This window comes from Chenopodium album, chromosome 10 (genome assembly GCF_948465745.1).
Source record: "Chenopodium album chromosome 10, dcCheAlbu1.1, whole genome shotgun sequence".
Classification (NCBI taxonomy): domain Eukaryota; kingdom Viridiplantae; phylum Streptophyta; class Magnoliopsida; order Caryophyllales; family Amaranthaceae; genus Chenopodium; species Chenopodium album.
The window spans coordinates 6,896,320-6,960,444 of NC_137843.1; the positions used below are offsets into that span (position 1 = coordinate 6,896,320).

Genomic DNA, 64,125 nt, shown 5'->3' on the forward strand with positions numbered 1-64,125 from the left:
TAAATAATCACAACTACCAACTTAATTTTTCCTGTAATTGTGCTTCACCATTATGTTAAGACAACATATGCAGAACAAGGCATACACATTCCTCGTCATTTACCCGTTTCTTACAGTTCAGTATACGTATTTTACGAAAATAGGATAGCACGTAACCTTGTTACGTGCCTACTATTGCATCTTAATAAACAAAAATTAATCATGTAAATCTATTGGTTGAATCAACTTATAATGCTGGAAGAAATAATAATGAATATATATTGCAGTACAATTTTTTTATTGTCTAAAGGATATATGTTCTTAGGATTCACGAGTTAAATGCTGCACAGTTCCTTCTGATTTCACCTTGATTACCAGTTTTTACACCAACTCGGCCTAGCTTTCTCATCGCAGTGACGAAAGCTGCATTAAAGTTGCCCGGATTATTGGCAAAATCAATAACTGTTGGTCTAGAAGCCAGGTTAGTGAAGAGCTCCTGATCTGAAGTAAGCAACCCCCTTCCTACAATTAAGTTCTTATAATACGAATTGTCGAATGTATTTGAGCTTAAAGGGTCCAAAAAGGCGACAATGTTTGGGTTTACACCTGGTGGGCATTGTTGCTGCAACTGTAGGGCATATAAGGGGTCCAGAGTAGGATCAATAGGGCTGAATTGAGAGTAATTGTAGATACGTTTAGAAAACTTCGAGCAGTGGGCTGCACCTATGGTGTGAGCTCCTGACAGCGCGACTAGATCAGTTTGGTTTAGGCCATTCTTGGCAAACATGTTAAGTAGCTCGTTAAACTTGTGGTCTGGTTCTGGTAGATGTTTTGTGACATCTGATTTCTTTGACCTTAGCCCATCTCGACGCCCAAGTTCTACACTGAATGAAGGGCCTCCTGTCTGAAAACATATGAAACTGACTATCAATAAGGGATTGAGGGGGCGTAATTGATGGGTTGTATGTAATATATAAAGGTGGTATTGTAATATGTTACTTTACGTGTGTTAGAACTCCCAATATAACGTGGGACTTACCAGAACTACAGCCTCTCTGGCGGCAAGAGCCAGAATATCAGCACAAGAGACTACACCGGGACAAACAGCTTCAACTGCTTGCTTGGCCTTTATAACCGTGTCAAATCCGTCTCCTGCTAGTGAGAGATCATCATCTGAATCCTTCTCTGCATCGCCATTTGGTGAGAAAATCATGACTGAAGCATCACACCCCTATAAAAATACAGGATGATTAGGTAAACACTCACACTCAAGAGTAGATAAAATTAGTAGTACTTAATTTGAGTATTTTCTTATTTGTCTTGGACTACTGTATTTTTCTGTTGAGTGTTTTGGTGCATGTATGTTGGCATAAGATAAGAACTGACTTGAGGTGTCCTTATAACCATATGGCCTGGCCCTAGCTATCTGATAGTTGAAATAGTGACCAATATTTGAAGTTTTAATATATTTTTTTTCAAGGGTGTTTGAGTAAAATAGTTTTGATTAAAATAGTGTTAAAACATTGCATAATACGAGTAAATCATTTACTGTAACTATTAACCAAAGTATGCCAAAACAATTCATTTACTCTGTATAGTCTTAACTCGTCACACTAACACTATACAAAATGTTTATTTGCTGGTATGTCATAATTGCATGGAAGAGAATTACCTGAACAAGGCAGTCATGGAAAAACAGACGTAGAGTTGCTGGAGCTGTTACGAAAGTTTGATCATGTTTCTTCTTAACAGCCTGTTGCACTATACGTTCGAGACGAGGGCAAGAGGAACTGTAAAAATTTTCCGATAATTGAGCTTCACCTCCCTCGATAACCATCATAATGATCATTAGAATTGAGCAAAGTATTCTCCAATCTTCCATTTTCTTCCTTGCTTTCTCTCTTGAGAACATTTCAATAGGGTTGCTAATAATAATACTCCGTACAATAATTAAGCTTGATGAAGAGAAGAAATAAGAAGTTTGTACATTATGGCCTAAGCATCCAACTTATTATATAAATCCTTTGTAGTAGTGAATAGTGATGTTGTCTTATTGCCTAGCCTAAACTGTTGTGATTAATCAATTAAATTAAGCCACGTCAGTTTTGTTCTATCCTACGTGGCTCTCCATTAGAAAGGTCAAATTGGACAATTTCATATATACAGCCTGGAATTTTGGCTTCATTAATTTTACTTGTTTCATTGTCCCAATTTTAGGGTTATTATTTTACTATATTGGTGTCCTAAATTCTGAAGATTTTTCCAAGTTAATGATAGAAGTTTATTCGATAAGTACTCATTATATGCATGGTTGACTAAGCTAGCTTGACTCATTCGCTTGGTTGACTAGCTTAACTCATACGTAGACCTGTTAAATCCGAGAGGCACATGATGCATACTAGTATTTTAACTTGCCGGGGTACCTGCTGGTTCATTATTTTAAACTATGTTTTTAGACTATGTACAAGGGTATTTCGTAATAACAAAGATGGTATTTAATAATAAGAGTATATACTACATATGTTAAATATTAGTTGTAACTTTAAAATATTTTATATTATCTCATAAAAAAATACCTTAAAATTACAACTAATATTTAACGTAGGTAGTAAGTATTTTCATAATCTACTACACTATTTAGAGCTCTTTTTATTAAGGCGGATAAGTTGTTTGGTGCAATTTGGTATATAAATCATTTAATTATCATCTCCACTATTTCCAATTTTCCACGAATTATCTAGCCTATATTTATCAACAGTGTGTATGTACTTTTATGGTGCTAATCAATCTTGAATAATTTAATTAGGGTCGGTGTTGTTTGTATGTTATAATTAGAGTGACGTATAGGTTTTAAGCTAGTGTTGGCTTGCACCAACAAGGTTGATATTGACTCTACAACAAATCCCAACATTGTTCTTCAACACTTTATATTATTGGTATATCTTTTTATATACGCTGCCTCTTTAGAATAATTATGAACTCGTTTTTATATTTGGTTGTCATTAACTTTTTCCACAAGAGTTCTTCTATTATAGAGTAGCTAGCTTATACATTTTAGATTACTGAAAATAGTCATGAAATGTGTAAATACACATTATTATCACTTATTTTAGATAGCAAAAGATAATAAATTAATAATTGATATATAAATGGGTTGAGGCCCTTGAGGTGTGGACCCATATACATGATATACTACCAAAATTTTAATAATTTTCTAAGGGAGGAAAGTTCTAATAGTGTGGAAAATACAATATATAGAGAAAAGATGATAACTTTATATAGTACGGAGTATTATGACTTCAATAATAGGATGTTGCAAAAAGGCCGAAATAAAGACCAATTCAAATGTGTAATTAGTGTAAATATGTTCATATGAATACAGAGTATATATTTATCAATTGGTAAAAATATAAATAAATTAACAACTTTTCATTAAATATGGGTCGCACACATATTGAAACTATTACGAAATATCATGCTGACTACACACTTTGTTGATTTATTTACAGATTTGTCGATTGATACATCAACATGATAAATTGGGCAGCCTCTATGTAAACTTTGGTGGTTTGAATATTATACTTTAGGATATTGAAGGAGGCCCATCCCATAGCACATACCAAAGTAGCCAGCTTTTAAGACCCAACCCAATATCAAACAACACCTCAGCAAAGCCCAAACACCCCAGAATTGAGGCCTTTGGTTTTAGTTGCCAGTTTTTGCCTTATAGTCTTATAGATGATTCATTTGAACATATATAAAGGTCACAGGCTTGTATAAATGCATAATAGTCTCTCCATTTCATAATACAGTCCCCATTTCGGAGTTTCAACACTTTGCTAATGTACTGCTGCACAATGAGAACTATAGGGAAACTTCAGAATGGCGGTCATGAGGGTATACACTGAATCCATCATTACAACATAATATCCTAGTTAAGGTTGTGTCTATTAAGAGTACTGTTTGCACATTTATGGACAAACAAGTGAAAATTTCAACTTTAGGTGCTTAAAGCCCTTTTTGGACTGCTAAGAGTGCAACCTATGCACCCTTCAATATGCTAAAATTCTGGCTTTTAGACCCCATAAATTAAACATTCTTTATAAGGACATTTAAACAAGGTGTGTGTTACTTTCATTATCTCTAATACTCCATGTATTGTGTTAGTGTTTTATAGTTATGCTAGCAACATACTAATGTAGTACTCCGTAGTAGTCTTACTCTTACTCCATCATGGGCTAAGGTCGATATGACTCAACAGTTGACATGAATAAATGAATGTTGATCTTCTTTGATTCTTAAGCTAAAGGATAGCTTTTACGGATTTTTGCTACTATAGGTTTATTTGAATGCTCCATTGCTCCACCTATTATATGCAAGCTGCATTTATTTCAAAAATGTCTAAATCATCAAAAAAAAAAAAAAAAAAACCAACTTCATAAAAAAAAAACCAACTTCATTACTTCTGTAATTGTGTTTCATCATGAAGACAATTTATGCTAGAACAAGGCATACACAATCACCATTTACTCGTTTCATTCAGTTCTTGAAGCAGACGTATTTTCCAAAAGTAGGATCAGAATGAAGGTTGCCTGCATATTATATATTGTGTCTTATTAGTTATATTGATGTTTGGCAAAACGAAAAAAAATCATTTAGGTTGATAAAATCAGAAAAATAACGAATATATACTTGTATATCACAGTACAATTTTATATTGTCTGAGGGATATATTGTTAGAGATATGAGATATAATCAATATATTGTCGAATATGTTTTCCATATTGATATAGATTTGCTAGGTTATGGCTTGTATGATTACTTGATGATGTATTTAGTATTAGAGCTAAGACAGCAAACTATTGAACTTTTACAGTTTTACACTAAACTTTGTCGTAATTTCTTCAGGATTCAAGTGTTGAAAGCTGCACAGTTTCTTCTGATTTCACCTTGATTACCAGTCTTTACACCAACTCGACCGAGCTTTCTCATGGCAGTAACAAAAGCTGCATTAAAGTTGCCAGGATTATTGGCAAAATCAATAACTGTTGGTCTAGAAGCTGGGTTAGTAAAGAGCTCCTGATCTGAAGTAAACAACCCCATTCCTGCAATTAAGTTCTGATAATACAAATTATCGAATGTTTTCGATCTCGGCCTTGCAGGGTCCATGGGGACAACTTTTTTGGGGTTTACACCTGGTGGGCATTGTTGCTGCAACAGTAGAGCATATATGGGGTTCATGGTAGGATCAACAGGGCTGGATTGAGAGTAATTGTAGATACGTTTTGAAAACTTCGAGCAGTGGGCTGCACCTATTGTATGAGCTCCTGATAGCGCGACTAGATCAGTTTGGTTCAGGCCATGCTTGGTGAACATGTTAAGTAGCTCGTTAAACTTGTTGTCTGGATCCGGTAAATGTTTTGTGACATCTGATTTGTTTGACCTTAACCCATCTCGACGTCCAAGTTCTACATTGTATGAAGGGCCTCCTGTCTAAAAACACGTGGAATTAATCATCAATCAGAAAATTTTCAAACAGTACAGATTGAAAGGGTGCAATTAATAGATGGGTCTTATACTCGTATGTAATATCTAAATGTACGCGTGTTAGAGTTCCCAATGTGGATGTACATATGGGATGGACTTACCACAACAACAGCATCTCTGGCAGCAAGAGCCAGAATATCAGCACAAGAGACTACGCCGGGACAAACAACTTCAACTGCTTGTTTGGCTTTTAGAACTGTGTCAAAGCCGTCTCCTACTAGAGAGAGATTGTCCTCTGAATCCTTTTCTGCATCGCCATTTGGTGATAAAATCATGACTGAAGCATCACACCCCTGTAAAACAAAAGGGATTATCAGGTTAACTCAAGAATAGATAATACTCCGTATTATTTTGAACATTTTCTTTGTCTGATCTAGTAGTCTAGTACTCAGTATTTTTCTGCTGAGCATTTTGGTGCATATATGGTGCCTTAAGAAAGGAGCTAACTTGAGGAGTCCTTGAAACTATATGGCCCTACGTTCTAGTTTGGAGGAAATAGTGACCAATTATGAGTCTTTCAAGGGTACTTTAGTAAAATTGTTCTGGTGCATGCAATTTCATTTTACTACGAGGATGCCCCAGTTTCTCACGGTGAGAAACGAATTCGTTTCTCATGGTGGCATTTTTGTGAATAAATCAACAACTTTTTCAACTTTATTCAACTGTGGAGCCCACAATATTGAAAAAGTTGTTGATTTATTCACGAAAATGCCCCCATGAGAAACAAATTTCGTTTCTCACCATGAGAAACAGGGAATTTCCCTTTTACTATCAACCCACATATGTATATCCCAAAGTTGGATCATTTAGCCTTTACACCCTTAACTCACCGCATAAAAACCGTTCAAAATGTTTATCAGCATTTTAAAAATATAGCTACAAACCTTGTTATTTATTTGAAAAATCATGGAGATCATTACCTGAACAAAGCAATCATGGAAAAACAGACGTAATGTTGCTTGAGCTGTTACGAAATTTTGATTGTATCTCTTAATTACAACCTTTTTCACTATATTTTTGAGACGAGGGCAGGAAGCACTATAGAAATTTTCCGATAGTTGAGCTTCTCCTCCCTCAATAACCATCATAATGATCACTAAAATTGAGCAGATTATTCTCTGGTCTTCCATTTTCTTTCTTGCTTTCTCTCTTGAAAGCATTTCTTAAAGGTTGCTAATAATAATAATAATAATAATATAATTGAGCTTGATAAAGAGAAACAGGAATTTTGTACACTATGGTCGAAGCATCCAACTTATTATATAAAGCCTTTCTGTAGTAGTGAATCTAGTGATTTAGTCCTATTGACTAATTACAGCATTGCCTAAACTACTGCTGTAATTAGTCAATAAAATCATACTAAATCACTTCTGATCCACTACCCCTTTTAAATATGGTTTCTCTCATACATAAGTAAGAAATTTACCATCAAATTTGAGTTTCACTTTTAAAATAGAAATACTAAACAATGCATAATTAATCTACAACACTATTTTGAGTTATATTTATTAAGGTGAATAAGTTGTTTGGTGCAATTTGGTTAATAAAACATTAATTATCAAATGTGTATGTACTTTTTTTTTTTTTTTGGTGATATTGTATGGTGCTAATCGATCTTAGAATAATTTAATGAGGATCGGAGTTGTTTGTAATTAGAGTGACGTGTGGGTTTTGAGCTAGTGTTGGCTTGCACCAACAGTACAAGGTTGACATTAACACCACAACAAATCCTAAAATTGTTCTTCAACAAATTTTTGGTATATTTATTGACAAACCACTAAATCCTTAATGTTCCATTAAACAAATACTGATAAAATATTCTGTATAAATATGGTATCTAATTTGTGACAGAAAGTATGTAATAATTTACATTGAACTGGACTTTAAGGACACTGAATATTTGAATGTGGCTCAGCCCATAGAATAATATTAAAGTATTAAACTTTCCAGGCCCAGCCCAATATAAGACACCACCTCAGCAAAAACCCAAACACCCCAGATTCAAAAATGCTTCAAAATCAATGTGTCAAACGGTAGAATAACCCAGAAATTTTTGAAATCCATCCTCAAATTCTCTCTTCCTACATAAAATGGCGATGGAAATCGAACAAGGTACATCCAAATCAGAGTTTTGTTACTGGAAGCCTATTTGTCGGAAATTCGCATCTGATTCTCCCTTTTTCTCTTCCGGCGATATTGAACGACAACTTCTTCATAAACAGGTCTTTATTTTTTTTTTTCTTAATCCTTGTCAAATTTCATACTTTATATTACTAGTTAATTCGATTAAGCTCATTTTTATTAAAATTACAGTATTTTTAAGAAATATTGTGTGGTGTAATCATTTTTGTTGTTGATATAGTCAGGTTTAGATTTGCTTGAAATAAGTGGTTAATTTGGGGGAATTCAGGTTAATTTGGTATAAAAGGTTGTTGTCATATTTAATTGAGCTTTAATAAGACTGAAAATTGTTATACACCCGGGTGTATGATGCAACCAAGGTTATTATTTGCTCATTTTAATGATTATCCCTCATTATATTGTCAAATAAGAAAATAAATATCTTTGGGTGTACCGTACACCCGGGCGTATATTTTGAAATAATGTTGTGACTTGAGAGTTTAGATTTATGAGGTGACTATCTAACATACGTGATAGTTGAAGTCTCATTTTAATGATTATCGCTCATTATATCGTCAAATAAGAAAACAAATATCTTTGGGTGTACCGTACACCCGGGTGTATATTTTGAAATAATGTTGTGACTTGAGAGTTTAGATTTATGAGGTGACTATCTAACATACGTGATAGTTGAAGTCTTGAAGAGTCCAAGTAACATAGGTAAGTTGTAAGTTGCAACTAATAAAACAAACAGATGAAGTGAGTACATACATTTATAATTCATAAACTCAATCTGAAAGTACAGTTGTTATTTAGCTCGTAACTAGCTCCTTGTCCCGTTCCCTCGTAATTAAGGACATGGTATAATTTTACTTTAAGGCATGTATATGATAGCTGCATCATTTTAAGTTGGATTATTTTGGAAAATCCAATTATAAACCACGAGTTAAATATTATGTGCACCTTTGAGATATTCTTTGATGAAAGATAACAAATTTTGTCCGACATCTCGAGGAAGCTAATTTTTAAATGAGGGTGGTTTCATGAAAATGGAAAACCATGAGTTATCAAATGGTCTTCTCATTATTCTTCATAACTTAAATACATAATGGCATATTGGGATAAGCGTTAGTAGAATTTGTTAAATACACCCGTATATTGGGATAAGCGTTGGTAGAATTTGTTAAATACACCCGGGTGTATCGTACACCCAGGTAATTAGCTCATTAATTTTTGCTCATTTAATAAATGAGCCAAATTTTTGTTTTGCTCATTTATAAAATGAGCAAAATTTAATGAGTAAATAACCCGGATGTACAGAACAGGCTCTCAAGTGTTGGCTCTTACTCATTGTTCATTTAAATGAATCCTGACTTTTAGTTTAAGCTTCTCTTTGGGAAGTTCTCTTAATGTTAGAGATGATACTGCAGAATTAGTTCGTTTAACATCCTAGCATTCTCCAATTTGTGTACTTTGACTATTAAATTTACGGTTTCCTTTCAATTCCCGGTTAAGCTTTCTTGTAATATAGACCCTGTATTGAGGTTAATAACAAAGTGGCTTTTTTCTTTCTTTTTCTTGACTTATATCCATTTTCTCCAGGTTGCAATTGACTTGACTGAAGATGAAAAGAAACAACTTATTGACATGGACAATCATGAAAGGTAATACAGTATCATATTATCAGTTGTTTCAAGTATTTTGTTTTTCCAATCTAATTTGTTCAAATGCTAAAAAAGGAGCTTATATATGCTCTTTAGTCATTCTCTTCCTTTTCCAGCTGGATGGGTAAGCTTAAACATGATAATTACATGACTAAATGCTCAATATTTGTCCTGCTTGTATGATTTTGAGCCTACCTAATGTGATAATATGATAGCAGGGAGATTTTCTGTCCAATTGTTGGTTGTGGCGCACGGTTAAATTCATTGGAAGGTTTTGAGGATCACTATAATGCGAGCCATACTGCATCCTGTTCAGTGTGCCATAAAGCATATCCTACGCAACGCTTGCTTAGCATACATGTGTCTGAAGTGCATGATTCTTACTTCAAGGCCAAAGTTGCAAGGGGATATCCTATGGTAAGTACTAACTCTCCACATACGCTTTTATATCTTCACCTAACCACATACTCGGTTAGTTAATTTTGAAGCTTTCCTGTGGTGATAATTGATATTGCTTCTGAAGGTACTTGGGCACACAAAAATTACTAAATAGATAGCATCCTTTGATCATGTTGGAAACTTAACTATTGCAAAGAAGACAACTAATTATTTCTCACAAGCATGCTATTAGACCATAGGTTGGGGGTTGATAGGATCTATGGCAGACTGGTTCAGTTACGCTAGTTTCCTCCAATTTCCACTGGTGGCAATCCAGCTGCGGAACTAACCACCAATGAAAGAGAAAATTGTTGTTTATCAATGCACATATTCTAGAAGTTATGATAAATGGGTGGTGTTTGTTACTTTGTTAGTGCACATTTTTGTAAAGGCCAAGTTCAGAAATTAAGATTGATTATTTTCATATTCAGTACGAATGCTTGGTGGAAACTTGTGGGTTGAAATTCAAAAGTTACAAAGCCCGACATCAACATCTTGTGGACAAGCACAAATTTCCTACAACATTTGAGTTTTATAAGAAAGTGCACCTGTCCAAGAAACAGAGGCAAAAGCAGTGGCGTAAACAAGCTCTTTGCAAAGAGGAAACTTCAAATGTAATGCTATTGGACGCTGAGGTTGACGACACCATGGAAGATCTTACTTCTGCTATCTCTCAATTAAGTACCTCTGACTCCATTCCTTCGTCCATCAGCTTTGGCCGTCGCCACAACCGTGGCTTGGCCTTTGTTCCTCGGTCTGTTCAGCATGAGAAAAGACCGGAGGACTCATCTTCCACAACGAATAGATAGCAACACATGTTTGATAATTTGATATTTTTCTTTTGAAAATAACAATGGTGTTATGCTACAGTATCATTATTATCATAGTTGTATAATGTTGTCTTCTTCCCATGATATGGTAAACCAGTCATCGTTAAGCCTTAAATGAAAATCGATGACTAAACATCTTTAGTTGTGGAGATCATAAATGGTATAGCAAATTGAATTAAACCTAGCTTACACTTTATTTTTCAAATATCTGACCCTGCAACCTAAGAACCTTTCCCCATAGTGAGTTAGTGATAGAGTAAACTCCTCTGGCATTAACGAAGTAATCCCATAATAGTTGGTCATACTGGATGACTAGTCAAATATAAAAAGTGATGTAAAATTATTAGTTTAAATATTTTTTTCTCATTAATGATGTCAACAACTAAATTTGTGACATAAAGTCAAATTAATAGAGCTCATCAGACATAATTAGCCACGATGCATGCATCATTCATGCGCGTTAGCATCATGTATAATTTTTTTTTTTTTTTTATGATAGCATCCTAATCAAAATATAAATATAATTAGATTTTTTTTTTTTTTTAGGAAAAGATTTAGCCCTAGTAGAGAAAGTTATCTTTTAAATTGCTCCTTCAACATAGATTTTTTTTTTTTTTTTTTTTGTTTTTTTTTTTTTTTGACGAGGAGATAAACTTGAATTTACCCTAGATACTACTATTATTGTTGAGTTTTCCTAAACAGTAACACTCTTACAGTCTTGCTTGTAAACTCATACAGTACTCCGTAAGAGTATTTCTCTCCGTAAAATGGGTATAATTCCGCCATGGTCAGACCTTCATGAAGAACTCCTATCCTCCATAGCCAAATGCTTGAACCCCATTGACATCCTTAGCTTCCGCAGCGTTTGTTAATCATGGTATTCTTCCTCTTCTTATTCTCTCTCCTCCCCTCTTTCCACTCTGTTTCCTCCTCTGCCTCTAACCACCCCATCTCCGCCCAATCCTCTTCTTAATCGCTTCTCCTCTATTTTAAACCCCAATGCAACTCACGACGCCATCGTTTTATCTGCCACTGTTATCTACGCTTTTCGCCCTTTAATCGATCAAGATTTTCCATCATGGATGCCTAGGGTTTCGCTTCTTTTTCTGGATCAATCTGTTTCTGGAAAGGCCAGTTTTCGTAAACCCTTTTGTAGGCTTCCGTATTCTATGCCTATTAATTTCCCTCGAACCCTAAATTTGCTTGATTATCGCGTTTCTGCATTGAGTCGATTTTACAATCTTAGTTATCTTCCTAAAGGGAGTGTTAAACCATCTGTTTTTGGGATTGTTCATAAAGTGGTTTTGTTTTCGAATGATAATGGTTTGGCTGTTGTTGTACTTTCTGATTTTGGGAAATTGGGGTTGCTGAGGTTGGGTTGAAGTTTTGAGAATGTGGGTTCTGAAACAGAATGGGAAATTATACATGATGGTTAAGGAATTCAATTTGATGATATTGTCGAATTTAAGGGTCGGGTTTTAGGCATTGATCGTAGAGGAAGTGTGTATGAGATTAAGATAGGTTGTGCTAACCGTTTGAAAATGGATGCCAATCATGCCATTGTCTCTCCCATCATTGATGGAGGTGGAAACCGGAAACGTTTAGTGGAGTCATTGGGGCGCTTGTATTTAGTTGATCGCAGTAATCTTAGTGCGGAGAACGATAAGGTTTATGAGCTCAATAACAAAAAATGGGTTGAGGTTAATAGTCTTGGTGATCAAACTTTTTTCTTTAGTCCTGAATTTTCCTTTTCCGTGGCAGCTGAGAAGCTCCATGGTTCTTAAGGAAAGAATTGTATTCTTTTTAGTGAACAAAGTTTTTTGAACTACGATGGATTCGATGACGATTATGTTAAATTTATGACATCAGTATCTAATTATCTTCATATTAGAATTTGGCACTTGGAAGATGCTTCTCATCTTGGTTTACTTGAATCACCCCCTGGCTATTCTAATTTATTTTGGCCGCCCCCATCTTGGTTCTGGCCGAAAGACAGGTATGTGTTTAATCACCATTTTTGTTCCTTAGTAAGAAAACTTGTTTTGTGCTTTATTTCTTGATATGTTATTTCAGGCGAAACACTTTATTTCATGTTATCATAGTATGTTATCTTACACAAAACAGATGTTATGGAATTTAGATTAGTGTTTCCCTTTAACATTTTCCTTCAATCAATTTATGAATGGAGAAGAAACAGTCTTTACCACAACTGCTATTGGTACCTTGATTAAAATAGTTCTTTGAATAGTTAAAATTGTGCTTTTGCGGTAGACAAAATTAGTTGCTTCTATCGATGTGGCTCAGTGAAATTCAAACCTGTTGGTTGCACTCATGGAAAGTGTCCAACATGAATGTGTCAGGTTCTTTATGTTATCTATTGAACTGGAGGGATGATAATGCAGTAGGAAGGACTAGGGACACCCATTTGAAGTTTTATGTGTAACCTGTGCATGGCAAGTTTATCGTGTAGTATGAGTAGCATAGGCTGCTATTTTGGGGCACTTTAAGATTCAAATTGGGAAGTACATAAAGGTTCCACATATAGAGAATATTATGCAAAATAGTTCTATTATAGACATGGTGGCGCTCTGGAAGACTGGAACTTTCATATTCAAATATCTAGATTGTACAATTCAAGTTGCACTATGCTTTTCCCTTTTTGGGTGATTGTGCATCTTTCCTTGTTTAGCTTAATCTAGTTTGCAGACTATTGAGTTTGTTCATTGATAGAAAAAAGTGATGCTTTGAGCATTCTGAAGGTCGATTTAATTTCGAGGTTGCAGGAAATACGAAATTCAGTGAGAATCCACCTCATTGGGGTGTCATTATTTGTGTGGGCTTACTTTAAATTTAAACGGGCTGAAGGATGTTTCCAAAACGAGATGATAAGGATTTTGGCTACCACTCCTGCTTTTTTTAAGTGCATGAATTTTTATTTATTTATTTATTTATTTTTAAGTGCAACACTTTCTTTTTGAACATTTTCTCTTCTAGTTTTTTTATTGTATCTTTCTCCTCACATGGTCTCTACTTTTACCTTTTTCTCTTTTCTCGTACCCATTGTTTTCTTAATAAACTACTCCGTGTTTTCTATTACTACGCATTTTTTATTTCCCAACAAATGCTACTTATACAATATTTTACTCCATTTAACTCACTTTTCTAAATCTACGTGCCTTTTAAACCGATGCACTTAAAAGAATGAAGGGAATAGAAACCTGTGTTAATGGATTGATAGTAGGGATGTATTTGGGGAAGGCTGATGTGAGAAAAAAGGGAAGGGAAAGGAGTATGGTGCGTATACTGTTATTTTTTCCTGTCATTGTTGAGTAGTTGTCTTCAATGGCAGCAAACTATTGTAGGAGACACTTGAATCATCATCATAGCAATTTCAGAAGCAATTGCAGTAAAACTATCTAAATGGTTTTTATTCCCCAAAGAAATTTATAAAAAAAATTTGTTAGTCAAACAACCCAACGGTTTATATCAAATAGTAGCTGGTGGACATTGAAGATGAAAGTATTTTAATGACTAAAATCTACAAAATTAGTATGGCTTTTGAAAAATCATCCTCTTGCTTGTCTAATTATAAATTTACAGAGTAGAATATAACTGGAATAGGTTGTTAGGCAATGTTGACTTTTTCTGTTTTCTGTCAGGTCTGAGCGTCTTGGAACCCTCTCAATTGCACAATCAAGGATTCCAGATGAGTATTTAAAGGTTCTGCCTTTTTTTTTTTTTTTTTTTAAATCTCCTCCCTCCCCCTCCCCCTCCTAATATGTGTAAGATCCTGTAGATGTATGTCAATTGAGTGTTAAATTTCTGATTATAACTTACAGATGAAAAGGATTTAATGACAAGAGGACATAAGAGAGGGCGGTCTTAAATAAAGGAGGAGTAGAGTCTAGAGAGAAGAATATCAATTCTCAAGTATACCTGACTTTGAATAGCCGTAGTTCGTGAAATTTTGAATTTTCAGTTACAGGTTAAGGCTGCAAGACTTCATGATAATTTTTGTATATAAAGAGGAAACAGTATTGACTGCTAGTAACGAAGACATGTGGTGGGATGAGATAAATTTTCATTGAGTTTAATAAATACTATAGATGTGACAGAGGTTTTGAAAATAATGATGATGCATTATTGCCTTCATCTCTAATTTTGACTCCTTCCCATCCCTCCCTCTCTATCTCCCTTGCTAGTTTTTAGCAATTGATGTTCAATGTAGGCTAAGTTTCATAAACTCTCTCCGCTGCAACAAAAATGTGCACTTCAACTTAAGGAATGCTCTCTTAAGATGAAGGAACTCCTGAACCGATTCAGAGAGGTAGTTAACAAAATGAAGGCTGTTGAAATGCTAGCTGTGCCATTGGAGAAACACAGCAATTCCGAAAATCTGCATAATCAAGTAATTTCTGTAGCTTACTTTTACATATAATCCCTTGAATTTTGCTGTCAAAGCATATGATATCGTTTCTCAATGCTTTCTTTTAATTGGATTGTGACTTGGCCTGCTACTCTATATAAGATTATAAGGTATGTAGAAGAGTGAAAGAAGAATTTGAACTAAAAGTCTTTATGTTGATCATTATTGCTGTTGGGTTTTAGTATCCTCAAGTGAGTGTCCATCCAAAATCATCTAGCTCATATATGCTAGTAAATGCCACAACTTCTCCTCATTGTTCATTTTTAAAGGTTTATTGTTCCCCATTCTCTATCCCTGAAAATTGGAATTATAACACAACAATTTGCGAAACTTATATGGCATGGCTAGACTTTTTTAATTGGAGTTTTGAAGTTTAGAAGAGAGAAATAATTCTGATTTGTTACAAAGTTTATATTTCTTGTTAAAACAAAGTTCGTGTAGGGTTGTGATTTGCGAATGATCAGATACTCATTGTGTCGGCCGATCATCTGACTGTTGATGGTGGTTTGCATAATCATCATTAGCTCTATGTTAGTGTACAACCATGTATAGAGGTTGTTGGTGGTGATGTAGATACAATAGGCGGGTTTGCTGGTGAATGGTGACGCAAGTAATTTTAACCTATCAGATTAGAATATGACGAGAGGAAAAGACAGAAAAACTGCTCTTATTGATTATAACACTACAATTCCTTTATAACATTTCCGTTTTTGTTTTTGTCATTGTTTTTAATTGATATCATGGCTTGCGAGATTGAATTATGGTTTAAGAATGGATTGCCTTCCTCTCCAGATAGGATCATCCAGACAGCTTACAGCTATGGAAAGGCATGCATCTGTTGATCCAATACTGAAAGCTGTGAAACAGAATGACTGCGATTTTGATTGGTTTTCTATGGTGACAGAATTTGATGCTCATCTCCTTCAGTTTGAAGAAAAATTCAGTGAATTGGAGAATGCCCTCGAAAAGGAAAATTTATTTGCAATAGTTGAATAGCTCATTTGTCACCATTTATGGATTGATCGGATTCAAGATTGTCAAGTGTCATATTTATCATTTCAGTAAGCTTATAAGTTATGACTCTATTCACTTCGAGACTTCAAGCTCAATATCAAAGCATGTGCGTGTTTATATAGTAATATTATAATATTTGAGACTGGAAGATAGTTCAAGTGGTTAGAGCTCTCCTCTTACTTCCAAGAGATATTGGAATTGATTCTCATCACCAGCTTTTTTTTTTTTTTTTTTTTTTTTTTTTTTTGAATAGCACTCATCACCGGCCCTTGTGTCTCTCTAAACACCAAAATAATAATATTTGTGAAATTTCCTTAAATGGTAATTGTTGAAACTTTAGTGTTATTATTTGTTAGCCTAATGAGTAGAAATTTTTGTTATATTTATGTTTGGGACAATCAACAATGAGAGGAAAAAATGATAAAATAATTTAAATGTGTTTTAAAGTAAGAGAGAAATAATAAAATATGGTAGTTCGTATAAAGTTATAAAATATACTTCCTCTGTTACGTATTATGTGGAACATTTGTTAAAAAGGGATATTACACGTTATGTGCAACAAACTTTTTCTTTCCTTTTTTAAATGAAATTACTATAATACCTCCTAATTAAAAAGTAATAGCATTATCTTAGGGTTCGTTTGGCATTGTTATGGTTTTCTGTATTTTGGTTTTTTGTTTTTTAAAAGTATATGATCTATGTCCCATAATTAATCAAAAATTATTTAAACTTATTAAAATCATGATAATTTTGAAAACTAACAACAGAAAAGTGGAAACACCTTTTTCTTGTTTCTTGTTTTTGGTTTTAAAAAAAAAAGGAAACTGAAAACCAAAAATGATGTTAAACCAGCCCTTAGTTACTAATTTCAACTAATTATATTACTTAACATTACTACAACTGCCCTCCTACAACTGCCACTACCACCATCATCACCGACCATCATAAGAACCACTGCACCGAGCCACGAACACTTTCGACACAAGACCACCAATACCAAAGCAACCATAAACACCTTTGACATCGGACCATTACAACCACCAATCTTCTTCATATTCATTTAGGGTTCATCTTCTTTTCCGCCTCCACCACCACCAGCCGCATTCTTCTTTGTCTCAATTAAGGATCTCATATCAAAACGGAGGAGAGAGAAATGGGTGTGCAATCTTAGAAAAACGACAGAAATCGATCATATCTAAAACTAGGGTTGGTGTTTTGTGGTGGATTTCGAATTGTTGCGGCCTGTGGGGAGGGTGAGTGAGGTGGGTTGAGTTATTGTCGTGGGGTGGCCTTCGATTTGTTGCGAGGAGGGTGATTGTAGGGTGGGGTTTCGGAATTTCGCTGGTGGTGGGGCTTTCGAAATTTCGAGATTTCGTTGGTGGTGGGTTTCAGGTGGTGGTGGGGTTTCTGGTTATGGTGCTAGTGGTGGGGGTGGTGGTTCGGGTGGAGTACGAACAGTTTCTCTCTCCTCCCCATCTCTAAAACTCTAGCTTTCTACAATTTTCTAAAGGGGTGGAGTACGAACAGTTTCCCTCCTCCCCATCTCTAAAACTCTAGCTTTCTACAATTTTCTAAGGAGGTCATTAAACATTGTCCTTGAATCTGCAGGTAATGCCAGCAAAAATTCTAATTTCTAACCTCCCTCACTCTCTTTCTTCTCCCTAAACCACCACCACCTCCTTTTACCTCCACTACTACTAGATCTTCCTTGTTTTCGCGCAAAAATGTCGAGGAGGGACAAGGGGGAAGGTCGTGCGTCGTCGAGGATAAGTTTATTTATTTATTTTTTTTATTTTGCTAACATGATACTCGTATTAATTGTGAATGCATGCTAAATCACGCTGTAGACACGGAAATTTTATAAGTGTCATACATTAAATTAAATAAATTAATTTGGGATAAATCATGTTAATGATCCATTTTAATTATTTTTTGGCCCACCCAAATAAATAATCCGAATTAATCAAATACAATTCGGGTTATAAAATAATCAAATTGGACCAGGTTTAAAGACTTTTAAGTCATAAAATGGGCCAGGCTCAAACCTACTAAGTCCACTTAAGGGGTTTTCATCTCTTATAAATACGTCATTCCTCCATCAGTTGAGGGGATCCAGAAATTCATTATTCCAAGAGCTCATAAAACTCAAACGGAATTCTCTCTGAAGTGAGTCAACAAGCACATCAAATTCGTGCCGACTTGTTCAGATACACTCAAACACATTTGAACGGGATTAAGCTTCATAAGCCCTCGTTCAGGTGTATTCAAACAAAACCTCTCGAATACAGGTTGACATCATCAAACGTCACCCTGCATTCAGACTCAAGTCGACGTCATCCTACAGGTGTCACACACGTGTCATCGTCAAGCTGCGGAACAGAATCAGAGGACTTAGTTTATTTTATTATAAACTGTTATACTGAGATTGTACCCAAAAATTCACATATTAATATAAAATTCATTTGTTACTTTATTTCCCGTCTTTATTTATTTAGACTCGAAATTTGTGTAAACAAATTTTGGCGCACTCGGTGGGACTATCTCTGCCTCTCATCTCTGTTTCCGTACGTTCAAAAAAAAAATTTGAAATGGCCTCAAAGAACACTGTCACCGAAAGGACCTCTGCTACAGCTCAACAAAGGGCTGCTGAGTTGGCTGAAATGCTCAACAGCCAAACTGATGAAGGCATCGTTACCAGAGGGATGAAGCAAGCTGTTGTTGACTCTGCCGCAAGAAGCTTGCGTGCCGCGTCAGTCCCTACCAAAGCACGAAAAAGTCGCGCTCATCGTGCTGCTTCTGTGAGGTCTGTCACGTCCTCCACTCACGAACCACATGAGAGTCTTGTGTTTGGTTCGTTCGGGCCTGTCACCTACACAAACTCATCCTTTGATCACTCTGATGAAGGACATGACAATGAGTTTAGTGTGAGCTCACCTGAGCCTACTTTTGTTGCTGTTATGGTGACGAATACTAAGACGGTCGAACAACAACTGGCTGAAATGAGCAGTATCCTTGAACAGCTGAAGAAGGATGGGGAGGACAAAGATGCTCAAATCAAACAGCAAAATGAACAGATTGCTGCTTTGACAAAAAAGCTTGAAAAACGATCGATTGAGACTGAAAGCGATGACAGTTCGGATAGTAGTATTAAATCAAAGGAATTAAAGTCAAATGGATCAAACAATTTAATCACTGTCGAACAAGTTCAAGCTATGATAGCCAATGCTGTCAAGGGCCAACTTAGAGAGGGAGGTTCATACAATAGCCGACGTTATGTGAAGCCTTACACTAGGAGAATAGTTGAGCTGAAAATGCCGTTCGGATACCAACCTCCAAAATTTCAACTCTTTGATGGAAAGGGTAACCCAAAACAACATGTTGCACACTTCATAGAGACGTGCAGTAATGGTGGTACCAGGGGTGACTTGCTTGTTAAGCAATTCGTTCGTTCTCTTAAGGGAACCGCTTTTGACTGGTACACCAACTTAGAGGTTGAGTCCATTGACAGTTGGGATCAAATGAAAATGGAATTTTTGGGGCAATTCTTCAGCACTGAGCGTGTTGTTAGCATGACTGAGCTAACTCAAACTGCACAATGGGATGAAGAGCCAATCATTGATTACATCAACCGCTGGTGTGCTCTAAGTTTGGAATGTAAAGATCGGCTGACTAAAACCTCTGCCATAGAGATGTGCATCAACGGGATGACTTGGGAACTACATTACATCCTAAAGGGGATCAAACCAGGATCTTTTCAAGAGTTGGCGACGAGAGCTCATGACATGGAACTCTCAATTGCCTACAACAAGAAGAAGAAGGGGCTTTCTTTGGAAGCCAAGAAAGAAAAGAAGGAGTATTACAAAAATGACAAGTCCTCCAAAAGTTCAGCTAAGGAGACGTTGTCTGTGACTACTTCTTCTGCACCCATCAAAATTTCGGGTAAGAAGAAAGAAGAAAGTAAGGGTTTATCTTCGAGATTTGTCAAGAAAGATAAGCCCACTTTGAAAGAGCTTCAAGCTAAGAAATACCCTTTCCCAGACTCTGACTTGTCTGGCATGCTAGACAAATTGCTTGAAAACAAAATCATTGAGTTGCCTGAGTCAAAGCGACCTGAGCAAATGAATAAGACATCCGATCCCAATTATTGTCCGTATCATAGGTTGATTAGTCATCCTATTGAAAAGTGTATAACACTTAAGGAGAAAATTATGCAATTGGCAAAGGATGGAACAATTGAGCTAGATGTTGACGAGCCAGTAACATCAAATCATGCCTCAGTAGCTACTGAACCATCATTTCAGGCTCAAACTTTGCAGTTTGGAAGTTTGGAGCCAGTAATTATACTTGTGGAGACTCAACCCATTCGACACGAAGCCTCGTCCCAGGTTGAACACCAAACACATGTTAACTCTCAGGATGAAGATGATGACGAAGGGTGGACATTCGTGACAAGGAGAAAGCCAAGGAAACAAGTGCATGCTCCAAAACCACAACCTTTATATCGCAGAAAAAAGCATCAAAGGAAGAGAAAGCCCAAGCATTCAAAGGGTAAAAAGAAGGCAAAAGAGGCCAACAAGCAAAAGGTCCTCCCTATAGATTTGCTTGAGCAAGAGCCGTTGTCTCCCATAACTTTGGAGGAATATTTCCCGGAAGACTACTTTACTGTGGTTACGGCAAATATGGTTTCCTTTGTGGAAAGTGAGGAGGAACAAGTTGATAATGAAACATCAACAAAATCAGCTGTACAACAATCTGAGGTGGTAGTAAACCCAAAAATATCTACTGTCTTGGATGCTCTTCCTTCACGTATGGGATGGAGGCAAATTTTTCATTTGCCTAAAGAGATGTGTCAACAGTTATCGCTTGCACTTCAACACCCATAGTTGTATGCCGATAAGGTGAAAAATGCTGGAGAACCTGCGGAGGACGCCACAAAATGTGTGTCATGTAACGCAGCCTTAGCTTTCACATATGATGACTTGTTGATGGGGTCAAAACCCCATAATAAACCTTTGTTTGTGTCAGGGTACATCCGCGAACAAAAAGTGAGTCGAATTTTAGTTGATGGTGGATCCGCTGTCAACATCATGCCAAAATCCACTATGACAGAGTTAGGAATCAAGATGGATGAATTATCTAACAGTCGCATAGTGATCCAAGGATTTAACCTTGACAGTCAGCGTGCAATAGGCATAATACGCCCAGAACTCACAATGGGAGAGTTAACTTCATCGACTCTCTTTCATGTGATTGACACCAAGACATCATACAAAATGTTGCTAGGACGCCCTTGGTTGCATGAGAATGGTGTTGTTGCATCGACCCTCCATAAATGTCTCAAGTACTATCGTGGGGGCGAAAAGAAGATAAATGGGGATGTTAAACCCTTTAGCAAAGCAGATTCTTACCTAGCTGACGCCAAGTTTTTTGAGGAAGAGGAGGCGTCAAGTGAGATACTACCTTCGCAAGTCCTTTCAACGGGAAAAAGAGAAGTTAAAGAGAGCATTGCTTCAGCTACAAATGCCGAAAAGACATCTCATGTTGAAGAGAAGCCTCAACAAAAGGTAGAAGTGGAGGAAAAGAGTGACTCTCAGCTTGTCATAAAAGAAAAGCCAAAGTTGACAACTCCTATTTTGCGATACATCCCAAAATCACGTCGCAAGGAGGGAGAATCACCCTTTGAGTGTCGCGAGGTTAACCTCGATGCCAAGGTAGCAAAGCCCATTGATGACACTACTCTACAAAGTTTGAAGAGTAAAACAACTGTACCATTGGGTAAAGGCACACAAAGCCAAATTTCTAAGTTGCCAACAGAGTCATCCAAGGCAAAAGAGCTTAATAAAGCAAAGTTCGACCAAAATGCATACAAGCTATTGGCAAAGTCGGGATATGACTTTGAAAACCCAACACCCATGGGTAAAGTCATTGACATTAAACCCAACGGACTCAATGATACTCAGAAGAAATTGCTTGACTATGGCTCTAGTTATCAAGAATCCAAGGCAGGTCTAGGGTTTCAGCGCCCCAAGCCAATCAAAATTGGTGTATGGCGTAAAGTAGACACCTCTTCTTCACAATATATTACTGCTGAGGAACTCAAGGAAGATGAGGGTGAGAATGATGTTCCCTCTCCCAGAACTTCTGTATTTGATCGACTTCAACCATCTACCACGAGGAATCATATCTCAGTGTTCGATAGGCTTGGAGAATGTGACCGTAAGGTGGAAGAAACTTCAAGCTCTCAACCCTTAAGGGGAAAAGTATCTGTCTTTAACCGCGTAGGCATGACAAATGCCTCTAGCAAAGAACAAAGACAGTCGGCTTTTAGTCGCATAAAGAAAAGGGAAGACAATGTCATGAAGAATGACAAGCCAAAAAGTGTTGTTCCCTCTCGTATGAAGAGAACGCAAGACATAGACATCACTGAGCAACAACCTTTAAAGGCAAGAGTTCGCACTGTGGTTTTCACCAACCAAAATGAGTCGTCAAACCATGCTATAGAGGAACACAAGGAGATTGTTTCCACGAACCATGTAACGGCTGAAGAGGTGTCAAATCTCAATGAGGAGATAGAAGCTGATGAAGCTCCCAAGACACTTGAAGACGGGGGGCAAGCAACAGTAGATGAGTTAAAAGAGTTAAACCTTGGTACTCTTGAAGACCCACGCCCTGTATACATCAGTGCTCTTCTCACCCAAGCGGAAGAACAAGAGTACTTCAAATTACTCTCTTAGTATAAGGATGTCTTCGCATGGAGTTACAAAGAAATGCCAGGCCTCAACCCAAAAGTCGCCGTCCACCGATTGGCAATAAAAAAGGGTGTAAGTCCAAAGAAGCAATCACAAAGGCGATTCAGGCCAGAGTTGATCCCAGAAATTGAATCTGAGGTGAACAAACTCATTGATGCAGGCTTCATTCGTGAAGTCAAATACCCTACATGGATAGCAAACATTGTCCCTGTGAGGAAGAAAAATGGACAACTACGAGTTTGTGTGGATTTTCGCGATTTGAACGAAGCATGTCCCAAGGATGACTTCCTACTTCCAGTCACGAAAATCATGATCGACGCCACTACTGGACATGAGGCATTGTCATTCATGGATTGTACAGCCGGATACAATCAAATTCACATGGCGCCTGAAGATCAAGAAGCCACGGCATTTTGCACCCCAAAAGGGATATTTTGCTACAAAGTTATGTCATTCGGTTTGAAAAATGCTGGAGCTACGTATCAACGGGCAATGCAAAAGATCTTCGAAGACATGATACACAAAATTGTGGAGTGTTATGTAGACGATTTAGTGGTTAAGTCTAAAAAGAGGGAGGATCACCTAGGTGACCTTCGCAAAATCTTTGAAAAACTACGCAAATGTCAATTGAAAATGAATCCTCTCAAATGTGCGTTCGGTGTTACCTTAGGAAAATTTTTAGGTTTCATCGTAAAACATAGGGGAATTGAAATTGACCAGACCAAAATCAAGGCAATCCAAGAAATGCCTGTACCACGAAATCTCAAGGAACTTCGCGGTCTCCAAGGGCGCCTTGCATATATTCGGAGATTCATCTCCAATCTTGCAGGGAGATGTCAACCATTTAGCCATCTCATGAAGAAGGATGCTCCATTCAAATGGGATGGGTCATGTCAAAAAGCGTTTGACAATATAAAGAAATATTTGTCCTCTCCGCCGGTTTTGGGGGCACCAGTTAAAGGAAAACCTCTAATCCTTTACATTGCTGCTCAAGAAAGATCACTGGGGGCAATGTGTGCTCAAGAAATTGAAGAACGTAAGGAGACAGCTCTTTATTACTTGAGTCGAACATTGGTGGGTGCCGAGCTGAATTATTCACCAATTGAAAAAATTTGTCTTGCGTTAATTTTTGCCGTCCAAAAGTTAAAGCATTACATGCAAGCTCATACCGTCCATGTCGTCTCAAAAGCCGACCCAATCAAGTACATCCTCTCAAGACCAATGTTGTCAGGAAGACTAACTAAATGGGTTGTACTCATCAAACAGTACGATATAGTTTTCGTACCACAAAAGTCTGTCAAAGGACAAGCCATCGCTGACTTCTTTGCCGACCACCCAGTGCCACCTGAAAGGGAGATTTCCGTTGACTTGCTTGGAGAAGACGTATTTAACATTGAAATACTCCCACCATGGGAAATATATTCTGATGGGGCTGCTCGTCACGACGGCGCAGGAGCAGGGGTAGTCTTTGTATCGCCAGAAAAGCACGTCTTACCTTACTCATTTGTGTTAACTCATTTGTGCTCAAACAATATGGCTGAGTACCAAGCCCTCATTTTGGGCCTTCAAATGGCGGTTGAAATGGGAATTCAAGATCTTGATGTTTATGGAGATTCGCAACTCATTATAAGTCAACTTTTAGGCGAATATGAAGTCAAGAAAGAGGATTTAATTCCTTATCACAAACACGCATCAAGATTGCTTGACAAATTTGACATCGTCAAGCTAAGCCATGTTCCAAGGAGTGCCAATAAGATGGCTGACGCGCTTGCTGGCCTTGCAGCCACTTTGGCACTGGGGGCAGAGGAAACCATGTCTGTGCCCGTTTGCAATCGATGGGTAGTTGCTCCTGAAGAATATGAAATTGAAGATGAAGAGGTCGAGGAAGTTGACATGATCACTGTCTGCCAAATTGACAAAGAAGACTGGCGTCAACCAATCATTGATTATTTGGATCACCAAAAGCTGCCTAATGATCCACGACATCGAATAGAAATTCGCCGCCGAGCCCCTCGTTTTATTCTCTTCAAAGGGACTTTTTATAGACAATCTTTTGACAAGCTATGGTCGAGATGTCTAGAAGATGAGGAGGCAGCCAAAACAATAGAGGAATTTCATTTAGGGATTTGTGGAGCTCATCAATCTGGTCCTAAGCTTCATGATCGTATCAAAAGGGCGGGGTACTACTGGCCTTCAATGGTTCAAGATTGCATGGAGTTTGTTAAAAAATGTGAAGCATGTCAGTTTCATGCAAACTTCATTCACCAACCTCCAGAACCACTACATCCAACTGTGACATCATGGCCATTCGAAGGATGGGGTCTTGACGTTGTCGGTCCGATCACACCAAAGTCATCTGGTGGTCACGCTTACATACTGGCTGCCACTGATTACTTCTCTAAGTGGGCTGAAGCTATTCCCCTTCGTGAGGTAAAAAAAGAAAATGTTGTCGATTTCATTCGCACCCATATCATTTACAGGTATGGAATACCTCAAAGAATTGTCACTGACAATGGAAAGCCATTCGTCAACAACTTGATGGATAGCCTTTGCCAAAAGTTCAAGTTCACGCAACATAAGTCATCCATGTACAATGCTCCTGCAAATGGTCTAGCTGAAGCATTTAACAAAACGCTTTGTAATTTGCTAAGCAAGGTCGTTGCAAAGTCTAAGCGTGACTGGCATGAAAAGATAGGGGAAGCACTTTGGGCATATAGGACGACATACAAGAATGCAACACAATCAACCCCATACGCGTTTGTGTATGGTGTTGAGGCTGTCCTACCCTTAGAAGTTCAAATTCCATCACTAAGAATTGACATTCAAGAGGGTTTAACTAGTGATGAAAATGACAAGCTTCGATTGGCTAAACTTGAAGCGCTTGATGAAAAAAGATTACAAGCTCAACAAAAATTGCAATGCTATCAAGCTCGCATGTCACGCGCATTCAACAAAATGGTTCGACCTCGTTCTTTTCAAGTGGGAGACATGGTCCTAGCAGTGAGAAGGCCTATCATTACTTCGCGCAAAACTGGAAATAAGTTCACATCAAAGTGGGATGGTCCTTACGTGGTACGAGAAGTTTACACTAATGGAGCATACAAAATTGTTGATGCCGAAGGAGTGCGCGTAGATCCAATTAATGGCAAGTTTTTAAAGCGCTACTATTCATGAAGTGAAAGCCTTCTACACTCCTAAGTAAGAGAATAAACTGCTTACCAAAAAAAAATGCATTGTTTGAACTACGTTGGCTTGATCTTGCACGATAACTAGTTTATTTAGCAATTACGTAGGCAGCTTGAAAAAAAAAAAAAAAAAAAATTATCAAGTGCAGCCACATCAAAAAAAAAAAATTCATCATCATTGTACTACTCCTGGCCCGCAAGAGTATAAACTGTGTACGGCTAAACAAAAAAAAAAATCTTTACTCCTGGCCCACAAGAGTATAAACTGTGTATGGTAAAACAAAAAAAAATTTACTCCTGGCCCGCAAGAGTATAAGCTGTGTACGGCAAAACAAAACAAAAATTTACTCCTGGCTCACAAGAGTATAAACTGTGAACAACAAAGCAAAGCAAGCAACAAAAAAAAAGGGTGTAGTGTTTGACATAGCACATGTATAATGAGTATGCATCAATCTCGTAATGGAATTTTGAGTAGGCCAGTCTTAAGATGTCAAGTTCATAACGACTGGCATACATGACTTGACATCTCCGATGGGTTCATAGCAAAGGGTTCTGACCCATCGCGACATGGGCGACTCAAGTCTTCAAGTTATCAGACCTGTCTTAAAGACGCCAAGTTCATAACGACTGGCATACATGACTTGACGTCTCCGATGAGTTCATAACAAAAGGTCCTGACTCATCGCGACAAGGGCGACTTCAAGTCTTCAAGTTATCCGGCCAGTCTTAAGATGTCAAGTTCATAACGACTGGCATACATGACTTGACATCCCCGATGGGTTCATAACAAAGGGTCCTGACCCATCGCGACATGGGCGGCAACGTATGGCTACCTTGCGAATCTGTCATATGCACAAACGCTACAAAGAACAAACACATATGCATATACACATACAAGGAAAATAAAAATTGACCATACAAATCATGAAATAAAGTAGCACAAAACAAACATAAATCATTGGAGTACTCTGAAATATTGAATGACAATTGCTACACTAGAATAATCGGATCAAATTGCAATAAGTCATCTACCAGTTACTCAGTTAGTGTTAAATACTGCGAATTGGTCAAGAAGCAATATTAACTCCAAGTGGATGGAGAGCAAGATTGTTGTGTTAATTGAAAATTTGAAATAGAAAAAGTGAAAGTTAGGTATCAATTACCTATTATTAAACGATTAACTTGCTGCAATAATCTTCCAAGTTATCAAATTCCCTTGCTGCAATGATGATCCGAAGCAATTACAATCAAGAGTAAGGGACGTCGACGATATACAAAATTGACTCCAATTAAAGGCTGCAAATTGACAAAGCAAAGAGGTTAGACGGGCAATGTCTTAATATGATTAAGATTATAAAAAAAAAGGGGAAAAGTTCGATATTAATTGCCTCCGTGCCTGCGGATTCAAGAAAAGAACAGCAAGATTGATTAATTAATTTATCAAATTTGTGACAAAGGAACTTAGATCATCAAGGAAGTTAGGCAATACTAAGTCAACATGTGATTGCAAATATGGTAGCCTAATCATCACCATGCAAAGACAGTGTACTGCTGGGTAATTAAGTTAAGGGCGGAATATAAATTACCTCGATTTGACTACGTGAGTAGGTAATACCCAAACGGCCAGCGTCAATGATCAAAGTTGGGATGTTATCTCGGCAAGAAGAGGGTTGTTGACAAACAATAAGGTCTGCGTCTACCGTTATAAAAAAAAAAAAAAAGAGGGTTAAATTCCTTATTTATAAGTTACGGTGGACAATAATCTTGTGGAAGATTAAAACCTAGTGCAACTAGGAGTCTAACCTTGCGGCTCAAGAATTCCCATAAACCAAACCTAGTACTTAACAAAAAAAAATAAAGTACTAATAACTCCCAAGTCAAGCAAAAGAGTTGAGACCTTGTCACGCCAAACACTTCAAATCGTGTATGCGACACAGTCTCGAGGGGGCAATTTGTAGACACGAAAATTTTATAAGTGTCATACATTAAATTAAATAAATTAATTTGGGATAAATCATGTTAATGATCCATTTTAATTATTTTTTGGCCCACCCAAATAAATAATCCGAATTAATCAAATACAATTCGGGTTATAAAATAATCAAATTGGACCAGGTTTAAAGACTTTTAAGTCATAAAATGGGCCAGGCTCAAACCTACTAAGTCCACTTAAGGGGTTTTCATCTCTTATAAATACGTCATTCCTCCATCAGTTGAGGGGATCCAGAAATTCATTATTCCAAGAGCTCATAAAACTCAAACGGAATTCTCTCTGAAGTGAGTCAACAAGCTCATCAAATTCGTGCCGACTTGTTCAGATACACTCAAACACATTTGAACGGGATTAAGCTTCATAAGCCCTCGTTCAGGTGTATTCAAACAAAACCTCTCGAATACAGGTTGACATCATCAAACGTCACCCTGCATTCAGACTCAAGTCGACGTCATCCTACAGGTGTCACACACGTGTCATCGTCAAGCTGCGGAACAGAATCAGAGGACTTAGTTTATTTTATTATAAACTGTTATACTGAGATTGTACCCAAAAATTCACATATTAATATAAAATTCATTTGTTACTTTATTTCCCGTCTTTATTTATTTAGACTCGAAATTTGTGTAAACACACGCATCAACCAATGTAATTGATGTGTCATCTTATCCAATGTCCTTGGGACGTTTGTTAGCTTTTACCTTTATTTATTTATATTCTGGGTTAGATTCGTCTCGATTTAAACTGTTATAATATCATATGTATATAATTTTTACATATTGATGATTAAAGATATTAACAATCAAAATAATGCATCGATAAATGTGAAAATAAATGTGTTGTACTCCTTTTGTTTCATAATAATCGCAATATTATCCTTTTGCGTCTGTTTCATAATAATTGAAATATTTTCTTATTTTGAAAGGACTAACTATTGAGTACTTCGTATTTTATTATATATCTCTCTTATCACCTCCACTTACACTAATTTTTTTAGTATATCTCTTTCCTACTAAAAACTAAATATATATCCCCACTAACTATAATTTTCCTATTAAAAAAAAAAAAACCTCTTTTCAGCCTTCACCCTATAATTTTCCTAAAATTTTATGTATTACGAAACGGTGAGAATGTTGTTCTAACAAAAAAAAAAAAAAGAAAAAAGCAGAGAAAGCATTACTCTCTCCGCCCATAATATACTTCATGTTTTACTTTTATGGATACCAAAAATGTTGTTCCTGTTTTTTTTTTTTTTTTTTTTTTTTTTTTTTTTTTTTTTTTTTTTTGGATAGTATATAAAGATCATTATACCCTTATTTTTTTTTTTTAACTTTTATTCATTTTACTTTCTAAATAACCTTTGAATTTTCCACATGCCTCGTAGTTTTTACCACTTTTTTTCTCGAGATTTTTGTCTATAATACTTCCTCCGTTCTTTTTTACTTGACCCACTTTAACTTTTACACTATTTACCACCCTTTGACCGTCTTTTGTAAATAATATGTAAGGAAAAATATAGTTACGTGGAATGTTTTTAAAATCATCTTAATAAGTACTATCATAACATATATATATATATAACTTTTATTATTATTACTTATGTAGACTTAAAGTTATTAATTGTTAAAGTTGTGCATCGACAACGGTGATAAAAGAAACGGGTCAAGTTGTGCATCAGCATTAGTCAAGTTTTCCATTTCCGTCAACCAATCAACCGTTATTACATGTACAGAGTAAAAGTCTAGATATGTTCTTCAATCTTTGTGTTATTATAAACAACTGCTGTTGTTCAGTTTATACAAACAAAAACACCCAAAACCCAGAAATAACCTTGATTTTATGGGTGTAATTCCGCCATGGTCAGACCTTCCTCAAGAACTTTTATCCGCCATTGCTGATTTCTTAATCACAAACCCAATTGACATTTTAAGCTTCCGAAGCGTCTGCAAATCATGGTGTTCTTCTTCCTTATTTTCTTCGCCCACTCTCTCTCCTCCCCTGCCTCTCACCACCCCTTCTCCCCCTTATCCTCTTCGCCAAAGCTCTTACTGTCTGAATCCCGATTTTTCCGTTTTATCTGTCACTGTTATCTACGCTCTTCGTCCTCCAATTGATGAAGATTTTCCATCTTGGATGCCTAGGGTTTGGGTTCTGTTTCTCGATCAATCTGTTCCTGGAAAGGTCAGTATTCGCCAACCCTTTTCTAAGAATTCTTACTCTTTACCAATCAATTTTCCTCGAACCCTTAATTTTCTTGATTTCCATGCGTCTGAATTGGGTCGATTTTATAATTTTAGTTATCTTTCTAAAAAGGGTTGTAATCTGATTCAAGACAGTTTTCGGGTAGTTCATAAGGTGGTTTTGTTCTCAGATTGTAATGGGTTAGTTGTTGCTGTTGTTCTCTCTGAAGAGGGGAAATTGGGGCTGTTTAGGTTAGGTTCTGGGGTTAAGGTTAAGGATGTGGGTGTGCCGACACAATGGGAGATTATACATGATGGTAAAGGTTTTCGCTTTGATGACATTGTCGAATTTAAGGGCCGGGTTTTAGGTATTGATCGTAGAGGGCGGGTTTATGATATTGTGATAGGTAAGGATTCTTCTACTAAGTTGAATGTTGTTGTTCCTCCCATTGCTGGTGGTGGTGGAAGGCGGAAACGTGTTGTGGAATCGTTGGGGCGCTTGCATTTAGTTGTTCGTTGTACTGTTCGTGGGGAGAATGATGGTTTGTTTAAGGTTTTTGAGCTCAATGAGGGTACCAAGAAATGGGTTGAGGTTAAAAGTATTGGTGATCAGACTTTTTTCTTTGGTACTGAATTTTCCTTTTCCGCGCCAGCTGAGTTGCTCCATGGATCCTATGGGAAAAATTGCATCCTTTTTAAACAAAATAGTTTCGTGAATTATAGTAGTGGTTATGATGACAACTCTGAAATGTTTAGGAAATCAGAATCCAGTAAACTTCGTATTGGAGTATGGCATTTGGAAGATGGTTCCCATCTTAGTTTAATTGGATCACACACTGGTTATTCTAATCTATTTTGGCCGCCTCCATCCTGGATTTGGACGAAAGACAAGTATGTTTTCAGTCATGGTTTGATTGGTTTCTGTTCTTTACTATGATTTGCTGTTTTGTGATTTATTCTTCTATTATATTTCTCATTGAAGTCTTGACTAGAATTGCTTCTGGATTACCTTCTACTCTTCATCAGGAAGATAGGAACTGGTTTTATTTTTGTAATGTGTTTGGTTTCTGGTTTTTGAGCTGTAGTTTGCTTTTTTGATTGGTTAGTAAACAATAACTTTTAAGTAGTTAATAAGTGTTGCCAGTTGGTTAAAGAGACCCTTTCTATATGGTATACTCCCACCATGGTTGTCATTAGTTAGAAATTTAGATATTTTCTCTGTGAGCATGTCACACAGGAGCTGAGAATTAATGTCAAGTAAGAGCCTTCTAATATTCGTCTCTCTAGTGAGACGAAGATCAATGAGAGCATAGCCTAACCAATTTTAATTGAACTAGAGAATCATATTATTTGACATACTCCCTCTGTCCCCAATTGTTTGCCCCAAACCATAAATCCACTTTATTAAGGCTTTGGGCAAAAAATGGTGCACATGGGTTGACACAAATATCAATGAGGAGAGAGATAGAGAGAGTGCAAGTGGGAAAACATGCCAAAAGTAGTATGGGGCAATATTTTAGGGACACCTTAAAAAGGAAAGTGGAGCAAACAATTAGGGATAGAGGGAGTACTAAGTTCCTCAAAGCAAGATTCTCTTTTCTATATTCCTTCCAAAAGTTCCAATTATCCTGAAAAGACATGTCAGTTATTAATTTTGTAGAAACGATGTTGCATCTCCAAAGGAATGACAACAGTATGGTTGAAATCTTGTTCTTTAGAGTAGTTTATTGCTTTATATGAAGACCTCTCATTTAACTGAAACTAGTTGATGATTAGAGTAGGTTGCCGGACGATGTTGACTAAATTCTCTTTTACTGTCAGGTCTGAGCGTCTTGGGAACCTCTTAACTGCACTTGATAAATTGCAATCAAGGATTCCGGGTGGTGATAAGGTTCTTCCTCACTTTTACCTTCCTCTCCCCATTTTTAATCATAGTTATGTGTAGTACAAAGTATCTTGTAGATGTTAGTTGAGTGCTTATAAAAAGTAGTAGTATAGATGGGCGAATTAAGATTAAGAAGAAGAGAAAGAGATGTATTTTTTGACTAGGATGCACGGACTCGGGTACGGGTGTCGGACTCGGGTATGGGTCTAAGTGTCAGACTCGGAAAATTCTAAAATTAAGGATCCGGGGACAAGCTTTTAAAGAGTCCAAATTTTGGATTTGGACTCGGGGACACGGAAATGCAAAAAAAAACTATAATAATAAAAAAATAGTTAATTATTCAATGATTTTTTAATTTTATTTTAAATTTTTTGTTTAGTTCTGTACCTGACAAGAAAAAAAACAAAGTAAGAAAGAAAAGTCAAAGTACATTTATTGTTCAGATTAAAATAAAGATAAAAGAAAAGGGAAAAAAGAAAAGGTAAACTTGGTAAAGAGGAGTTAGAGGACACGTTATTATCCCCACCTACTCCCACCTCCACAATTAAAAAAAAAAAAAAAGAAAACAGAAATTGCAACTTGAAAATGTCGAAGAACTAGAACAACCTCAGCCTCCCGTCACCGGCTAAGAAAACCGGCAACTTCTTGGTGCTGCCTGTTCGTCTTTCCCTTCCGATCAAAAGCCCTAAGATTTCGACTCTTGTTTTGGTGAATCCGACCTTCTATTTTAGATCTAGGGTTTATGACTGACGAGTCCACTTTTTCTCCCAAGCGTCCGACCCAGATTCCGTGTCCGCACCCGGGTCGCATCGCGTCGACACCGGTACGGTGGGGTGGTTGGCCGAGTCCGAGCTTCGCAGTTTTTTGATAATTGATACAGACTAGTTATGAAGAATAGATGTTATAACTGCTCTAATTTGTCACATCTAACCTGTAATAGATGTCATCCAACTCCCAAACCACTTAAATTGTGTTACCAGGTTTATGAGCACAAAAGACTGAACATTGTTTATTATGACTTTTGTAAAGCTGATAATAACATTATTTAGCATGTGTTCATCTAAGTGATTTTCATGAACAATTGCCAGCTACTGAGATTTCTGTCTCCTGTTTGGAAGCTATGTGGGGGTAGATCAGCAAGCTGTAATGGTTTAGAATTTAACTTTCAATGCAGGCTTAGTTGCTAGACCCAGATTGTGCTCAATAAAAAGTCTCAAAATTGCTCTGATATGTCACTTCATTTTCTCATATCTATTACTTCCTCCACTTTCTTTTTCTTTTTTTTTTTTTTCTTAATCGTAGTGTTGGGGATTCGACGGAGTAAAAAAAAAATGTCATTATTTTTTAGTCCATAAATGCATTTTTGTTGTTGACTAAGACCCAATGTATAAAAAAGCTCTAGGCGCACTGAAGCGAGAGGGGTTCTGCTGCACCTAGGCGCGCCTCTTTGAAGTGAGGCGCAGTATATGGGCAGTTAAAATTTTTTGCTGAAGTTTGCCTCATGTGCGCCTCGGGCGCTTTTTGTGCGCCCAACCCAAAACGCCTCGCCCAAACCTAATTAAGTGCTCACCCCTCAGCACCTTAGGCTCGCTTTTTCAAACACTGCAAAGACCTTAGTCTAGACTTTGTGAATTGACCACACACCCTGACATGCAAATCACATGCCCTCATCAAAACCCTAGATTATCTCTCCTTTTTCCTCATAACCACCATCCCATCAAATCAATTTGCCATTTTTTCAGCTTGGGTGGTGACCTTAAGATTGAAGTAGATAGTAAAGTGCAAGTGGTGGTAAGTCGGTGGAAATGTGGAATGGTGGTTGAGAAGGAAAAAGTGAGAAAATATAGGCTTTGAATGAAGGCATGTGCTTTGTATATGATGTTCAATGCCGGAAAGTGGTGGTCAACTTTTGGAATCCAGCTGTATGTACCGGTCAATAACAAAAAACACATTAAAAATTAAGATCCGAATTTGCTACCTTTTCAATGTAAAAATGGTCCTTTCTAACAAAAAGTGACTACTTTGACAAATTTATTTTGCAACTATCTTTAAGAGCTCATCTCTCTTTTCCACGTGGAATTGCCTTTTTGAGTACCTTGAGATGGGAAATTTATCTTCTTGCCGTATTCATACATTCATATATAACTTATTAGGTTAGAACCTGTGCGATGCACAGTTTATATAAAACCTAATTTTAATTTGTACATTTTAAAAATAAATCGCTATTATACATGAATATAAATAAGAATTACGTATATTTTGTAATTTTAAAATTTTTTATCTTCATCAAAATTATGATATAGTATCTGTTTAACGTTATCTAATTCATATTTCAATGTAGGAGGTCATTTATTAGTGTGCTATTTAAAATTGTTTCAATTTCCTACGATAAAAGGTTTTAGTTGTAATGTAGAATCTTTCAATATTTAAATTTCAAAAATGTTAAATATGATAGCTTTATACAACAACAAAAAAAAAAAAAAAAAATGATATCATCATTGCATTTAGGCGGGAATTTTTTTATTGAGAAAGCGACACGTGGGCAATGATGACGTCGGCAACTTTTGTTTTAGTAATAGTTAATAGATTCACACACTTAAAAATGTACTTCTAGTACCAAAAGTTTAAAAGCCTTTTAGTTTACAGGTCTTGATTTCAGATGTTGATACCTTGATTTTGTTGCTAGTATGGCAATGTGCAACCCATTTCATATTATGATGTTGCCTGTTAGGCGGTATCAATAGCATGCAACAGGTGCTAATATTGAAATGATTGGGCAATTCATAGATTCAACCTTTTTGTAGTTTTGGTGTACTTTCAGACATTTGGCATCAGGGTCCCATATTTTCCTCATCTCTTGATAAGTATCATATTTCCTTTTTGTTATGTTGCAAAAATAAATTTCACGTTTTTACTTAAAAGTAATATTTATAATCTTGATATTATATTAAGTGTGAGTTGTGTCCACATCCCATAGATAGTTATGTACTCTCTACAAGTCCACACTTAATCTTACTTTGTACTTTATTTCCTGTTTACTAGTCACTATTCTTAATCTCCACGCAAAATTAAACGCGAACTATATTGAGGGATAGAGGGAGTATAAGAAATAAACATTTGTTGTGTTTTTAGTTTTTTGCTTCCTTACTTTTTTGACTGTGGGTTTCAAAGAAAAACGATAATGCCTTATTGCCTTCTTCTCTATTTATTTTTGCCACTTTTGTCCTTCCTGTTCTTCACTATTGTAACTTTGTAAGTGATCGTGGTTCAATGCAGGACAAGTTCAATGAGCTCGCTTTGGTGGACCAAGTGGGTGCGCTTAAACTTATGAGAGAAGCGCTTAAATTTATGAAGGAAACTTTTAAGTTGAAGGAACTCCTGTATGGATTCAAACGATTGCAGCAACACATAAAATCCATCAACCTGCACGATCAAGTAATTTCCATATCTTGCTTTTACAATTTATAGAGTGATTCAGTTTTGCCTGTCAGTAAAGCCGATGAGATCATTTCTCAACGCTTTCTATTGTATGGATTATGACACATTTCAACCTGCTATGCTAAGGAGATTACAATGTACATAAGAAAGAATGGAAGTTGAAAGTTAAAGAAAATTTATGTTGCTCTTACCCATTCCAAATACTGACTCGCTTTTCTCTGCTTCTCATTGTTTCTTTTCAAAATTTCTATTATCCCCTTATCCCAAATCCTGAAAACTGGCTTATAAGCACCAAAATTTGCAAACTTATATGGCATGTTTATCATAAATGTACATGTACTCTCCAGAACAATGCTCGTGGATGGTAATGAATGATAAAAACTCATTGTTATCTCTTACTGGTACATTTGACTGAGATATGGTGGCATCATGTCAGTGGTGTCATGTTTAATGGTGGTGGGTGGTGAATTGGTGATGGAGGGAGACACAAGAGGCAGGACTAACTGTTAATGATTTGGAGACAAAACAATTTGCTGGTCGATGGTGTAGCAGGTAGAATTAACTTATCAAATTAGAATAGCAGCCAACAAAAAAAGGAAGGAAAGTCGATAACACAATTAAGTCCATTCTTTTACATCTACTTGTCTGTTTATTGTTGCTATCCTCTTTGAGATCATGTCTTACAATGGTTTGACTGTTTAAACATGAGTGCCTTACTGTCCAGGAAGGAACTTCCACACTTGCGACTGAGGAAAGGCCCGCGTCTGCTGATTCTGATTGCGATTGGTTTACTGTAGAGACAAATTTCAATGCTTGTATCCTTCAGTTTGAAGAAAACACCAGTAATCTGGAGTTTGCCATCAATAAGAAAAAGTATTGTGCGCCAGCTGAATAGCATACTGGTTACCTTTGCAAATTGGTTTGATTCACCAGGATAAATTGCTGTGGTGTTTATTTTTCCTGTAAGTTTGTCTCTTGTAGATTAAGTGGGAGGTGCCTTTTGTAACAATTGTAAGATTATCGATTTCAATCTTGATGAATTGCAGGTAGGAAAGATTTAAGTTGTGACAACCTCCATACTCATTTAGCTGACCCTATATTTGGGATTAAGGCTTTGATTGTTGTTGTAACCTTCATCATATTGGTTTTTATTCAGGGTCAAATGGTAAACATGGATTAGTGTATCTGGCTGTAGGAATAATTGCTTTGTCTTTATGCTAAGTGTTGAATGTCATGTAAACTATAATTGCAATAATCCTACATGATTCTTTCAAAAATCAACGTGATTCTCTCTCATTGAAGCTATTTCCCTATCAGCCATGGAAATGAGATATGAAGATCTGTATAATTTCCAAAGTTTCCATGTGCAGTGTAATCTCTAAAAATCATGTGTAGTACTCGGGGGTTTTTGCATCACTTTAACTATAAATACTTTTGTTATTTTTAAGTGAAAAGAATATATGGTAAAAAATTTAAAAACATAAATTGACACTAATGACATTCTTAATTTTTTTTTAAAGCAAAAACCTATAATTATTTACTAAACAAAAGTTTAAAGTAATTACATAACATACTACCTTTGTTTCGTATTATGAAACGATGGGAGTATTCAATTAAACTTGGATAGGTTAATCATGTACTTGTGATAAAACAATATGTCACCTTCACTTAAAGACATGTTAAAATAAATTAATTAATTAATAAAATAAAGATAAAATTTAGAGTCAATTCAACTAGCAATCGTAGCAAGAGATCACATCATCGATCAATCAATAACTTTATATTAAAAGCGAGACCAAGGGTGATACATGTCATCTTCTGGTTAGAAATTTTCCCTCCAATTTTATTTATTAATTTTTTTTTTCAAACCTTTTTCCAACTTTACTATTTTTGTAATAAAGTTTATTTCAATTTATTAAAATCATCTTAATAACATCCAGTATATCAATAACTTTATATTGAAAACAAGTTAATAATGACACATATTATCTTCTGGTTAAAAAATTTTCCTCCATTTTGTCCTTCCTTATTATTATTATTATTATTATTATTATTATTGTCAAACCTTGATTCAACTTTACTATTCTTATTAATATTAAGGATCGACAATAATATACAATAATTTTGGATAGACCACGGTCTTGTCAACCTTAATTTTGCACTGACATTCAAATTTGTTCGATCAAGGGTCAACCAGACAATATCCCGTATTTTTGCAATAGTTTCATAACATTATTGCATTGGACATGCTTTCTTAGAGATTAATACAATATGAACACAATCAAGTTCTCTCTTCAAAAAAAAGATGAAGAAAATTTAATTTTAGCAAAAAGAGCAACGTCAATAGTGGTCTAGTGTCAAAATAGAAAGTATTACAAATATTTTGGATCGGCAAAACTATGCAATAATTTTGAATAATAGACCATGTACTCTTCACCTTAATTTTATACTCGATAATATTCAATCAAATATGAAGTAGTTTAATTTCAGAAAAAAAAAAAATACAATCACCATTGTCATTCAAATTTGTTTGGTCAAGGGTCAACCAAACAATATCCCGTATTTTCTGTAACCGTTGTGTGCATTATTGCATAACATTAATGCAATAGATATGCTTTTCTTATAATACAATAAAAACATATAATCAAGTTCTCTCTTCATTTCAATAACATTAAGATGAAGTTAATTTAAGTTTAGCAAAAAGAGCATAGTCGGTAATAGTGATTTAGTGTAAAAATAGAAAGTAATGTAAATATTAAGCTTCGATATTCTACAATAATTTTAAATAATAGACCATGTTCTCTTCACCTAAATTTTATACTCGGTAGTAATCAATAAAATTCGTAATAGTTTAATTTCAGTAAAAATAAATACTTCATTACCGTCATTTAAATTGGTTCAGTCAGCAGTCAACCAGACAATATCCCGTGTTTCCGCAACCGTTGTTGGCATTATTAGATGCCATTATTGCATTGGATATGATTTCTTAGCATATAATGCAATAAAAACACACAATCAAGTTCTCTATTCATTTCAATATCAATTGCTCTAAACCTAAACACCCAAAACCCAGAAATAAAATTTTTTGAAAAAATAATTAAAAAATACAGTAAAATTGAAACAGAGTACTTGTATACTCTGTAAAATGGGTGTAATTCCGCCATGGTCAGACCTTCCTGATGAGCTTCTTTCCGACATATCTAAACGTTTAGTCACAAACCCACTTGACATTTTATGCTTCCGTAGCGTATGTCATTCATGGTTGTCTTCTTCTCCATTTTCTCTCTCTTCTTCGCCGCAGTCTCTGTTTTCTCCCCTGCCTCTGATCACCCCATCTCCGCCTGATCCTCTCCTTCACCGCTATTCCATTCCAAATTCCAACCCTTCCTTGTTATCGGGCACTGCTATCTTCGCTCTTCGTCCGCAATTTGATCCTGATTATACCCCATCTTCAATGGCTAATGCTTGGGTTCTGTTTCTTGATCAACCTCAAATTGATAAAGTGAGTATTCGTAAACCCTTTTCGGAAAGTTCTTATTCTATGCCTATGAATTTTCCTGACAGTATTGATTTGTTAAAGTATCGTATTACTGAATTGGGTCGATTTTATAATCTTACTTATCTTCCTGAGGATGGGGGTGGTAAGATTTCGAAACCTCGTGATTGGTTTGGGGAAGTTCTTAAGATTGTTTTGGTCTCAAATAGGGATGGTTTTGCTGTTGTTGTGCTCTCACATGAAGGGAAATTGGGGCTGCTTAGGTTGGGTTTTGGGGGTAGTTTTGAGAATTTGAGTGCTGGAACTAATTGGGAGATTATACATGATGGTAGACGCTTTCATTTTGATGACATTGTCGATTTTAAGGGCTGGGTTTTAGGTATTAATCGTAGGGGACGGATGTATGAAGTTGAAATTGGTTGCTCTAGGGACTCATCGAAGGTGAATGTTGTTATTCCACCCATTGCTGGAGGGGGTGGAAGGCGGAAACGTGTTGTGGAATCGATTGGGAGACTGTATTTAGTTGTTCGATGCAATGTTCGTGGGAAAATTGATGGATTGTTTAAAGTTTATGAGCTGAATGAGGGTAAAAAGAAATGGGTTGAAGTTAAAAGTATTGGTGATCAGACTTTTTTCTTTGGTACTGAATTTTCCTTTTCCGCGCCAGCTGAGTTGCTCCATGATTCCCATGGGAAAAATTGCATCCTTTTTAAAGAACAAAGTTTTATGAATTACAGTGGAATTGATGATGAACCTGCCTTGCTTAAGTTTAAACAACATGACCTTCATGTTAGTGTATGGAATTTGGATGATGCTGCTCATCTCAGTGCTATTGGATCACACCCTGGCTATTCTAATATACTGTGGCCACCCCCAACTTGGATCTGGCCGAATCACAAGTACGTATTTCATTGTATTTGTTTGTGATTTTTCAAGTACTGCTTAAGATGATGCTATATATTTGTTGTATGTTAACTAACATAAAATTGTCCTGCTTTGTCATTGAGACTGATATAGCCCTTTCTTTTTCTCTTTCATAAAGTCATGGATTAGAGAAAGAATACGATCTTTAGCATGATCACATTCACTCAGACAAGTTCATATCCACAATGTGACGCAGCTGGTGCCCTTATGTAAGTTATGTTTGGCTTACAAAGGGCTTTTTTTTTAGGCATTTCTAGGATTCAATGGGGAAATGCTGCCATGATTGTTGGGTTTTCCCGTCATGACATATCTCACTTCTTGTGACTTGCCTTTGAAAGGGGACTCTTACTTTATTCAAAATCACTTAATGATTCATTTCAAAGCTAGCAGCAAGTTGTGGGCTTGCATACATTTGTTTGGCAATACCATGGCACACCCCGCTCGCACATGGTTTCTTTATTTGATGTAAAATATTTTCACATTTATCTATTTTTCTTTATTTGGTTTGTAAAGGAGTAGAAAACAATTTTCTCAATGATGAAAAACATTTTCCATTACAAAACAAAGAAAACCACATTTTCCTCCCAACTCCACCTCCTTTTTACTTTCCTCTCATCCATCCTCACATTTCCACTCCTTTTAAACTTCTTTATAACTTTTCTTGTATGGATCAAACAAAAGAGACTTATTTGCAATCATGGTTTTCCTTGAAAACCAACTTTTCATTGAAAATATTGCACATCAAACCAAACAAGGCCTTAATGTTGTTCCCACAAATTGGGGCTAGACAATTTATGCTTGATGAGGGCAGAAGACATTCCCTTTCTTTCTAATGTGGAGGATCATACTTAATAGATAATAATAAAAATTGCCTCATATCTATGTACAAAGAAGCATGCCTGAGGTAGTGTTAAGGCACTAAACACAATTACAGAGTATAATGGGTGCAATTCCACCATGGTTAGACCTTTTATAGATTGAGAGAAGATTAATGGGAGAAATAATATGGAGAATATTATGTAGTGGTTTTTATAATTTACATTTTGGAAGAGAAAATTCTTTATCTTTTGCAATTTCCATGTTTTAATGCAAATTTTGACCTTCTTCCTCCTTAAATAGGATGGCAGACAGTGTTGACACTATTTTTTTTTTTTTTTTTTTCCCCATTTCAGGTCTGAGCGTGTTAAAACCCTCTTAACAGAACTTAATCGTTTAGACATGATGATTCCCAAGAATCCTGTGAGATTAGAGGTTCTCCCTCCTCCCCTTTTACCTCCTTTTATTCCTATGTATGTATTATCTTGTCGGTATATCTGTGTTTTCATAAGTGTTAATGTTCTGATAAAAGACAAATTAAGGAAAAGAAGACATGGTTGGAATGGTACAGGGTTTTCGTCAATAAATTAGAAGTAGAGTGAGGAAGATATTGATCTCTAGTAGTCCTTTCCCTAATGTAGGCTCATGTCATGCACCTTGGTACTTGGAGTTTTCATTTTCATGTTTTCAGTTGGTGCAATGGTTTCTAAAAATCTTACACCAGTCGCCTTCTCAACCTGCTTCGAAATTTTCTTATGAAGTCTTCTTAGAACTCAAGGATACAGAGTTTACTATCCTATAGAACAGATCCTGTTCAAGTAAGGTCATTCTTATGAAGTCTTCTTAGAACTCAAGGATACAGAGTTACTATCCTATAGAACAGATCCTGTTCAAGTAAGGTTGTTCTTATGAAGTCTTCTCTATGTTTGTATATGGCCTTCAACTTTGCATAATTATGAGTGCTATCTGTGGTGTCGTCTTAAATTTTGAATTAATAAATTCTGTTGTACATCATAATTATTTCTCTATGCCTTGTGAGTTCTGACCCCTTCCCCCTTCTCTCTATCTCCTTCCTCTATTCCATCCTTTCTGGTCTTTACAATTGTATATTAAGTGATCCTGGTTTAATGCAGGTCAAGGTCAATGCACTCCATCCACAGCGAAAAGCAGTTGCTCTTGAAAAGCTGAAAAAAGTTTGCTACATGAACAAAATGTTGTCACAAGCCAGAGAGATTGACAAATTGTTGAAGAAAATCGAAAAGATCTCTGTGTCATGGAAGCAACACTGCAAGTCTGCTAATCTGCAGAATCGAGTAATTTCCATCTCTTACTCTAAAAAAATGATTCACAATTTTTGCTGTCAGTTATTGCTCAGTCCATCGCTTTATACTGATATATGAGTATATGACCTGCACACCAGTTGCTCAAGCCACACTTGCAGCACTCATTCTTACCCCTCTTGGTCTTGAATCAATAACTGTAACAAAAAGTTGGGAATATCCTGATCACAGTAGAATGATTGTTTGAGCATACATTACCTTCCTGTGCAGGTAGGAACATCCGTCCTCGCAAATGAAGAAAGTTGTGCATCTCTTGAATCTTTCCGGGTAGTTCAGAACGCAATCAAGCATGGTAAAAGTAAGTTTAATTTGCTTTCGCTGGAAATGAAGATTCATACCTGCCTCCTTCAGCTCGAAGAAGACACAACTGAGGCGAAGGGCACCCTCAATCCCGCTCTATTTTTACTTTATTCCTGGCTTGGATGGGAACATAAGGTTGTTTGATAATTTGATATCCTATTGATCTTTCCTGTTTAAATAAGAACACTTGAAGTGTCACCTTAGATTTATCTGGGAGTCAAATTTGTTTAAGTACTGGTTTTAAAATGTGGCAATTTGCCGTACTATTGTGACAATTTCAGAAAACTGCAACAATTAGTGACTGAATTTATATTTTGTATTACCTTCCTTGTCTACCTATGCAATATTGAAGGTTTCATGTTACAATTTGACACAGGTAAACAAAAGATAATCAAATTAATATACTATGTCAAGTTTATAAAAAAAAAGTGTTTTTTCTTTTAATTTATGGCTTTAATTGAATTTTTATGCTACTGGAGACACTTTTGTTAGGGAAGTAACACATTTGCATGGGAAGAAACCAAGTATAATTAACTTAATATCTACACAAATTACAGTCTTATTACAACCACTCTTCGTTCAGTCTCAAAGAACAAAATCTTGAATGCTTCCAGTTGACATAATATTTACTCAAATCTCACAAAAAATGTTTCATTTGTTTATAGAAGTTGTTCTATTCGCAATGGGAATAAGATCCTGATTACGAATGAAACTACATACAAAATTTCTAGTCTAAATCTATACTCACAAATTCACAATCCAGATGTTGGTACTAGCTTGGTCCGGATTTAGCTGTTATATCGCTTGTTCAAATTACACTATCATAGTACAAGAATTTCCAGAGTACTATTCTTTTGTTTGATAACCTTGAAACTATTAACTTATGAATTCATGGACCAATCATAATTTTTGTAAATGATGTTGATCACTCCTCCATCATCTAAAAGATGGCTCAAGAGACCTGCTTTCTCTGCATCCAAATAACTCAGAATCCACTTGAAGATATCTTTTCCATTTCCGAAATCTACACTGTACCTGCATCATATTGCAAGGAGCATTAGTTTCAGTTCTATTCAAATGTTTGTGATTAATAATTGTCTAATTTAGGAAGATATGAAGTGATTGATTGATGAATTACCATTTCAAGATGCAGGGGAGACAGACAATTCTTTTAGATAAATCCACTTCTATTGGGTTGCGGCTGAAGAACTCTCTTGCTGCAGCTCTCAGCTCAGCATACACATTTTGAGGTGAGAAGAATCTAACTGATGGACTCGACTTACTACCATCCCAAAGTCCGAAATGAATCAACGGATTGACCATCGGTAGAGCTATCTAAATACATAATAATAATAATTATAAGATGGAGAGGTCATAACTCATAAGATGGATGATTATTGCTCAAACATTCCAAGACGAAGATTATAAAAAAGATTTTACCTGAAGGCGGTCATCTCCTGCACTGAAAGGTTTGGTCAAAGCATAAGGAGCCCTGTGGTTGCTTCTGAGTATGCCATTCCTAATAGCATTGAGAGAATATGAACTTCCTCCAACTAGGTACTGGAAGTCGGTAACAAAGGATTTCCTCTCGATCATCCCCTCTGGATATCCTCTCCGTATCACAGCATGTATGACCATTGCATTGTAAAGATTTAGGAAGAAAGCCAGTTTCTCATCAGTTGACAGAGCAGTAAGATCCACTCTCTGAAGACTTCGGGCCATAGTCAAATATCTGCGGTTCAGAACCAGCGCAAGGTAAGCATAATTCATCAACTACTGTGACGTACCCTTACATAATTCTATCTACTTGCCAGCAGAAACAAATAGAGAATGCTTTGAATACTAAGTAGTATACCTGCGGAATTCTTCACTGTTGCTGATAGCCAGATAATTAAGATGATGCCTGTCTTCAGATGCATAAGATTCGAGTATGGCAGACATGATCTTCATCAGTCTTTGGCCAATTCTAAAAGCAGATTCAGGCTCTCTATCATCCAAGGATCCTCGAAAATTGAAGCATTTTGGAATAAATTGCTCATGCTCAAGGAATCTGTATACTTCATTTCCATCCTCGAAATAATTTCCTCTGCAGCAAAGGAACCTCATACACTAAGTTTGCATATTATAACAGAAAAACTACTAATTTTTGAGACAGTGCAGGTAGCAGTCTTTGTTTACCTGGACACGTGGTGTATGAAATGCTTCCTAACAATCTCTTTAGCTATCCCAATTGCCTGAATGAGAATAAAGGTTAGATTTTTTATTTTAAACACTAGCAAGTTATGGGAGCTTTTTAAACAAATACAAGGAATTGGAAAAGAACATCCAACAGTTTCATCTATTAGCTTATTGTCCAACTAGTTCTTGATCCATAATATAAACATCCAAAATCCAATTCATATTATCGACGTTGTTAATGTACTTGAGAACTTTAGTCCTCGTCATTTCCATGATTGAACAACATTTATAGACTTTGAAATCCTCATTACACCACCTATTGAGAATACTCGTGGTCAAATTTACCATTCTTCATTTGCAGTTGCAGCTGTCTCTCTAGTTACGTTCTAAACCCATTAGTCTAAGGTGTATACAATAATAAACTCGAATATTTTAATCATGTACACATTTCTATTGAATAGTTTTAAGTCCTGATTGAATCTGTTACACTCTTACATATGGAAGGTCTTTTCTTAGAAGCTTACAAAATATGTTTACTACTACTGGGTGGAATAAATTATTTTGTATTGTACTCTAACTGTAGCTATGTTACTCGGATTCAGATACCTATGTCCGACATGGATACATGTCCAAGTGTCTACTAGGCTATTTTGAGAAAAATTTCCATGATTTTGGTCTATAAAGAAGTGTTTAAGTGCCCTACCTATGTCTGAGAGTCAAAAGTCTGGCACAAGTATACTTGAGGTAAAATGAAGAGTCCGAATAACATAGGTTAAAAGATAAAACCCACCCAAACAAGATGCAACAAGATGCATGCCCCATAATCTTTGGGACTTGTATTAGATGGGTGAGGCATTGGTTGCAATTATCATCCTCTAACCTACCAGTCTACAACAACCCACAAGCTCTCAGATCATCATTTTCTTCCATCACATCCCTTGGTAGATGCCATCATTATCTTTGACACACCACAAAAGTAGACTTTGTAACACAAAAAATCATAATCTAAAATCATAATTTGTGCAACTTATTTAAAATAAACGCAGTAGAAATTTCAAAAGGTAGACCAAGTCCTAACAAGAAAAGTTAGTTAGTTGCTAATCAATCCTTAATTAGTGGACCATATCCAAACAAAAAGACAAAGTCATAAGTAAAGTGGAAAGACAACAATCTAAGCACAAGTCAGCACCACAAATAGATAAGTGCTGTTATAAACTCATACTTTGAAGTTTTAAGTGAAAAAGGTTTAAAGTAATAAGCGTGTAACAATCAATTAATAAGTCAACTAATTATATAACATCATCCTCTTTGTCATACTAATTGGAAAAGATTTCAAGTACCAAGGATTAAACAATCCTTCTCACTATTTATGACTCTGTAACACTTGGGCTTTTCTAATACAGTATTATCAACAATTAAATAATTGTATGCATATATATTCAATACTAAGTATCAATCTTAATCATGATACACAAACAGATCTCAATGAATTTTTTTAATAACAAATGGACCGCTAATTTAATCCAAAACATATGAACACATAAAGTTGAATAATTCACGAAAATATCATGAATTTTGCAAAGTTCTACCAAATACTCCCTTATACGTAGTATTCGATTTGACATCCTCAAATTGAGGTTACAAATTTATACGTCAACAGACATTTGACCAATTGTAACATAATCCGTATGTAGCACCTATCTACAAACTATTCTATATAATTCATTTTCAAAAATAAACCAACAAGTTTATCCAAAAACAAAAAAAAAAACATAGTCAAATTATACAAATTTTGACTATTTATTTTAGAGTTTTTTTATACCCTTCATTTGAGAAGGTCAATCTAAGACATATAGAAAGAACTTAAACTAATAATCCTAATTCTAGTTTTTCCTCCTAGGAGTCCTATCTTAGGGTCTGTTCTCATTGACTGAAATGAGTTGAACTGAACTGAACTAAACTTATTAGAGCTTAACTGAACTAAACTGCACTGAATATTTTATAAGAGAAGGAAATTAGGAACTGAATTGAACTGAAGTGAACTTATAAGAACTGAAGTGAACTTATTAGAGCTAAACTGAACTGAACTGAAATGAAAATAATCGTATGAGAACAAGCTCTTAGTACCGATATGATGTTTGGATAAAATTATCTAACTAGAAAACGAGATCCACGTTACAAGTCTAGCTTACAACCAAGCATGAAGCACCCCTTACCCTTAAAATATTTCATTTGTAGAATGTATCAAATCTTAATCAATTTTCACTACAACTTATGCTCACGTACAATTTATGTTATACGAGTACTTCGTATTAGTCTCACGTAAATTTAAATCTTAGGTAAATTTAAATTTCTGCCAATGTAATTAGCAAGGAGTCCATCAATCTCACAATAAATTATCGTAAGAAAAATCCAATAAGAAAATTATCTATCGAAAGAGTGGCAGAAGAGTACCTCAGTACGTGAGGTGCCCAAGTGGTGTACAATAACATCTACTAACTCGGTACCAGTAAAACAATTCTTGACAAGCCTCATCCGAATCAACCGGTCCTGAATAGGTAATCTGAGCCGTAAAAGCTTAACTATTTCACCCATCTCATCCGTCCGTTCATCCTCCGGTTCATCAAACCCGTACACCGGCGGTCCAGGTGCATCATCAGGACACTTACTCCCTAGCAAATCTTTAGCCCTTTGGTCCAACAAACCGCTATTCCGTAACGAGTTTAATGCCACTAAACCGCCTATTAATTTTTCATTGAAGAATATTTGCGGTACTACTGAACCGCCGGTTCGGTCTATCAGCTCCTTTTCTCGACCCGGATATACGTCTATGTTTATTTCTACGTATTTTAATCCTTTTTCTTGTAACATTTTCCTCACAGCGCCACTATCCCTGCTCAAAAAATAAAAATGTCATGGTAAGATAATATTTTACTTTATATTATAATTGGAAATGAGGATTATCTTCCATATTAACTCTAACAATTATGGTAAATCATTAACACAAAAAAACTGCATATTTAACTCTACATTGATTAAAATAGCCATACGGTGTAACTCCCAACACTCGCGTGTAAAATTACACCATTTCACGTCTTTACTAGTAGTCTAGTACTATTAAGGTCGTGTTACATTAAACTTGAAAGATTACTGATCGGAAAAAAAAAAAAAAACTACTCTGTATTATCATGGAGTAATAATTTTAAATTTTTAACCTTTTACCGTTAAAATTGGAATTCTATAGAACATGAATCAATAATGAAAAGATGTAAACGTTTCGATAAAATGAAAAATTGAATACGTAAAAATCAGGTGAATTGTACGGAGAGACAAGAGCGTCGAAGTAGTACCTGCAATTGGATTTGGAGTAAAAGGTAACTCGACCTTTAAGATTAGCCAACTCTGAACTCTCCTCATCAACCTGTTTAGCTTGCACAACAACTTGAATACCAGACATATAAAACTCAGTTACACCACCACCTCCTTTAACGTCATCTTCAAATGACAACCGTCGCGAAATAGCAGCAGAAAGACTGTTCTTCGTTTCAAGAAGATATTTTCCGATCGCCGGAACATCAACGGTAAAATTATTCTCCAAAGAAGGCTTCTTCAAAACGACACCGTTTAATCCCGGTGGTGCCTCAGGTCTCGGAAGATTCTCGAGAGGGTATAAAACTCCACTCCTCTCATTTTCCGGCGACGTTTTGCCGGAGTTTTCCGTCGCCGGAATCTTGTACTCAGCGATTTCCGGTACGTTTTCCGACGAATTGGAGAGAGTTTCGTGACCCATTGAAAGATGGAGGAGAGAGAAAGAGATGAAAATGGCGAGGATGTAGGGATTAACGGTTTGGTAGGAGAGAGAAAGGGAGAAAGGTGGTTTAAATAGTGAAGTTTTAGGGAGAAAATGGCAAAAGAAGAAGAAAAAGTCAAGTGAAAATGTCAAAGATATTTAGGTAGCTGAAAATTTAGTGCTGAGTCTTTAATACGATGTCAAAACTGTAATCTAAATTCGCAATTAACGTACGTCATTGGGCTGGACTGGGCCTATAATATTGAACTAATTGGAATTGTACTGATTTTGGAATGGTGGTTTATTGTAATTAGTGTTGTCAGCACTATCTTTATTGTCTTTGTCTTCTTTCTTTATGGTTTTAAACTATTTAATCATGGTCTATAGCCTAGGTTTGGGGTGTTATTATTGAATAGTTCTAACCTATGATATATGTGAGAAGTCAAGTACAATGTAAATGCGAAAATTTGATATTTGAAAAATTGAAGTAGGATTGTATGATTATTGTTAAATCGCAATTTTTATGGTGTTAAATATGAGAAAATATACGATATTATATATATTCATATGTGGAATTAGCGTACAAGAGATTTGAACTCTTAAAGCTATTGACATATAAGTGAATTTACAAAGGCATGTCTAATTTATCCGGACTATGACATACCACATAAATGCTTAAACATGATGTCAAACCTTCTTTTTTTTGGTGACACCTTTACCAGCTTGCAAACTTGTCTCAACAAAGTCCATTATTTGGTTTAAAGAGGATTAACATTTTCATTATTGCATAACTTATACCTCAATTATTTTTCTTTCTCATATGCATTCAGATAAGAAACCACAACCTAATCATTTAAAAGTTCGAAGCAACTAGAAGTAAAAAAACATAGGAAGTATAAGATGTACATAACTATTTAGTACTTTTGGCTCATAGCTAGATAAGTTTTTAAGTGTGTATTTCCCAATTTTGATACAAATATCAACTGATCAAGTGAATAACATTACATAACTTGGATTCAAGCTCAACTTGCTTAGCTAAACAAGTAAAATCTATACTAATATATTAAAAGGCGTTCCTAAGAACGTCCACGTGTCACGTAAGCTCTCCTCACTACGCCACGTCACCTACTCAACTATTCATTACGCCATGTGGCTCTTCTTCCATTTGTTTTTCATTTCATGTCATGGACTCATCATAATAAAATAAAAAAATAAAAAAAAAAAAAAGTTCTCCGCAAGAATTGAACCCACAACCTCTAATTCTAGAACTAAGTATCTTACCACCAAGCTAGGTAATTTTTTATGCAATCATTTGAATACAAAATATTAATATGCAGCAAATGACAATATAAACAACAAATTTAGTTACAAAAAAATTAAATCATACATTACAATGTATATTAATGTTCAATTCCATGTAATAATCCGGGGCATCGTCCGGGCCCAAAAACTAGTGATGTTATTATATGTGAAGCAATTAGTTCAACCCTAAATAGATCCACTTAATTACAAACACGTCAACTCATCATAAATTAACCTTTTTTTAACACAACATGGAAGATATATTAATTAATAGATTATCCTTACATCAATAATATTACAAGAAAATGCGATGTAAGTAACCCCAACAACTCTTCCTAGTACCACATCACAACAGAACGAAACTAAAAACAAAAGGCGAGTACACATAAACAGAAAATAAAGCCAACTAACAGCAACAACAACAGAACATCTAAGCAGAAGGAGAAGGAGAGCATCATATGGCAGCAGCAGGAACGCCCTTCTCCCCCTCATACAGGTCCTTCACACAATCAGGAACATCATAATAAGTTCTATGGCCTATAGCCATATCATTCCCCACTTCCGCAAGCTTATGAGCAATAACATTGAGATCCCTACGGATGTGCTTAATTTCCACCTCTTCGAGCTTTCTAATGCTGTTAGCAATGTCATTAATAGTAGCAGCAAGAGGATGATGGATGATGGGATTCAAGGAATCAAACATCACTTTGATAGAAATTGCATTAGTGAACAACTCCACCTTCTTAACACCAAAAATATCTGCCATAGCAAGAGCATCCCTAACAGCATATAATTCTGCAGCAAGAGCAGTCACAGCACTGTATTTGGTGGAAAAACCCAAAAACCAGGAACCATCTTCATTTCTAATGACACATCCACCAGCAGCCACATTAATCAATCTCCAAGAACCATCAATGTGAATTCTTTTGAACCCAGGAGGAGGAGGAACCCAGATCTGATTCACAGGAGCAGCAATGCTAGGGCCTCTCAATGACAGCAAGCAATTGAAGCTGGAAGAGCCACTCTGAGAAGCAGCAGGAACAGCAGTAGAAGCAGCAGAATGAGAGGAAGTAGCAGACCCTACAGTAAGGGCAGTAGCAGCATCCTCAACTGCGCAAGAAAAAGCAGAAGCCAAACCCATTCCTTTATCCTGCAAAATCAAGTTAGTGCAGTGATAATCATTGTGAAATCTAGCAAAAATGGCATGGGCATGAAACATTTTTTTTTCAAAAACCGTGATATTCCTATTCCTCCACAAATGCCAAAAGGCGACCATAAAAACCATTTTCCAATGAGAATCAAAACCAAGATTATAATTCAACCAATCTATCCAATCTAAATTCATGAATTGGATAAAACTAAAACCACAAGGAGTATTAATTTTATCAAAAATATCATTCCACAAGATATGAGAAGAGAAACAATCACGGAAAAGATGTATATGAGATTCATCATACATGCTACATCTAGCACAACTTGAACTAACCAAGGGTAAAAATAAACTGATTTTTTCAGCAACCGGAAGGATAGAATGCATACAATTCCACATCAACATTTTATATTTAGCCGGAGCTTCAATTTTCCAAATACCTTTCCAAGAATTACAGAAGGAGGAAGGAATGCAACTGTCTTTGATTAAGTGATGATAAGCAGATTTAATGCTGAAAACTCCATTATTAGTTAAAGTCCAGGTAATAAAATCATCCATGTTACCAAATTTAGAGCAAGGAGTAGCAAGAATTAAATCAATCAGAAAATTAGGCAAAATATGAATAATATCATTGAGAAACCAACTTCCATCTCTAATGATGTCACATACAAACCAATGAGCTTTAGCATTAGGAACATCTCTATCTAAATAAAGGTAGATAGGTTTGTCACCTACCCAATGATGAAACCAAAGAGAAGTAGTTTTCCCGTTGCCAATGCCAACTTTAAGACCCGAGGCAAGAAGATGCCTTCCTTTTAGAATATCTCTCCAAATAGGGGATTGAGAATTATTGGGAATACAATAAAAAAAGGCAGCATTCTTAAGATATTTATCATTGAAAATCCTAACCCACAATTTATCATGTCTATTAAGCAAAGTCCATCCCAATTTAGCCAGGAAAGCTAAATTCCATTCTTTGAGTCTTCTAATTCCCAACCCTCCAATTTCCATAGGTTTGGTAACATGGCCCCATCTAATCCTAGGAGAATAATGAATTTTATCAACCTTATTCCATAAAAATTTCCTACAATGCTTATCAATGGAATCAATAACTGAAATAGGCAACAAATTTGTTTGCATATGATACACAGGAAAAGAATTCAAAACAGCCTTAACTAAAGTAGCTCTACCTGCTAGATTTAGAAGCTTGCACTGCCATCCTCTAATTCTGCTCAAGGTTTTATCAAGGAGGGAAAGATAATGCGCACCCTTGAGTCTATTAGGACTAATCTCTATTCCCAAATATTTTCCAAAATTGGTAGAAGCTTTTAACTTAAACTGATCACTAAGACTCGCCCTAATCAAATAATTCATCTTAGGAGGAAAAATAAGGGAAGACTTAGCAATATTAATTCGAAGACCAGAAAGATCCCCAAACTTATTTAAGATGTTCATCATTTCTTTGATATTATTAGAAGAAGCCTGACCAAATAAAAAGACATCATCCGCATAGAAAATATGAGAAATATTGATATTCTTAGAGATCTTAATAGGCTTCCACCTTTTCTCATTAACACTAGAAACAATCATGCTAGAGAGTCTTTCAAGGCATAGAACAAAAATATAGGAAGACATGGGATCTCCTTGTCTAATTCCACGGGAAGGAGCAAACTCCTTAGTGATCTCCCCATTCCAAAGAACAGAAATTTTAGGAGTGGTGATACATGACATAATGAGTGAAATGATAGAGGAGGGGAAGTTGAAAGCAATAAGAGTATCCTCAATAAAACTCCACTCAAGACTATCGTAAGCTTTCGAAAGATCAAGTTTTAAGGCAGTGATGTTTTTTCCTTTTTTTGCTTTATTAAAAACATGAGCTATCTCCTTAATTACAATCACATTATCTTCTATACCCCTACCCTTAATGAAACTAGATTGCAAAGGATTGATAAGTTTATTAAGGAAGGGTTTAAGCTTGTCAGAGATGAGCTTAGTAATTAATTTGTAAATAGTATTGCAAAGCCCAATCGGTCTAAACTCAGAGAAATGAGAAGGAGCATCCACCTTAGGAATCAGAGAAATAAAGGAATGGTTAATACTCGAAGGAACACAACTATCAGTAAAGCAGGATTTAACAAAATCAGAGATGATAACTCCCAAATTATCCCAAAAATGTTGATAAAATTTAGGTTGAATACCATCCGGCCCTGGACATTTCATAGGTTCCATACGAAAAAGACACTCCTTAATTTCATCAAAAGAAGGAATTTTGCTAAACCTAGAAGCATCACTATCTGAAAGCCGAAAAAAAGGAATAAAAGGGGAATTATCAATATTATCTGATAACTTAGAGGAAAAGATATCCTTAAAATAATCAGACGCCATATCTTTCAAAATCAAATCATCATTCACCCAATTTCCATCATTATCTTTTAAAGCAAAAATTTTTCCTTTAGTCTTTTTTTAATTTAGCAATAATATGGAAATATTTAGTATTGTGATCACTATATCTCCGCCAATTAAGCCCCGATTTCTGCGCCCAAATTATTCTTTCTTTTCTATAGATAGAATCCAAATCCTGGAGCAAATTTTTCTCTAATTTAACAAGGAAACGGGAATAATTTTTAGCTAAAGAAATTTGAATACCATCCAAACGAGCTAAAATTCTTTTCTTTTTAATCTTAAGACTACCAAAAATATTATGGTTCCAAGAATTAATATTTCTACCAAAATTATCAATACCTTTGAGCAGAGAATTATTAGGCGCCTTCCAATTGTTGAGAAAAAATTCTCCAAAATTAGGGTGTTCTAACCAAACCTCCTTACAACGCAAAGGAAAAGGACCTAGGGCCTTAGTGTTACAAACATCAACAAATAAAGGACAATGATCGGAATAAGCACGAGGAAGATGATGTACCTTAGTATGAGGAAAGGCATTAATCCAAGAGAGATTGCCCGTAGCACGATCTAAACGTTGTTGAATTAATTCAATTCCATCTCTTGCATTCGTCCAAGTAAAAGGGTTGCCATGAAACCCTATATCCACCAACCCCGCATCCTCAGTAAATTCAATGAATTCCTTACATTGACCCTGCTTGAACTCACGACCCCCCGATTTTTCCCCTTGATTAGTAACCTCATTGAAATCTCCTAAAAACAACCAGGGAATTTCCTCCGGAGGGATAGATTCTCTCATTTTTTTTCCATATTGCATGCCTAGCATTCGGAATAGAAGGAGCATGCATGCCCGAAATCAGAACATCAGGCTTGTCGTTCCTAAAATGAAATAGTGCATGAATAGTATGCACCTCCGAGGAAAACACCAGCAAATCAAGGCTGCCCTTCCAGAAAAGCCAGATACCTCCTCTAGTACCATTAGCAGGCACTGCTTTATGCTCCGAGAAACCAAGTTGAATCATTACTTGCCTAGCACGCATAACCGGAGCTTTAGTTTCTAAGAAAATGAAAACATTAGGACGATAAGTATCCACAATGTGCCTTGCATGCGGCACAAACTCATCCCTCACAGCACCTCTCACATTCCACATGATAATCTTCATATTAAGATTCAGTAAAGGACGCTGCAAGGTAACCCTCGGCTCATCATTCGGTCCTGCATTGGGAGGGAGGAAGTAACTCTCCCAATCCCTCCAATGTTCCATTAGATTCATCGGACCCAAATCCTCCAACCTTATCGGAGTTAGTAACACATGAGCTTGCTGGTAACTCTGTGGTGGATTGCGGAACGTTACACCAATTTGAGTCCCCACTACCTCCTCCTTGGAGAAAAACAGAGCTATACGGCGATTTGGCACCCCCATGTCGAACCCGCGAGTTACGAATTACAAAGGAGTGACCAACATTCTTCTTGGAATTGGGAATGATTCGAGGATTTCTCGCTTTGGAAGAGATTTCCCTTCCTCCTTCCTCAACAATGCGTCGATCAGAGTCTTGGCGTTGGGAAACTCCTCCCTGGCAGGGAGATGTTGTCTCAACACCACCGGAGGGGGCAATGCAGGAGACACTAGAGGCTTCTCCGGTAGCAGGTTGAGGGTTGGAGTAGTTGGGCTCAGATTCTGACGCCGAGCATATTTCATCAATGGGGTTGATATTGCTCCGTAGTTCGGCAACCCCAGAGTTACCGGGGATGACGGAGGAGGTGAAGGAAGGGTAATGGTCGACGGTTGAGAATGAGATGACTGAGCATGGGGTCTCCTCCTGCTGAAAGTTATCAAAGGAGGGGATGATTGCTTCAGAAGGGTTCGAATTAATGAGCGAGGAGGAGACACTACTAGAAAACACCTTATTTCCGACGGAACCCCTCCGACGGACCATAATTTCCGTCGGAAGGTTTGAAATTTTCGACGGAAATGTCATCCTCGAAAAATTTCGTCGGAAAATAGATCTTCCGACGGAAAATCCGTCGTACATTTTCCGACGGAATTAAATTTCCTCGGAAAATGTAAATTGCGACGGAAATTTCCGTAGGAAATTGGTTTCCGACGGAAATTTCCGTCGCAATTCAAAATTTCCGAGGAAATTTAATTCCGTCGGAAATTATTAAACACCAAAACAAGATTCCCGTGCTTTAGCAACAGAACAGAAGGGAAGAGAGAGAAAGAAAGGGGAAGAGAAGAGAGAGAAAGAAGGGGAAAAGAAGGGAGAAAGAGAAAAGGCCCGCCACTCCCGCCGGACTTTCTCCCGTCCGTCCGCCGTCGGTGCGCCCTCAGGTAAGTGCTCTACTCGTATTTTTTTTTTTTTTTTTTTTTTTAATTTTCGAAGAACCCTAAGTGGTTGATTTTTCTCCAGCCACTGCCACCGCCACCGCCTGAGTGGTCGATTTTTCTCCCCTTCCTCCATCGTTGGTGCGCACCTCAGGTACGTGCCGAAATTTGTTTTTTTTTTTTTAATTTTTGAAGGTCCTAACCCTAACTATCTCCAGCCACCGCCACCGCCTGAGGCGTTTAAATCCACCGTCGGTTCGCACCTAACCCCGAGGCTTCTCCAGCCACCGTTGAATTTCAGGTAAGTGCCACAATTGGTTTTTTTTTTTATTTTTTTTTTTAGTTTTCGAACAACCTAACCCCGAGGCTTCTCCAGCCACCGCCACCGACACCGTCCCCTGAGGCTTCTCTACCACCGCCACCGTCCGCTGAAGCTTCTCTGCCATCGCACCTCAGGTAAGCTTCTCTGTTATTTTTTTTTTGTTTTTTTTTTATTATGTTAAACAATTTAATTAATTGAATCTCACATTACACACTCTAAATTATTAGTCAATTAAATTTATTTGTTGTAAGTGTGGTTTATTTTGGTGTAATTGTTAATAAAAAGGGTAGATCTAGAGTTTAATGACATTATAAAACTTAAAATTGTTAGTTTAGTTGATGAATGACATGTTAGTGAATATACAAATTTAATTGTATATAGAAATATGTTAGTTTAGTTTATTTGGTTAAAATTAGGCTTTAGTTTTGTTTATTTTGAAAATGGTTATTAACTTAGTTAAATCTAGTTTAATTATACATGTTAATTATTTATAATGTTAACATTTTTGTTAGTTTAGTTTATTTTAATTATGTATGTTAGGTTATTTGGTTAAAAATGGGCATTAGCTTTGTTTATTATGAAAAAATATGTTAACTTAGTTAAATTAAGTTTGATATATGTTAATTTATAATGTTAACATTTTGTGGTAGTTAAGTTTACTTTGGAAATAATAATATGTTACTTTATTAAATAGCTTATTTAATTATGTATGTTAGTTTATTTGGTTTATAATAAGCATTAGTTTAGTTTCTTTTGATAAAAAAATATTAATTGCCATTTAGTTTATTTTAGTTAATTTAAAGGAGAATAACATATTATTTGCATTCCCATGACACTTTGATGGGTAATGAATATTCAACACATTTTGTGACTAATGTGATTAAACATTTGTGTGAGTTGTGTAGAAGTTGTAATCATGAAACGAACTGAACGAAGCTGGATGTATGAAAGGAAAGTTGGACAATCTGTTAATCCGGCCTTTGTGAAAGGGGTAGATGAATTCCTTAAATACGTGGAAGATCATCCCGAAAGTAGCAACCCCAATGAAGTTAGGTGTCCATGTTTTAAATGTAAGAACAAAAAGCTTTGGGACTCGGAAACGGTTAAACTTCATTTGTACCGGAACGATTTTGTTCCTAATTACTATGAGTGGATGTGTCATGGGGAAGGGTTTCCAGAAGTTCCTGAACGAGAGGTGAATGAATATCGTGAAATGGTCTTCGATGCTTTTGGTCATAATGAAGATGAAGACCGAGGGCATTCGGAAGAGGCGAGTGTTTCTGAAGAGGAGGAGCCTAATGCACAAGCTAAGCAATTTCTGGATTTGTTGAAGAATTCCGAACAACTATTATACGAAGGGAGTTCAATGTCTGTGTTGGAGATGGCTGCTAGAATTACTAGTCTTAAGTGTGAGTATAATTTGTCCCACAGATGTGTTGACGGGTTTGCTTCTTTGGTGAATGAAGCGATTCCTGGCAACAACCATGTGGCAGACACATTCTATGAGGTGAAAAAGATTGTGAAGGGGTTGGAGTTGCCTCATGAAAAGATTCATGCATGCCCGAAAGGATGTATGCTGTTTTGGAAGGATGATGTGTTGTTAACCACATGTAGGGTGTGTGGTAGTGATCGATACAAGAAGACTTCTAAGGGTAGCTTAGTGCCTCTGAATGTTCTATTTTATTTCCCGATCACACCCAGGTTGCAAAGGCTCTATGCAACCAAGAATGTTGCGAAGGAAATGACATGGCATTCGAACAATCCTCCGGTTCAAGGCACGATGGCGCACCCTAGTGATACTGAAGCTTGGAAACATCTTGATAGTTGCTTTCCAGATTTTGCCAATGAGCCTCGTAATGTTCGACTTGGCTTGTGTACAGATGGTTTTGCTCCTCATGGTAAGTTTGGGGGACAGTATTCTTGTTGGCCTGTCATTTTGACCCCTTATAACTTGCCTCCGTCGATGTGTATGAAAAGGCAATTCATGTTCCTTTCGCTGCTCGTTCCCGGTCCGAAAAACCCTAAGGGCAACTTGGATGTGTATATGCAACCGCTGGTAGAGGAGTTGAAACAATTATGGGAAGTTGGGGCGAACACATATGACATTTCGAGGAAACAAAATTTCACACTTCGAGCAGCCATACTTTGGACTATTAGTGACTTCCCGGCGTATGGCATGTTGTCTGGTTGGACTACATCGGGTAAGAAGGCTTGTCCTTATTGCATGGAGAAAAGCAAAGCATTTTGGCTTGACCATGGTGGAAAAGTTTCCTGGTTTGATTGTCATCGCCAATTCCTTCCAGTTGATCACCCTTTTCGAAAGAGTAAAACTGCATTTTGTAAAAACAAAGTCGAGAAAGGTTCACCACCACATATCATGTCTGGAGAGGAGTTGTGGGAATGTGTTAAAGACCTTCCAAGGGCAGTGGATGGGCCGGAAGCACTGAAACTTCTCAAAAAAGCCAAAAAAGGGTGGTTCAAGCAAAGCACGCTCTGGGACCTTCCTTATTGGAAGCATTTGCTCGTTCGTCACAACTTAGATGTCATGCACATTGAAAAGAACTTCTTTGATCAGTTAATTCACACTATCATGGATGTTAAAAAGCATACATGTGACACGCCATCTGCCCGAAATGACATTGCCAAATACTGTAAACGACCACAACTCCATCTTCAGGAGGATGATAGGGGAAAAGAGTTCCTGCCAAAAGCTCCATTCGCCCTTGACAAGGCTCAGCGAAAAGTGTTGTGTGAGTGGGTTAAAGAGTTGCGATTTCCTGATGGATACGCCTCCAATCTGAGCAGATGCGTAGATTTGCAAGCATGTAAGCTTCATGGAATGAAGAGCCACGACTGTCATGTGTTCATGGAGAGGTTGTTGCCCACCGCCTTGAGGGAATTGCTCCCTACCCATGTTTGGAATGCGATTACAGAGATCAGTCTATTCTTCCGCGATTTGTGTTGCTACACAATCACAGTTAGTGACATGGAGCGTTTGGAGAAAAACATTGCTGAAATCCTTTGTAAGCTTGAGAAGGTTTTCCCCCCTGCTTTCTTTAACTCCATGGAGCATTTACCTATTCATTTGCCATATGAAGGCAAGTTATGTGGTCCTGTTCAATATAGATGGATGTATCCCTTCGAAAGGTAATTTCAACACCCTTTCACATCCTCTTTCTTAAAAACCATTCATTGTTATGACTTGTTCAATGTAATTGCAGGTTCTTGAATCACTTGAAACGAAAAATTGGGAACAAGGCACGGGTTGAAGGTTCCATATGCAATGCTTATCTCTCTGAAGAGATAGCAAACTTCTGCTCAAATTACTTCCAAGCGTCGGTCGACACAAAAACACGAGATCTCGGTCGTAATGTGAATGTAGATGTTGATAGCAATATGGACAACGCAGATTTACCAGAGTTGTTCTCGGTGGACAGTGGTCGTGTCTCAACTGAGGGTAAAACTCGGTATTTAGATGACAAGGAACTCGAGTGTGCTCATTTGTTCGTGTTAAGAAACAGTGGTGTTCTTGGCGAATACGAAAGGTATTCAATTTAAGGATTGAATTGAATTCAAAGTTCTAAATAATTAAAATGTTTAAACTGCTAACTTATCTTGGTTCATTTATGAAATAGGAAGTTTGAGGACTACATTCTTAGTTCTCGATCTTACCTGCGTAGAGAAGAAGTCATGGAGAAATGTGAATCTCAATTCTCTGATTGGTTTCATCACAAGGTGATAGAAACTTCCTAGCTTTTATGTGAAAAAGAATTACAGATGTTGCAACGTTATCGATTTGATGTATTGTGACATGTGTAGGTGGTTGAAGAAAAACCAAATTCGGATGTCTTGCAAGCATTGTCCATGCGCCCTTTCAAGCGTGTTCGAACATGGAAGCAGATTTTTGTTGGTGGATTTAAATTCCATACACATTCCCATGGCAAACACAAGTCTACCATGAATTATGGTGTGTGTGTGTCTAGTGAGGACGGTGGAGAGTACTTTGGGATTCTAGATGACATCATTGAACTAGTCTACACTGGTCCGGAAAAACAGTACAAGACTATTCTGTTTAAGTGTAGTTGGATGGATTGTGGTAGGGGTATGAACATACATGAACAATACAAGCTAGTGGAAGTAAATCATACTAAAAAATACCCCAAGTATGATCCCTTTGTGTTATCTTATCAAGTGACCCAAGTGTACTACGCATCCTACCCTAGCCTAAAACGGGATCGAGTTCAATGGTGGGCTGTGTTTAAAACACAAGCAAGGTCAGTTGTTGATGCTCCGGTGGACCTTGAGTTCTTGCAGGCACCGTCCCCACAAGCACATGCTACGCTTTGTCCTCCAAATGACACTCCTGACTATGACCTTGAAGATGATGATGAAGATGAAGATGATGATGTCGGGCTAATTATCTCAAGCGATGAGGATGACGAATCTAGTGTTGACTCTAGTGACAGTGACGAGGATGATGACATCGATGTGTTTTTAGATGATAGTAGTGATGAATCCACTAGTGATAATAGTGTTGAAAGTACTGATTAGGACAATTTGTTTGTTATTGTAAAATAAATATGAGATTATGAAACTCTACGTATTTTGTGTCATATAACATTGCTCTATTTTGGATTATGTCTATTACATAACACTACATTGCATTATATGTATTATAACGCTATATGCTTCTACTTATAAATATTTGCATAATATCATGTATTCGTTACTAATAATTTTTATCTCAGGTGGTTATGGCGGGAGGCAAAAAAGGGGAAGCGTCGAAGAAGAAAAAAGGAAAGGAGAAAGCACGTGCTCTGGTGTTTGATGAGGACGTGGAAATGGAGGACGCGGAGGCTCATGATTTGAGTGACCCTGAGGATCCCCCCTTCACCGAATCTGAAATTCAAGTACAAGGCAATGGGCAACAGCTTCAGCGGCACCAGCGGCAGAGGCAACAAGGACAGGGATCACAGTCTGCTGAGGGTCTGATGGTATTAGATCCTGCTTCCCTATGGTATGTATGTAGATTTGTTTACATTACTTGAACTTATATTCTAATTTTCATATTTAATGTATATTTGTTTACATTACTTGAACTTATATTCCAATTTCCACAATAAATGTAGGTTTGATGATGTCGACGTGACTAAGTGCGTCTCCGGTGTCCTGACAGGCTACTATCGAGACCCTTGGCGAAACTATGGAGAGGTTGATGAGAATACGAAGACACATTGGTGGAACTTGTTCAAAGTATATCATTTTCTACTTTAGACATATATATATTACTAAATGTGTTAATGGACATGTGGATGTATCCCTTTAAAAGTTTGTCATTGCGGAAACAATGCACATGGGCTCCTGAGTTGGAGGACCATGTGCAGAGAGGCTTTGAATTGAAGATGAGAGAACGGCTTAGAGACATGTTCCACACAATCACCAAAAGGATGAATGGCGTCAAGCCTGGCTGGCTTAACGAGGAGGTCCACAAGAAGATGATGGACATTGTTACCAAAGATGCGAAATTTTTGGCTCGATCTGAACAGAACAAGAAGAACAGAAGAGGTGGTTCTTTGGACAAAGTGGTTCAACCAACACACTATCAGGGTTCAATTTCAGCTTTACAGCATGCAAAAAGGATGGTAAAGTTGTTTATTACGCAAGTGACATTCAAGTTAATTGTGTTATATAGTGAAATCATGTCTAACACCTCTCCTTTCCTTTTGTTGCATGTACACTCATAGGCTTCGAAGAATAAAGGCCAATTCCCAACTCCGCATGAGCTTTTCATGAAGACACACTTCAAGGATGTCCCTGGAAAGGACCAGTGCCTGCCAATGACCAAGTAAAGGAGATTGCGGTAAGCATTTGAAGCCATGATCACCTATAACTATGTAAATGTGAAGTGATTTGAGAAAGAATTAGTTCGTAATCCTAGAAATGTAGAGAATAGGCAAACTAGAAGGCCTTTTGCCCATATTTACCTCTATTTTAAGTAAAATGGCTCCTATACTTAGCAAATACCTCATTTAATGTCATTTGAAGCCATGATCACCTATAACTATGTAAATGTGAAGTGATTTGAGAAAGAATTAGTTCATAATCCTAGAAATGTAGAGAATAGGCAAACTAGAAGGCCTTTTGCCCTTATTTGCCTCTATTTTGAGTAAAATGGCTCCTATACTTAGCAAATACCTCATTTAATGTCATTTGAATCCATGATCACCTATAACTATGTAAATGTGAAGTGATTTGAGAAAGAATTAGTTCGTAATCCTAGAAATGTAGAGAATAGGCAAACTAGAAGGCCTTTTGCCCTTATTTGCCTCTATTTCATTTCTAGTCATGGACACCTTGAAAAATTATTAACTTATGCTGTTTCATGTCTTTTTTATTTAATATATGTTTGTGTAATGAATATCTTGTAGGAAACCTACCAGAAGAAGGCTGAAGAAGCAAGTACTCAAGGGCTTAAGAAGAGTCCCAATGAGTTGTATTGGGAGAGTGTGGGTGGCCGCAACAAGAAGGGTCGAGTAAGGGGTCTTGGTCAAAGTGCGGAGTTGTACTACAGCAACCGGACGGGTCGAGTTTCTAGGTCGTCACAGCAGTACACACCGTCCGTTGTTTCTCAGATGCAGGATCAGATGGAGCATAGGGTTCAGGCTCTTCGCGATGAAATGAGACGTGAAATGGAAACTGAGATGCAACTCCGAATTCAAAGTGAAGTGGCTGAAATAGAGAGGAAAAACAAGGAGCGGTGGGATGAGTTTATGAGTCGATTCTCTAGCAACGACTCATGTTCTACCTTTCAGCCTCAGCATCGAGACCCCAGGGATGACCCGGGTAGTGGAGGAGCAGGTCAGGGTACCCCGGCCATTGTGTAGCCTAGCTTTTGTTTATAGTAGTATGGACATGTAGTCTCATTTAGTACGGACATGTAGTTAAGTTTATTTGTATAGCTTTTGATTATGTTTCCGCTCTTTTGGAAATAACTAAATATTATTATGTTCTATTGGGTGAATGGCTTTTGTGGAAATATATATAAAAATATTTTCGATATTCGATAAATTTTGTAAACAGGAACTAGGTGCAGGAATAGGTTTTTAATAATATTATTTTATGGCAGAAAATAATCTCATTTGGTGCCTTGTTTTCACAAATTTCCGACGGAAATTTGCAAAAAAATTTCGTCGGAAAACTTCATTTGCGACGGAATTGTGGCACTAAAATTCCGTCGCAGAAGGGGAAAATTTGCGAGGACATTGTTCCGTCGCAAATTTCCGACGGAACAGTCTATCGGAAATTTGCGACGGAAAAATTTCCTCGCAAATTTTCCCCTTTTGCGACGGAAAATTTCGTCGCTTATTCCGGTACTTCCGACGGATTATTCCGTCGCAAAGACTAATCAACGACGGAAAAAATTCGTCGCAGATTTGCGACGGACTATGCTCAAAAGTCAATTTTTTTCCAAGGCCTTCATTTCCGTCGGAAAATTCGTCGGAAAGGTGTTTCCGACGGAATTTTCGTCGGAAAATTGTTGATTTCCTACGAAGGGTTTTCCGACGAACTGTTACGACGGAATTCCGTCGGAAAGATGTTTTGCGACGGAAATTGACCCTTCACCGACGAAATTTTTCCGTCGGAAATAAGGTGTTTCTAGTAGTGAGAGTTTGGATTTTTCTGATTGGATTGGCTCATTGTTACTTACTGAAATTGAACAAGGAGGAAGAATAGAAGAGGAATTGACAGAGAGAATTTTGGAATGTGAAATAAATGAAGTGCCAGAAGAAGAACAAAGGGCTTTATTTGAGTTTAAAAGGGGAATATCAATAGCCATTTCTTCCACGTGTTCTACATCTTCTGTTGCATGAATATCTGAAGGCAAGGGAAAAGATTTGTTTCTTCAACAATAAGATCAGCAGAGTTATGATTAATATCCTTGGGAAGGGAAAAGGCAATCTCCTTTTCACAAGAAACATCTATTTGCATTTCTCCTTTGCTATTATCTTGATTTTTTTTTTCTTTCCACATAAAACCTTGAGAACCTCTCTTAGATGGAAGATTAAGAGAATTCCCAACAGCTAACTGAGCATTGTTATTATCAATGCCATTGTCTAATTTTTTATGTTTAGTATTGTTATTATCAATACCATTGACATTTTTATTTTTTGACACATTGTTATTATCAATGTTTTTGGGTTTAGCATTGTTATTATCAACACCAAATTTCCCAACATTTTTCTTCTGCCTTCTTTTGTTGCAAACTACGGTCCAAGGCCCATAATTATGATCCTCTTCAACGAGTGGGCTTGGGCCCAAATTAACAGAAGTATT

General features: G+C 36.7%; 7 protein-coding genes across 10 annotated transcripts; 3 read left to right on the plus strand and 4 right to left on the minus strand.

The window, feature by feature from the left end:
- Nucleotides 1-232: 232 nt before the first annotated feature.
- Nucleotides 233-1,957, minus strand: LOC145563331 (peroxidase 55-like). Its single transcript, XM_081623775.1, has 3 exons — nucleotides 1,652-1,957; nucleotides 1,019-1,210; nucleotides 233-883 (listed from the first exon to the last, which is right to left on the minus strand). The coding sequence occupies exons 1-3, from the start codon at nucleotides 1,889-1,891 to the stop codon at nucleotides 308-310; spliced, it is 1,008 nt and encodes a 335-aa protein (XP_081479901.1). The 5' UTR covers nucleotides 1,892-1,957; the 3' UTR covers nucleotides 233-307.
- A 2,933-nt stretch (nucleotides 1,958-4,890) lies between these two features.
- On the minus strand, nucleotides 4,891-6,686 carry LOC145563332 (peroxidase 55-like). The gene is made up of 3 exons (XM_081623776.1): nucleotides 6,447-6,686; nucleotides 5,628-5,819; nucleotides 4,891-5,472 (listed from the first exon to the last, which is right to left on the minus strand). The coding sequence occupies exons 1-3, from the start codon at nucleotides 6,684-6,686 to the stop codon at nucleotides 4,891-4,893; spliced, it is 1,014 nt and encodes a 337-aa protein (XP_081479902.1).
- An 892-nt stretch (nucleotides 6,687-7,578) lies between these two features.
- LOC145563334 (uncharacterized) lies at nucleotides 7,579-10,658 on the plus strand. Of its 2 annotated transcripts, none has more exons than XM_081623777.1 (4): nucleotides 7,579-7,748; nucleotides 9,250-9,311; nucleotides 9,527-9,728; nucleotides 10,181-10,658. In XM_081623777.1, the coding sequence occupies exons 1-4, from the start codon at nucleotides 7,617-7,619 to the stop codon at nucleotides 10,556-10,558; spliced, it is 774 nt and encodes a 257-aa protein (XP_081479903.1). In that variant the 5' UTR covers nucleotides 7,579-7,616; the 3' UTR covers nucleotides 10,559-10,658. The 2 variants fall into 2 exon arrangements, with proteins under 2 accessions (XP_081479903.1, XP_081479904.1); XM_081623778.1 differs by having other exon boundaries at nucleotides 9,530-9,728.
- Nucleotides 10,659-29,702: 19,044 nt separating this feature from the next.
- Nucleotides 29,703-36,633, plus strand: LOC145562098 (F-box protein SKIP23-like). Of its 3 annotated transcripts, none has more exons than XM_081622275.1 (4): nucleotides 29,703-31,017; nucleotides 31,948-32,017; nucleotides 35,288-35,446; nucleotides 35,797-36,111. In XM_081622275.1, the coding sequence occupies exons 1-4, from the start codon at nucleotides 29,786-29,788 to the stop codon at nucleotides 35,815-35,817; spliced, it is 1,482 nt and encodes a 493-aa protein (XP_081478401.1). In that variant the 5' UTR covers nucleotides 29,703-29,785; the 3' UTR covers nucleotides 35,818-36,111. The 3 variants fall into 3 exon arrangements, with proteins under 3 accessions (XP_081478401.1, XP_081478402.1, XP_081478400.1); XM_081622276.1 differs by having other exon boundaries at nucleotides 35,886-36,108; XM_081622274.1 differs by lacking the exon at nucleotides 35,797-36,111 and adding an exon at nucleotides 36,174-36,633 and having other exon boundaries at nucleotides 29,704-31,017.
- Nucleotides 36,634-43,067: 6,434 nt separating this feature from the next.
- Nucleotides 43,068-48,293, minus strand: LOC145564681 (uncharacterized). The gene is made up of 7 exons (XM_081624919.1): nucleotides 47,854-48,293; nucleotides 46,958-47,396; nucleotides 44,504-44,559; nucleotides 44,181-44,411; nucleotides 43,766-44,057; nucleotides 43,464-43,660; nucleotides 43,068-43,360 (listed from the first exon to the last, which is right to left on the minus strand). The coding sequence occupies exons 1-7, from the start codon at nucleotides 48,291-48,293 to the stop codon at nucleotides 43,207-43,209; spliced, it is 1,809 nt and encodes a 602-aa protein (XP_081481045.1). The 3' UTR covers nucleotides 43,068-43,206.
- A 1,756-nt stretch (nucleotides 48,294-50,049) lies between these two features.
- On the minus strand, nucleotides 50,050-54,305 carry LOC145564683 (uncharacterized). The gene is made up of 3 exons (XM_081624920.1): nucleotides 54,107-54,305; nucleotides 53,488-53,961; nucleotides 50,050-53,039 (listed from the first exon to the last, which is right to left on the minus strand). The coding sequence occupies exons 1-3, from the start codon at nucleotides 54,303-54,305 to the stop codon at nucleotides 50,050-50,052; spliced, it is 3,663 nt and encodes a 1,220-aa protein (XP_081481046.1).
- Nucleotides 54,306-56,707: 2,402 nt separating this feature from the next.
- On the plus strand, nucleotides 56,708-60,342 carry LOC145564684 (uncharacterized). Its single transcript, XM_081624921.1, has 6 exons — nucleotides 56,708-57,644; nucleotides 58,095-58,860; nucleotides 59,013-59,336; nucleotides 59,427-59,526; nucleotides 59,611-59,887; nucleotides 59,984-60,342. The coding sequence occupies exons 1-6, from the start codon at nucleotides 56,708-56,710 to the stop codon at nucleotides 60,340-60,342; spliced, it is 2,763 nt and encodes a 920-aa protein (XP_081481047.1).
- Nucleotides 60,343-64,125: the final 3,783 nt, after the last annotated feature.

What these genes read in the sequence shown, in the direction of transcription:
- LOC145563331 (XM_081623775.1), bottom strand. Translation starts at nt 1,891, where the DNA reads ATGTTCTCAAGAGAGAAAGCAAGGAAGAAAATGGAAGATTGGAGAATA. An exon ending in TCCATGACTGCCTTGTTCAG is followed by an intron (nt 1,211 to 1,651) that starts GTAATTCTCTTC and finishes GTATTTTTATAG; the next exon opens with GGGTGTGATGCTTCAGTCAT. An exon ending in CCAGAGAGGCTGTAGTTCTG is followed by an intron (nt 884 to 1,018) that starts GTAAGTCCCACG and finishes ATATGTTTTCAG; the next exon opens with ACAGGAGGCCCTTCATTCAG.
- LOC145564684 (XM_081624921.1), top strand. Translation starts at nt 56,708, where the DNA reads ATGAAACGAACTGAACGAAGCTGGATGTATGAAAGGAAAGTTGGACAA. An exon ending in AGATTTTGCCAATGAGCCTC is followed by an intron (nt 57,645 to 58,094) that starts GTAATGTTCGAC and finishes AATTCCTTCCAG; the next exon opens with TTGATCACCCTTTTCGAAAG. An exon ending in GTGTAGTTGGATGGATTGTG is followed by an intron (nt 59,888 to 59,983) that starts GTAGGGGTATGA and finishes TATCTTATCAAG; the next exon opens with TGACCCAAGTGTACTACGCA.
- LOC145563332 (XM_081623776.1), bottom strand. Translation starts at nt 6,686, where the DNA reads ATGCTTTCAAGAGAGAAAGCAAGAAAGAAAATGGAAGACCAGAGAATA. An exon ending in TCCATGATTGCTTTGTTCAG is followed by an intron (nt 5,820 to 6,446) that starts GTAATGATCTCC and finishes TTTGTTTTACAG; the next exon opens with GGGTGTGATGCTTCAGTCAT. An exon ending in CCAGAGATGCTGTTGTTGTG is followed by an intron (nt 5,473 to 5,627) that starts GTAAGTCCATCC and finishes ACGTGTTTTTAG; the next exon opens with ACAGGAGGCCCTTCATACAA.
- LOC145564681 (XM_081624919.1), bottom strand. Translation starts at nt 48,293, where the DNA reads ATGGGTCACGAAACTCTCTCCAATTCGTCGGAAAACGTACCGGAAATC. An exon ending in TGGGCACCTCACGTACTGAG is followed by an intron (nt 44,560 to 46,957) that starts GTACTCTTCTGC and finishes ATTCTCATTCAG; the next exon opens with GCAATTGGGATAGCTAAAGA. An exon ending in CAGGAGATGACCGCCTTCAG is followed by an intron (nt 43,661 to 43,765) that starts GTAAAATCTTTT and finishes TTATGTATTTAG; the next exon opens with ATAGCTCTACCGATGGTCAA.
- LOC145564683 (XM_081624920.1), bottom strand. Translation starts at nt 54,305, where the DNA reads ATGAAGATTATCATGTGGAATGTGAGAGGTGCTGTGAGGGATGAGTTT. An exon ending in TGCTAATGGTACTAGAGGAG is followed by an intron (nt 53,962 to 54,106) that starts GTATCTGGCTTT and finishes TCCGAATGCTAG; the next exon opens with GCATGCAATATGGAAAAAAA. An exon ending in TAATAATTCTCTGCTCAAAG is followed by an intron (nt 53,040 to 53,487) that starts GTATTGATAATT and finishes TTCGGCTTTCAG; the next exon opens with ATAGTGATGCTTCTAGGTTT.
- LOC145563334 (XM_081623777.1), top strand. Translation starts at nt 7,617, where the DNA reads ATGGCGATGGAAATCGAACAAGGTACATCCAAATCAGAGTTTTGTTAC. An exon ending in GACAACTTCTTCATAAACAG is followed by an intron (nt 7,749 to 9,249) that starts GTCTTTATTTTT and finishes CATTTTCTCCAG; the next exon opens with GTTGCAATTGACTTGACTGA. An exon ending in GACATGGACAATCATGAAAG is followed by an intron (nt 9,312 to 9,526) that starts GTAATACAGTAT and finishes ATAATATGATAG; the next exon opens with CAGGGAGATTTTCTGTCCAA.
- LOC145562098 (XM_081622274.1), top strand. Translation starts at nt 29,786, where the DNA reads ATGGGTGTAATTCCGCCATGGTCAGACCTTCCTCAAGAACTTTTATCC. An exon ending in GGATTCCGGGTGGTGATAAG is followed by an intron (nt 32,018 to 35,287) that starts GTTCTTCCTCAC and finishes GGTTCAATGCAG; the next exon opens with GACAAGTTCAATGAGCTCGC. An exon ending in CCATCAACCTGCACGATCAA is followed by an intron (nt 35,447 to 36,173) that starts GTAATTTCCATA and finishes CTTACTGTCCAG; the next exon opens with GAAGGAACTTCCACACTTGC.